This window comes from Bos grunniens, chromosome 18 (genome assembly GCF_055505025.1).
Source record: "Bos grunniens cultivar Pamir isolate PY7600 chromosome 18, Bosgru_T2T1.0, whole genome shotgun sequence".
NCBI classification, from domain to species: Eukaryota; Metazoa; Chordata; class Mammalia; order Artiodactyla; family Bovidae; genus Bos; species Bos grunniens.
The window spans coordinates 17,231,695-17,303,783 of record NC_141182.1 but is presented as its reverse complement, the minus strand read 5'-3'; the positions used below and the strand labels follow the sequence as shown (position 1 = coordinate 17,303,783).

The window sequence follows — 72,089 nt, the reverse complement described above, 5'->3', positions numbered from 1 at the left end:
GTTCAGCCAACACCCCTTCCCTTATTTTCCTTCCTGACAGAACAATTTTTGTTCAGGTGTGCGTGCAGCCAAGTTCTTCGTGGAAAACTAATCCCACCTCCAGCTCCAGAGATGAACCTGGTTGCTTTCAAAGTAATCCCAAACCCCCTGCAATGACTGGCTCATCAAATCTGAGCCTAAGAAAGAAAAGGAGAGGCTGGGGAGGGAACTTTATTTGTTCAACAATATTTACTATGCATCTACTATGTTCCAAGCACTGCTGTAGGTGCAATGGGCATACAAAACTCAGGAAATTTTTTTTCTTAAAAATCACTGTCATTGTGAAGAGGGATATACAACAAACAAAATAAATCATTATATATATATATACATATATATGCATATATATATATATAATACACAATTATACATAATATATATTGGGCTTCCCAGGTGGCTGCAGTGGTAAAGAATCCTGCATCAGCAGGCATCCCATGAGATGCAGTTTTGATCCCTAGGTCAGGAAGATCCTCTGGACAAGGAAATAGCAATGCACTCCAGCATTCTTGCCCGAAAAATCCCATGGACAGAGGAGCCTGGTGGACTATAGCCCATGGGGTTGCAGAGTCTGACACAACTGAGCACACACATATATATATACAGTCAACAAAAACAAGACCAGGAGCTGACTGTGGCTCAGACCATGAACTCCTTATTACCAAATTCAGACTTAAATTGAAGAAAGTAGGGAAAACCACTAGACCATTCAGGTATGACCTAAATCAAATCCCTTATGATTATACAGTAGAAGTGAGAAATAGATTTAAGGGCCTAGATCTGATAGATAGAGTGCCTGATGAACTATGGATGGAGGTTTGTGACATTGTACAGGAGACAGGGATCAAGACCATCCCTGTGGAAAAGAAATGCAAAAAAGCAAAATGGCTGTCTGGGGAGGCCTTACAGATAGCTGTGAAAAGAACAGAAGCAAAAAGCAAAGGAGAAAAGGAAAGATATAAGCATCTTAATGCAGAGTTCCAAAGAGTAGCAAGGAGAGATAAGAAAGCCTTCCTCAGCAATCAATGCAAAGAAATAGAGGAAAACAACAGAATGGGAAAGACTAGAGATCTCTTCAAGAAAACAAGAGATACCAAGGGAACATTTCATGCAAAGATGAGCTCGATAAAGGACAGAAATGGTATGGACCTAACAGAAGCAGAAGATATTAAGAAGAGGTGGCAGGAATACACAGAAGAACTGTACAAAAAAGATCTTCACGACCCAGATAATCATGATGATGTGATCACTGACCTAGAGCCAAACATCCTGGGATGTGAAGTCAAGTGGGCCTTAGAAAGCACGACTACGAACAAAGCTAGTGAAGGTGATGGAATTCCAGTGGAGCTATTTCAAATTCTGAAAGATGATGCTGTGGAAGTGCTGCACTCAATATGCCAGCAAATTTGGAAAACTCAGCAGTGGCCACAGGACTGGAAAAGGTCAGTTTTTATTCCAATCCCAAAGAAAGGCAATGCCGAAGAATGCTCAAACTACCACACAATTGCACTCATCTCACACCCTAGTAAAGTAATGCTCAAAATTCTCCAAGCCAGGCTTCAGCAATACATGAACCACAAACTTCCAGTTGTTCAAGCTGGTTTTAGAAAAGGCAGAGGAACCAGAGATCAAATTGCCAACATCCGCTGGATCATGGAAAAAGCAAGAGAGTTCCAGAAAAACATCTATTTCTGCTTTATTGACTGTGCCAAAGCCTTTGACTGTGTGGATCACAAGAAACTGTGGAAAATTCTGAAAGAGATGGGAATACCAGACCCCCTGACCTGCCTCTTGATAAATTTGTATGCAGGTCAGGAAGCAACAGTTAGAACTGGACATGGAACAACAGACTGGTTCCAAATAGGAAAAGGAGTATGTCAAGGCTGTATATTGTCACCCTGTTTATTTAGCTTATATGCAGAGTACATTATGAGAAACGCTGGACTGGAAGAAGCACAAGCTTCTCAGATATGCAGATGACACCACCCTTATGTCAGAAAGTGAAGAGGAACTAAAAAGCCTCTTGGGGAAGGTGAAAGAGGAGAGTGAAAAAGTTGGCTCAAAACTCAACATTGAGAAAATGAAGATCATGGCACCTGGTCCCATCACTTCATGGAAAATAGATGGGGAAACAGTGGAAACAGTGTCAGACTTTATTTTGGGGGGGCTCAAAAATCACTGAAGATGGTGACTGCAGCCATGAAATTAAAAGACGCTTACTCCTTCGAAGGAAAGTTATGACCAACCTAGATAGCATATTCAAAAGTAGAGACATTACTTTGCCAACAAAGGTTCGTCTAGTCAAGGCTATGGTTTTTCCTGTGGTCATGTATGGATGTGAGAGTTGGACTGTGAAGAAAGCTGAATGCTGAAGAATTGATGCTTTTGAAGTGTGGTGTTGGAGAAGACTCTTGAGAGTCCCTTGGACTGCAAGGAGATCCAATCAGTCCATTCTGAAGGAGATCAGCCCTGGGATTTCTTTGGAAGGAATGATGCTAAAGCTGAAACTCCAGTACTTTGGCCACCTCAGGCAAAGAGTTGACTCATTGGAGAAGACTCTGATGCTGGGAGGAATTGGGGGCAGGAGGAGAAGGGGACGACAGGGGATGAGATGGCTGGATGGCATCACTGACTCGATGGATGTGAGTCTGAGTGAATTCCGGGAATTGGTGATGGACAGGGAGGCCTGGCGAGCTGTGATTCATGGGGTCACAAAGAGTCGGACACGACTGAGTGACTGAACTGAACTGATGTGTAATACTTGGCAGTGTTGAGAGAAGCAAGGGGAACTAAAGCAGGGAAGAGGAGAGAGAGAGTCCAGGGGCTGCATTTTAAATTGAGGTTCTCAGGGAAGGCCGCTTGACAGAGGTGAGGGAGTCATCCCAACGGAGTCTGCAAACAGCACTTCAGGCAAATTGTCCTAACATGGGAATGGATTCAGTGTTTTGGAAGAACAGTAAGGAAACCAGTGTGGCTGGAACAGAGTAGACAAAGGGAACAAGAGTAAGAGAGGAAGGCAAAGACATGATGCTTGGCATATCCAGTTGGCCTCTGTAGATCTGAGAAGGACTCTGGCTTTTACAGGTGGAGATGGGAAACACCACAGAGTTTTGAGCAAATGTCATGACTTGACTTACACTTTCACAGGATTGCTTTGGTTGCTATTCGGAGAACAGACTGAGAGAAAGCAAGGACATAGCCCTCCCTCCATCTTCTAGAAGGAGCTTCCAGAAGCTCCCTCCCTTGGTCTTTGTCAGCACCATGTGTAGATGTGAGAGGTAACTGCAGCAGCCTCTCCATACCCACCTGAACATGAAGCCACTCCATGGAAAAGAGAGCCTGGAAAACAGTAGGGAAATGAGAAAATGCAGCAGAACCACAGGGAACTGGGAAGCCCACCTTGCACTGAACTTCCAGTTTCATGAGTCAATAAATATCCTTATGGTTCAAACCAAAGCAAGTCCAGTTCTCTATTTCTTGCACTCAAGAACCTTTGTATATGATTCATCATCCAACCTCATTATCCTTCATCTTCTCCATGCATGCTGTGGCTTCCAGACAGTCTTTACTTGGTTGTGTGTGAGGTCTGAATTCAGGAAATGGTGTCGCTTTTTTTCTCTGTGAAATGTTCTTCCATAGAATCCTTTGAATTTGGAGTCCACAAACTATCAGACTCATCATCTGCTCCTTAGCATGTGTGTACTAATTCACTCAATATTTATTGAGTCTTAATACTGGGCCTCTGGGAGAAGGCATTGGCACCCCACTCCAGTACTCTTGCCTGGAAACTCCCATGGACAGAGAAGCCTGGTAGGCTGCAGCCCATGGGGTCTCGAAGAGTTGGACACAACTGTTCGACTTCACTTTCACTTTTCCCTTTCATGCATTGGAGAAGGAAATGGCAACCCACTCCAGTGTTCTTGCCTGGAGAATCCCAGGGACGGGGGAGCCTGGTGGGCTGCCGTCTATGGGGTCCCACAGAGTCGGACACGACTGAAGTGACTTAGCAGCAGCAGCAATACTGGGCCTCACACTGTCCTACATGAGCAAGATCAGTTCCAGCTCTCAAGGGGTCAAGATTGTATGGAAGAGAGTTGATGGTTACATCACATGCATCGAGTGTTAAAAATGGCTTTTCTTTAATGCAGCCCATGCATTAGTAAATACTTTACACTCTCTGGATTTCAGTTTGACCTCCTGTAAAATGACCCTTACCAACTCTGAAAGTCCATGGGTCTGTGACTGATCGTAGCTTTCCTTTGATGTCAATCTCTATGACTAACACACAACACAACACAGCAATGAACCAGAGATCAGGAAGACCTCTCTATAATTTTTTACTCCTCCAGAGTGAAAACCACAGTGACATGGCTCATGATGAAATAAATTTGGCACTACCATAAGCCAAGTCATGTTTTTCAAAATATGCACAATAAATGGTATTGATATATGGCAAAACTGATACAATATTGTACAGTTAAATAAAATAAAATAATTTTTAAAAAAAAGAAGCAACAGTTAGAACTGGACATGGAACAACAGACTGGTTCCAAATCGGGAAAGGAGTACGTCAAGGCTATATATTGTCACCTTGCTTATTTAACTTATATGCAGAGTACATCATGAGAAATGCCAGGCTGGATGAAGCACAAAGCTGGAATCAAGATTTCTGGGAGAAATATCAATAACCTCAGATATGCAGATGACACTACCCTTATGGCAGAAAGCAAGAAGAACTAAAGAGCCTCTTGATGAAAGTGAAAGATGAGAGTGAAAAAGTTGGTTTAAAACTCAACATTCAGAAAATTAAGATCATGGCATCTGGTCCCATCACTTCATGGCAAATAGATGGGGAAGCAATGGCAACAGTGAGAGAATTTATTTTCTTGGTCTCCAAAATCACTGCAGTTGGTGACTATAGCCACAAAATTAAAAGACACTTGCTCCTTGGAAGAAAAGCTATGACCAACCTAGACAGCATACTAAAAAGCAGAGACATCACTTTACCAACGAATGTCTATCTAGTCAAAGCTATGGTTTTTTCCAGTAGTCATGTATGGATGTGAGAGTTGGACTATAAAGAAAGCTAAGCACCGAAGAATTGATACTTTTGAAATGTTGTGTTGGAGAAGACTCTTGAGAGTCCCTTGGACTGCAGGAGATCCAACCTGTTAATCCTAAAGGAAATCAGTCCTGAATATTTCATTGGAAGGACTGAGGCTGAAGCTGAAACTCAATACTTTGGCCACCTGATGTGAAGAACCAACTCATTGGAAAAGACCCTGATGCTAGGAAAGACTGAAAACGGGAGGAGAAGGGGATGACAGAGGATGAGATGGTTGGATGGCATCACCGACGGAATGGACACGAGTTTGAGTAGCCTCCAGGAGTTGGTGATGGACAGGGAAGCCTGGCGTGCTGCAGTCCATGGGGTCACAAAGAGTCAGACATGACTGAGTGGCTGAACTGAACTGACTGAGAGCAGAAATCAATGAAATTAAAAACAGGAAATCGGTACAGAAAAGCTGACCAAATTAAAGCTGGTTCTTTGAAAAGATTAATAAAATCAGTGAGTTTCTATCCAGGCTTCCCAGGTGGCACTAGTGATAAAGAATCCGCCTGCCAATGCAGAAAACATGAGGCGTGGTTTCAGTCCCTGAGTCGGGAAGATCCCCTGGATGAGGGCATAGCAACCCACATCAGTATTCTTGCCTGGAGAATCCAAGGACAGAGGAGGCTGGTGAGCTACAGTCCATAGGGTCGCAAAGAGTTGGACACAATTAAAGCGACTTAGCATGCACACAAGACTCTACCCAAATTAACTGAGAAGGATGGAATGGGGAGACTGGTGGGAGGGAGATTCAGGACAGGGGGGACGCATGTACACCGTGACTGATTCACGTCTCTGTATGGCATGGGGACATCACCATAGATCCTGTGAACATTTAAAGGACAGTAAAGGAATATTAAGAACAACTTTCTGTCCATAAATTTGGTACCCTAAATAAAATGGACCAATTCCTTGAAAGACACAATCTGCCAATGCACAAGAAGAAATAGAAAATCTCATTAGGCCTATATCTATTAAATAAATTGAATCAATATTTAATAACCTTTAACTAATTAATAAACAAAAAGCACCAGATGGATTCACTTGTGAATTCTACCAAATGTCTGGAAAGGGATTATACCAATTTTCTACAATCTTTTACAGAAAATATAAGCAGAAGGAATACTTCCTAACTCATCCTATGAGCCCAGCACTGACCTAATATCAAAACTATACCAAAGACATAATAAGAAAACTACAGATCAATCTCTTTCTTGAGCCTAGATATAAATCCTCAACAAAATATTAGGCAAATTGAATCTAACAAACAAAAAGAATTAAACACCTGGATCCAGTGAGATTTATCCCAAATATGCAAGAATTGTTCAACATTATAAAATTAATTAATGTAATCTATTACAACAATAGCTTAAAAAGAAAAATCACACAATCATATCAATAGATACAAAAAAATCATTTGACAAAAATTCAACATCAACTTATGGTAAAAATGCTCAGAAAACTAGAACTAAAAGGAAAGTTTCTTGACAAAGAATACCTACAAAAACCTACAGCTAACATCATACTTAATGATGAGAAACTTGAAACTCTCCCACTAATATAAGGAACAAAACAAGAATGGAAAAGCAGTGGAAAAGACTGCTTTTCCACAACATGCTGGAAGTCCTAGTATTGCAATAAGACAAGACAAGGAAACAAAAGCTACACAGATTGAGAAGGAACAAATAAAGCTGTCTTTCTTCACAGATGGCAATCAACTAGGTAGAAAATTCAAGACATTTAATAACCAAAATAAGAAAAGAAACTTCCTTGAACTAATCTGTGATTATAACTAAGTTGCAGGACACAAGGATAACATAAAATTAATTGTGTTCCTACACACCAGCAATGAGCAAGTGGAATTTGAAAGTAAAAACAGATTTCCAGGACTTCTCTGGTGGTGCAGTAGATAAAAATCTGCCTGCCAATGCAGGGTACACAGATTTAATCCCTGGTCCAGAAGATTCCACCTGCCACAGGGTAACTAAGGCCGTGCACCACAAGTACTGAGCCTGTGCCCAACTACAGAAGCCCCCACTCCCAAGAGCCCACACGCCACAACCACTGGAGCCCACACACCTAGAAGCTGTGTTCTGCAAGAGAAGCCACCGCAGTGACAAGCCCAAGCACCACAAGGAAGAGTAGCCCCCTTCTTCACAACTATAGAAAGCTCACACAAAGCAACAGACTCAGTGCAGCCAAAAATAAAAAAATCAATAAAATCATTTTTAATTGCCATTTCATTAGCATCAACCAAAATGAAATGCCACGTATAAATCTGACAAAATATGTAGAATATCTAAATGAAGAAAACTACAAAATTCGGATAAATGAAATTAAATCAGAACTACATAAATAGAGAGATATTCCAGGTCCATGGATCAGAAGACTCAACATGTTAGTTACTCCCAAATTAATCTCTATATTCACTACAATATCAGTCAAAACCCTGGCAAGTCATTTCGTGGACACCAACAAACTGATTCTTAATTTTACATGGAAAAGCAACTCAATATTGAAGGAGAACAAAATCAAGTGACTGACACTACCCAACTTTAACGTTTATTACAAAGTTACAGCAATCAAGGCAGTGTGAAATTGGTGAGAAAATAGATAAATAGATCAACGGAACATCTCAGAAATGGAAATCTCAGAAATGACCCACATAAACATACTCAACAAATCTTTTTTTTACCTTTTTATTCTGTATTGGTGTATAACCAATTAATAATGTAATAGTTTCAGGTGAACAGTGAAGGGACTTAACCATACATATACATGTATCCATTACACGTATCCATGCTCCCCCAGACTCCCCTCCCATCCAGGCTGCCACGTAACATTGAGCAGCCAACTAATCTCTGGCAAAGGAGCGAAAGCAATGCAATGGAGCAAAGGTAGTCTTTTCAACAGATAGTGCTGGAATAATTGGATATCCACATACATAAAAATGGCTGTAGACACAGACCTTATACCTTTTGCTGAAATTGACTCAAGTGGACCACAGACCTAAATGTAAAATACAAAACTCCTAGAAGATAACATGAGAGAAAACCTAGATGATCTTGAGTATGGCAAAGACATTTTTAGACACAACACCAAAGGTCCATGAAATGGTAAGTTGAACTTCATTTAAATTAAAAACTTCTGCTCTGTGAAAGACAAGTCAAGAGCATAAAAGAAGACCAGCCAGTCTGGGAGAAAATATTTTCAGACAAAACATCTGATAAAAAAAAAAAAAAACCTTATCCTGGAAACACAAAGAATTCTTAAAGCTCAACAAAAAGAAAATAATGCAATTATAAATGGGCCAAAGACATCTTACCAAAGAAAATACATAAATGGAAAGTAAACATATGAAAAGATGTTCTACATTACCCATCATTATGGAATTGAAATTTTTTAAAATAATGAGACACCACTACACACTTACTAAAATGGCCAAAATTGAGAACACTGAAACCACCAGATGCTGGCAAGGATGTGGAGCACTAAGACCTCTCATATATTTTCTGGTGGAATGCAAAAATAGTACACTCACTTTGGAACACAGTTTGACAATTCCTTTTAAAATTAAACATACTCTTATCATAAGATCCGGTGATCATGCTCTGTGGTATTTACTCAAATCAATTGAAAACTTACATCCACCCAAAACCTGCACATGGAAGTTCTGCATGCACTTAGTCATGCCCAGCTCTTTGCGACCCCAAGGACTGTAGCCCGCCAGGCTCCTCTGTCCCTAAGATTTTCCTGGCAAGAATAGTGGAGTGGATAACCATTTCCTTCTCCAGGGGATCTACCAGGCCCAGGGATCTCTTGCATTTCCTGCATCTCCGCATTGGCAGGCAGATTCTTTACCACTGAGCCACATGGGAATCCCTACATGGAAGTTTATAGCAGCTTCATTCATAATTGCCAAAACTTGGAAGCAACCAAGATGTCCTCAGATTAAATAAACTGTGGTACATCCAGACAATAGAATATTATTAATTGCTAAAAGAAAGAAAAAAATGAGATGAGCAATTAAACCATGAAAAGTCATGGAGGAAATTTAAATGTATATTTCTGAGTGAAAGAAGTCAGTCTGAAAAGGCACGTACTGTCTGATTCCAACTACAGGACTGTCTGGAAAGGGCAAAACAATGAAGAGATTAAAAAGATTAGTGGCTGCCAAGGGTTAGGTAGGAGGAAGGGAGAGATGAATAGGCAGAGCACAGAAGTTTTTTATGGCAGGGAAAATATTCTGTATAATATAATGGTGGATACATGCCATTATACATTTGTTTAAACCCAAGAGTGAACTTTAATGTAAACTATGGACTTTGGGTGCTAATGATGGATCAATAAAGGTTCATCAAGTCTGACAAAGATACCACTCTGGTACAGAATGTAGATAATGGGAGATGTTGGGTACGGATAAGAGGTATATGGAAACTCTACTCTGCCCTCATTTTTTTGTGAACTTAAAATTTCTCAAAAAAAAAATAGAGTTTATTAATTAATAGGGCCACCAAAAGGACATTGTTTGCAATCCTAGGGATCCTGAATTCCATTCCTTACTGTGACTGCCTGCCCTCCAGTTTCAAAGAGGTCAGTCTGCTTTGGCCCAGGATGCAGTGACTGAGCAGAACTGGTTCCTTATGTAGAGTCAAGCATTTGTTCTGATTGCCCACTCTTATTGCACACTTCCAGACTATTTTGCTTGTCTTTAAGACTGTAAAACATCAGCATTAAGGTAATGAGGCTATTTAGGAAAACATAATAACTCCTTAAAAATGAAGAAGTCTCTCAGAAACAGTCTTAATGGCAGGAATTCTTTTTCAGTTAACTTCAGTGTTCCAAGGCATCAGAGTTTATCTGAATTTTACAGCAATAGAGTCACCATCTCATCTTGCACAGAACATAAAGGCTCACCAATAGAATCTCACGCTCTTCAAGCACCACCACCACCACCACCATCTTCTTCTTCATCACTGTCCCTGACATTTTGAAGCACTTATAATGTGTCAGCTGCTATGCCAAGCATTTTGCATTATACTGTATTATCTCATTTAATCCTCATAACAGCTTTATGATGTAGCTACTACTATTGTAAGTACTTGCCTAAAGTCACACACTTTGTGGGAAATTGATGATACTAGGATTACAACCCAATCAATTCAATTCCAGAACAAATATTCTTAACCATGGAATCCTACTGGTTTATGGTTTATAAGTCCAGGCCAAACTGAGAGCTACAATATCTGCCCTCCTAGGTTCTAGCAAAGGTCCTGCTGAGAATTCACTCAGGATCCCTCAGTCTGAACACCCCCTTTACATTCCAGCAAAAATGTCAGAATACCTGGGAACACACACACATGACCTCGAGCTTACTGATGCCTGTTGGAGGTGAGAGACCCATCCGTCTAAACAGAGAGAAGATGGAAGACGTAACTGTTTATTTTGATAAATGTAAATGAATTCAATTACTTGTCAAAATGTTATCAGGACCCCAATGAAATGAGCTCTGTTTTTTTCCCCCCTTTTCAGGGTGAAAGGAGAGAAGAGGGAGAGAAATGGATGCTCAAGACAGATTGCTTTGATTTGAAATGAAAACAAACAACTTTAGGGGGAAAAAGGGCTTTCATTATAGGAGACCTTGGCATTCTTGCAGATACATTCATGAATTAATCATTAAAATCCTGAAATGTGGAATAAATCATGTGGTCTTCAAGGCCAGCCCATGATAAAAGGGGCCTCAACCAGCACTCTAAGCTGTGCTACTGCCTAGAACAACTTTTTCTCCAGGAATAAAATGAATGAGGTGAGTGTGTGTGTGTGTGTGTGTGTGTGTGTAAGGCAGCTCCAGGGTCCCAGGCTGGAACTGTGTGCAAGCCAGCTCCAACTGCGTGTCACTACATATTCGTGCTATTTAATATCTGCTAATGGAATGCTTCTGTCTGCCATCGACAGCAGGATCAAAAGAGGGCTATGCAGCTTTTAAATTATTAGCACTAATTAGGCAAATCAAAACGGAGGAGGGCAAAGAGACCAGAGAATGCATTAGAAGGAAAGCAAGGGGATCACTACCTATATCATACTGTCAAGATCTAGGTACCAAATAGCCAATTAGTACAAAAGACCCTTTCGGAGCAAGGAGAGAATGAGCAAGGCCTGCCCGGGCAGAAGCAGGATAGCTTCATTACAGTGACTCCCTAATTAAAATGTAAGGGTTGCTGACCATTGCATAATTAAATAAGGTGGAAGGCGGTAGGAGTCAGCTCTCCAGGAGTTTCTGGGCTCATGTTACTAAAGCCACCTTCATGGGCACCTCCAAGGACCTCCCACAGGCCGTTCTGGAGCTGTCCATGGTCCTGACAAATGTCTGACTTTTAACAGGCCTGTTAGAACGAAACTGCTTCCAGGAGACTTTTCTCCTAACTGCCCTGAGACCCCTTTAGCTGTCCTGAGAATCACTCCAATTTTCTTTGTAATCCATTTTCAAACTATTCAGGAAAAAGAAGTTGGAAGGTAGGAGTGGAAAAGACATCAAGCCTAATTAACTCCCAGCTACTGCTTTCTCGATGTAAAGTTGCTGAAGCTCAGGTTGACTCCTGCTGATGTAACCTTTATCCTTTGTCTGTTTTACCTGCCAGGAGGAAACTTCCTTAAGAGCTGACTGGGAGCTAATCTCAGGTTTGACACAAAAACCAAGGCTACTGAGCACAATAGCTATTCAGGAATATTTGCAGGTGTGAGAGGGTAACGACCTGGTGCACTAGATATGCAGTCACATACCAGGAAAGAACCCTCTTTCAGTATCAGAAGTTGAGTGTGATGAGTTCCTGGCAAAGTCATCCTGGGAGAGCCTTATCTTCTTGAACCTTTAGGAGTAACAATTCTTCCCCCTCAGGGTTTTTAATCTACTCTTTCCCATCTCTTTATCCTCACCTGTTTCCTCTCTCCTCTTGATTCTGTGTCCTTTCTTCCATGTCTTCTCTCTCATATTTCTATTTCCTCTTCTCTTTCTTCCTCCCATCTCTTCTTTCTTCCTCCCATCTCTCTTCTTTCTTTGTGTCTATTTCTCCCTTATTCCATGCCTGTGTCCCACTATCACATCACCACTAAACTAGTACAAATATTAAATGTTCATTTACTCACTCTTTTATTTTTATCGGTAGTCTCCTTGGCTTAACTCGTTTTTATTACATCTGTAGCCTCCTTGGCTTAACTCATTTTTATTAAAATGGCCCAAATTACCATTAGAATAGCCAAAAGCTTGCAGGGCGGGGGGAGGCTGGAATGATCTTTGAAAGGAAATTTAGATCCTCAGAAGCAATGACAGAAAGCAGGTGTGTGTTAGTGTGGGTGTGGCGGCAGTAACAAATATGTTATAATCATGCCATGATTGAACACAATAGAATTTTATTTCTACTAGATAAAATAGAAATAAGTGGCCTATTTTATTTCAGATAAATAAAACACTGCAATCTAGGTCAGGGAGTAGGCTCTTCTACTCACAGTTATTCAAAGACACAAGCTGAGAGTGGCTTTGATATCTTCAATGAGTGGCTCCCAAGACATCCAGAAAGAGAAACAAGTAAGAAGTATGAGAGGGAGGTTTGGAAGGCAGACCTGGGAGTGCCACACGTCACTTCCATTCATGCTCCATTGGCCAGAATTCAGTCACATTACTACCTATAACTGTAAGAGATGTTGGGAAATACATTAAACCATGTGCCATAAAGAGAAGAAAACAGATATGTGTGACCATTTAGCAGTCTCTGCCAAATGAGAGACAGAATAGGAGGTAAGGAAAGAGTCATAGGCAGAAAAGGAAACACTGAGTCAAGAGATATATCCACACAACAGAAGAGAAGCAAGTCTTGCCACAGAACTCATCCTGAAAAGGGTGGTGTTATAACCAGAGGTATACACCAGAAAATGTATAACCAGAGGCCCACTTTTGCTCAATTAGGATTCTCTCAAGAGCATAGCATTCAGTTTTAGAATTAATCAGACATGAAGTGAAATACAGATCGGCCTCTTTATAAGTATGTGACCTTGAACAAACATTTCCAGGAGTCTCAGTTTCATCATCTGTAAAACAGGAGAAAGATATTGGCTTACTCCATATGGTATTCCTTACACAATATAAAAGACTAGAGGTTTCCTTGGTGGCCCACTGGGTAAGACTCCATGATTCCAATGCAAGGGACATGGGTTCCATCCTTGGTCAGGGAACTAAGATTCTGCATGCCTTACTCTGCAGCCAATAAATAAATAAAAGATGCTAAATTCTTAACATGATGCCTGGCATATAGTAAGTACTCAATAGGTGGCAACTGTTGATACTGTTATCATGCTCACCACTGCTGTCATATTAGTTTGTTCTATCTGTCCTGGGTGCTCCCTACTCATTTCCCCACCTAATCCAAGTCACATCTTCTCCATGAAGTCTTCCCTTATATGGCATTCCCAGTGACTTGCTTGATCTCCGTGTCACCCAATTAAGCACTTTATTCAAGTTTGTTCACTATGAATACAAGTTTGTTCACTATGTCCATGAGGTTCAGGATATTATTTATATTGTTTATTTTTTGTATCTCTGAACCAAGTACAGTATCTGGTATGTAATAGTTGTTCAACTATTATTATTGTTCAATGAGTATTCAATGAATATGAGAGACACTCATGTTAAAGAGCTTGAGGCATTCCCTTTATAGACACAGAATCATATTGCTTTGAGGTTATTCTCTAATTTTCCGTGTCAGTTAGTCTTGTCTTCCTGATGAAATTGAATTCAGAGTAGCCAGAGTGATCTTTTTAAAATGTAAATTGGATCCTTTCATTCCTCTCTGTGACTCCCTCTGATGACTTCTCATCACCTTTAGAATAAAACCCAAACTCCTCACTGCAACATGTAAGGCCCTATAAGCCCTGGCCTGGTTACCTTCTCATTGCCTTTTCCACCACTACCTTCAAGCCCCACAGGCCTTCATTCTATTCCTTTAATACATCAAGATTTTTCCCATATCACAGACTTTGTATCAATATTAACTACCCTCTACTCCAGAGATATTTTCCCCAAGCATATTCTCAAAGCTGAGCCCACCCCCTACACACAGACACATTATTCAGGACTTGGCTCAAATACTACCCTTCCAGAGAGGTCTTCTGGCAACACTGTATAACTTAATTCTCCATCAGTCACTTACTATCTTGAGTGGATTCTCTAGGAAACAGACTGAGTTGAAGACCTCTTTGCAAAAAGTTTATGGGGCCTCCCTTGGAACCAGCACTTGTTGGGGGTGAAGGAAACAGGACAGAGCAGAGGGAGGAGTTAAGCTGAAATATGTTCGCAACAAAGACTCAAGTGACCCTCACAACAAAGACCTCTAGACCCTGGGAGCCCTAGAGCTGAGCCAAGGGGCCTGGGCTTTGTACTTCTGCACTGCTGGTTCTAAGACACAAGCTATCCTCATGAAGGAAACATGACCTTGGGAAAGGGAGTTTTCTCTTGGAGGGCAGTTTCCAGGGAGTGATTCTGCTGAGAGTTACCAGCTAGCAACTCCTAGCAACTGGGAAACAGGAGCTTGTGTCCTAAAGAGGGAATGTTAGTGGCACATGATAGCATCTGCTACAAAAGACTCATTGTGCTGCTCAGATCTGCTTCCTTCATTTGCTCAGTTCTGTGGACAGCTTCACTAGAATTCTGGTTGGTGTCTTACGGTGGGGGAGGGGCAAACTTCCAAGAGAAGATTCATGGGATGAACTGAGACCACACCATCCCAGCTGCCCTCTGGGTCACCTTCTTCGACTCATTCTAGATTCTCTTGCTGCTCACAAGTATGGTGAGCTTACCTCGTGACAGGTCTGAGCTGCTATCATCATGCCCTTTTTGGGCCTTAGCTGCTGCATTTACTCATCTATTTACAAAATTGGGCAAGAGATGCCCCTATGAATCACCTGGATAATAAATACATTCTTCCCTGCCTCCACTATTTAATAGCAGCCCGCCTTCTACTGATGATCGGAGTCCATTATCAGGAGCTGAAGTGATGAAGCAGCAACCATAGCTTGAGGTGTATGGCACTCTTGCTGTGGCTCCCTGTTGGCAATATCCCCTTCTGGGAACCAGAACATCTAAGCCCACAGAGCCCAAGGTTGCTGAACAAGTGCCTCGGCCCTGAAAGGAGAGATCTGTATAGCACATCACAAATTCCTGTACACAATCTGTCATACAAACTCCACTCTCGCTTCCTACCCAGCACACTTCTCACGTCCTGCATTGGTCTTGCTCGTTTTCCTTATGTTGTCTGTCTCTGGTTCCAGAATCAGAAGGGCTCATTTTGCTCCATATCTCAGTGCCTAACACAGTGCCTGCTTCACGGTTGACTCCCAGTCAATACTTGTTGAGGGAGCAAATGGCAGCATGATTGAACTGAGCTCAGAGTTACAAAGTCCTCAGGGGTGGGCTCTGCTTCCTGCTGTTCTTGGAGCACAGAGCAGTGACTCAGAGAACACTTGATTGACCGGCCCATCCTCTCTCACAGGTCACTTACGGATCTCCGACTCTCTGAGAGTAAGAGGCCTCCCGAACACAATCACAGGTTATTTTTAGTCTGCTTCTTCCTCTCTGGTCTATTAAGGTGGTAAGAAGAAGCTGGCTACCTGGGGCTTGCAGTAGCTCTAAAGAAAACCAATCTTCCTCTCTCTGGAAAACCCTAGGAGGTGTCCTCTATACCAGGCTCCAGGGTGACAACTGCCCAGGCTGTGTTAGCTGAGAGCCTTGTGATTACATTTTTCATTCTCTGGCCAGGGGTACCGGGGAAGTGATTACTGAAGTATACACAGGAGCTGGAGTCTTCTCCCTCCCACAGACACACAAACACGAGCCTTTCCCTTCCCTCCGATGGTTCCATTTTCTCTCATTAGACGACTTTCTGGGGCCTTAGGAGATCTCTCTGGTGTAGACTCCAAGGGGCCTCTTCCAGCTAATTAGATTGTGAGCTGGAAGACTGACTATGGGACTGCTTTAATAATCTTCTATTCACAGCTTAACATGCTTATCTAGTTTGACTATTGGAGAGGAAATTCTTTTCTTTTTTAAGAGAGAGAGAGACAGTGAGGAAGAGCGTGTGAGGGAACAGGTTTTCTCCTTGAGACTATATCAACGCGAAGGGCAGCTGTAATGATGCTCTTCCCATGGAGGTTTTAGAGGGTCTGCGTGTGGCTTGGAAAGAAAACTCTAAATTACTGATTGTAACCCTTGACAATTATGAGTCACTGCTATGATTCCTGAGGGGAGGGAGGGGGGAAGGACCATCCTTTTTATATGTTAGGAGCCTCAGCAACACAGACTAATGCAATGGATCTAAAATCAGTGGCTACACCCCTTCCTGGCTCTGGGACCTGTCTTACAGGGATTTGAAACACCCTGGATGTGAATCCAGCTTCATCACGTCCAGCTCTGTGGCCTTGAACAAGTTCCCTAATTCTATAAACCTAAGTGCCTTCTTCTGTAATATGAGAATAATAATAATATTTTTGGGGTGTATTCAGAGCATTTAGTTGATGCTTTTCAACTGTAGTGTTGGAGAAGACACTTGAGAGTCCCTTGGACTGCAAAGAAATCCAACCAGTCCATCCTAAAGAAAATCAGTACTGAATATTCATTAGAAGGACTGAGGCTGAAGCTGCAGCTCCAATACTTTGGCCATCTGATGCGAAGAACTGACTCACTGGAAAAGACCCTGATGCTGGGAAAGATTGAAGGCAGGAGGAGAAGGGGATGACAGAGGATTAGATGGTTGGATGGCGTCACCAACTCGATGGACATGAGTTTGATCAAGCTCCAGGAGTTGGTGATGGACAGGGAGGCCTGGTGTGCTGCAGTCCATGGGGTTACAAAGAGTCTGAGGGACTGAACTGAACTGAGAGCATTCATTTAGAAAGTAAATGCAAGTGCTAACAAGAGTACCAGAAATTTAATAAGTGCTCAAAGACAGTACTACTACTATTATTTTCCTAATCTGTAAAATGGGAATGTTAATAGAATTTGCCTCCTGGGGCTGGCCGTAAGGCTTAAATGAGATGATGTGCCTAGTGATGCGGATAGTGCCTGGCATTGTGTATGTCTTAGCTTGGGCTTAGCATCTCATTTTGCCATGACAGAATACCACAGACTAAGTGGCTTTACACAGATTTATTTCCTTACAGTTCTGGAGGCTGGAAAACCCAAGATCAAGTATCCAGCAGGATTCAGTTCCTGGTGAGGGCTCTTTTCCTAGCTTGCACTTTCTCTCTGTGCCTTCATATGGATAAAAGACAAAGACTACAAACCAAGAGAGAGAGGCAGAGACAAAAAGAGGAAGAGGCAGAGATACAGACAGTGTGTGAACTCTTTGATGTCTCTTTTTATAGGGACACTACTATTAATAGATCAGGGATCCACCTTTATGACCTCATTTAACCTTAATTACCTCCTGAAGACTTTCTCCAGATACAGCCATAGTAGGGGGTAGGGCCTCAACATATGCATTCGAAGGGATACAATTCAGTCCATAGCTGTAGCAGTAGTGTTAGTTTTAGTCTCTCAGTCATGTCTGACTCTTTGCAACCCCATGGGCTGTGGCCCACCAGGCTCCTCTGGCCATGGGATTCTCCAGGCAAGAATACTGGAGTGGATTGCATTCCCTTCTCCACCACAGCAGCATGTACTCACAACAATCCCACGCTGCAGGTAAGGAAACATGGTGACGAGAAAGGTCAAGTAACTTACCCACATCACACAGCTAGTGAGTGGCCCAGTCCCATGTCAAATTGTCTCTTTCCTGCCATTGTCTTGTCCTGCTCCCTGCCTAAACACAAACTCTTGGGGGTAGGAACTGTGGCTTACTCCTCTTACTGCTCTAACTCACAGCCTGGCCTGCTCACAGAACAAAGGATTGAGCGAACACCAAAGGAGAGCTAGTCGGCTGCGTACACCCCGCCCCCCGCCCCACCTGAAGGCAGAGAGGCAGGCAGGTGTCAGCCAGAACTGGAAGGCAAGGGGCTGCTGCAATCTTGGCCCCAAAGATCGGCATCCTCCACCAAACTGAGCAGGCTCCCAGTTGCTAACCACATCTTCCTGGGATCCTGGTTAGCTGACATCTGCCAGGAGAGTCACACCCTGAGAGGAGTCTCCCCAGAGGAGATACATTGCACACCTGAGATGGTGCTCTCGCAGCACACCTGTGAAACCAAGTGGCCGGGACTGGGGAGGTGATTAAGACGCACATCCCACCTGGGACAGTGCACTCAAGTACCTGGTCGCCTGAGCTGCTCGGACCTGGGAAGGGCACAAAACGCATGCCCAACCAAGTCCTGAGAACCTGAACCTGAGCAGCTTAGACCTGGGAAGTACACAAAACGCAGGGCCCACTTTGGACAGTGCCCTTGCAGAGCACCCTGGAGCCTTAGCAGTGTAGACCCAGGAAGCACTGTGAGCAGGGGGAAACCCAGTGTGGCCCAGACACTGTGAGCACTCCCCACACACACCAGTGATATTTGTTTGCAGTGTTCCTCCCTCCCCACAACACAACTGAGCAAGTGAACCTAAATAAGTAACCACCTTCGCCCTCTTGTGTCAGGGCAGAAATTAGACACTGAAGAGACTTGCAAACAGAGGAAGCCAAAACAAACAAAGAAGAGGGAACCGTTCTGGAAGTGGCAGGTGCAACACATTAAAACCCTGTAGTTAACATTGACTAAGCATTGGAAGGGGCCTATAGACCTTGAGAACAAGTTCAAGCTGGAACAAGGAACTATCTGAAACTGAACTGACCCCACACTGCCCACAACAGTTCCAGAGAAATTCCTAGGTATATATTTACTATAATCACCTAGTGGAGGTGATGGAATTCCACTCAAGCTATATCAGATGCTAAAAGAGGATGCTGTGAAAGTGCTGCACTCAATATGCCAGCAAATTTGGAAAACTCAGCAGTGGCCACAGGGCTGGAAAAGGTCAGTTTTCATTCCAATCCCAAAGAAAGGCAATGCCAAAGAATGCTCAAACTACTACACAATTGCACTCATCTCACACGCTAGTAAACTCATGCTCAAAATTCTGCAAGCCAGGCTTCAGTAATACATGAACTGTGAACTTCCAGATGTTCAAGCTGGTTTTAGAAAAGGCAGAGGAACCAAAGATCAAATTGCCAACATCTGATAGATTATCAAAAAAGCAACAGAGTTCCAGAAAGACATCTATTTCTGCTTTATTGACTATGCCAAAGCCTTTGACTGTGTGGATCATAATAAACTGTGGAAAATTCTGAAAGTGATGGGAATACCAGACCACCTGATCTGCCTCTTGAGAAATTTGTATGCAGGTCAGGAAGCAACAGTTAGAACTGGACATGGAACAACAGACTGGTTCCAAATAGGAAAAGGAGTAAGTCAAGGCTGTATATTGTCACCCTGCTTATTTAACTTATGTGCAGAGTACATCATGAGAAATGCTGGGCTGGAAGAAGCACAAGCTGGAATCAAGATTGCCGGGAGAAATATCAATAACCTCAGATATGCAGATGACACCACCCCTATGGCAGAAAGTGAAGAAGAACTAAAGAGCCTCTTGATGAAAGTGAAAGATGAGAGTGAAAAAGTTGGCTTAAAACTCAACATTCTGAAAACTAAGATCATGGCATCTGGTCCCATCATTTCATGGCAAATAGATGGGGAAACAATGGAAACAGTGGCAGATTTTATTTTTCTGGGCTCCAAAATCACTGCAGATGGTGACTGAAGCCACGAAATTAAAAAATGCTTACTCCTTGGAAGAAAAGTTATGATCAACCTAGACAGCATATTAAAAAGCAGAGACATCACTTTGCCAACAAAGGTCCATCTAGTCAAAGCTATGGTTTTTCCAGTAGTCATGTATGGATGTGAGAGTTGGACTCTTATAAAGAAGGCTGAGCGCTCAAGAATTGATGCTCTTGAACTGTGGTGTTGGAGAAGACTCTTGAGAGTCCCTTGGACTGCAAGGAGATCCAAACAGTCCATCCTAAAGGAAATCAGTCCTGAGTGTTCATTGGAAGGACTGATGTTGAAGCTGAAGCTCCAGTACTTTGGCCACCTCATGTGAAGAGCTGACTCACTTGAAAAGATCCTGATGCTGGGAAAGATTGAAGGCAGGAGGCACAGGGGACAACAGAGGATAAGATAGTTGGATGGCATCACAGACTCGATGGACATGAGTTTGAGCAAGCTCCAGGAGTTGGTGATGGACAGGGAGGCCTGGCATTTTGCAGTCCATGGGGTCACAAAGAGTCAGACACAACTGAGTTACTGAACTGAACTGAACTGATTATCACTTTTTAATTTTTTTAATTTAAGTTCTTTATTAATCCTTTGATTTTCATTTTTATAACCTACTCTTACCTTGCAAAAAAAAAAAAAAAGACCCTATTGTTAAAGCACATTTCAGAGCTCTTTTAAAATAATTTTTGTGATTGATTTTGTTTTGTATTTTTAATATTGCATTTTGAAAGTCTAACCTCTACTCTAGATTTTTAATCTTTGCTTTTTGGTATTTGTTATCAATTTTTTACCTTTAAGAATTTAATTTTCAGTATCCATTTTCACTTAGGGGTGGGATTACTGGCTTGATTTCTGTCTCCCCTTTTGATTCTCCCACTTCTCCTCCTGGTCACCGCTATCTCCTTCCTCCCTCTTCTCTGCTCTACGTAACTGTGAATCTCTCTGGGTGTTCCAGACTGTGGACAGCACCTAGGGAATTGATTACTGACTAGATTTCTCTCTCCCTTTTTGACTCTCTCTTTTCTCTTCCTGGTCACCCCTATCTTCTCCTCCCTCTTCTCTTCTCCATGTACTTCTGTGAACCTCTCTGGATGTCCCTTGCTGTGGAGAATTGTTTCACCATTAACCTAGATGTTTTATCATTTGTGCTGTGTAGATGGAGAAGTCTTGAGGCTACTGTAAGAATAAGACTGAAAGCCAGAGGCAGGAGGCTTAACTCCAAAACTTGAGAACAGCAGAGAACTCCTGACTCCAGGAAACATTAATAGACAAGAGCTCATCCAGAAGCTTCCATACCTACACTAAAATCAAGCTCCACCCAAGAGCCAACAAGTTTCAGAGCAAGACACACCCTGCTAATTCTCCAGCAAAGCAGGATCACAGCCCTGAGCATTAAAAGACAGGCTGCCCAAAGCCATACCAAACCCATAGACACCCCCAAAACTCACTACTGGACACTTCGTTGCAGTCCAGAGAGAAGAGATCCAGCTCCACCCACCAGAACACAGATGCAAGCTCCCCTAACCAGGAAACCTTGACAAGCCACTAGTCCAACCCACAGGGAGCATGCTTCACAATAAAGAGGAACCACAAACTTCCAGCCTACAGAAAGGGCACCCCAAACACAGCAATCTGAACAAAATGAAAAGGCAGGGAAATATTCAACAGGTAAAGGAACATGATAAATGCCCACCAAACCAAATAAAAGAGGAGGAGATAGGGAGTCTACCAGAAAAAGAATTCAGAATAATGATAGTAAAGATGATCCAAAATCTTGAAAACAAAATGGAGTTACAGATAAATAGATTAGAGACAAAGGATTGAGAAGATGCAAGAAATGTTTAACAAAGACCTAGAAGAAATAAAGAAGAGTCAATCAATAATGAATAATGTAATAACTGAGATCAAAAGCACTCTGGAGGGAATCAACAGTAGAATAACTAACTGAGGCAGAAGATAGGATAAGGGAGGTGGAAGATAGTATAGTGTAAATAAATGAAGCAGAAAGGAAAACAAAACAAAAAAAGAATTAAAAGAAATGAGGACAACCTTAGAGACCTCTGGAACAATGTTAAATGCCCCAACATTCGAATCATAGGAGGTCCAGAAGAAGACAAAAAGAACAGGCCTGAGAAAATACTTGAGGAGATAATAGTTGAAAGCTTCCCTAAAATGGGGAAGGAAATAGCCACCCAAGTTCAAGGAACCCAGAGAGTCCAAACAGGATAAACCCAAGGCGAAACACCCCAAGACACATATTAATCAAAGTAACAAAGATCAAACACAAAGAGCAAATATTAAAAGCAGCAAGGGAAAAGCAACAAATAACACACAAGGGGATCCCCATAAGTATAACAGCTGATCTTTCAACAGAAACTCTTCAGTACAGGAGGGAATGGCAGGACATACTTAAAGTGATGAAAGAGAAAAACCTACAACCCAGATTACTATACTCAGCAAGGATCTCATTCAAATATGAAGGAGAAATCAAAAGCTTTACAGACAAGCAAAAACTGAGAGAATTCAGCACCACCAAACCAGCTTTTCAACAAATGCTAAAGGATCTCTAGACAGGAAACACAGAAGAGGTTTATAAACTCAAACCCAAAACAACAAAGTAAATGGCAATGGGATCTTACTATCAATAATTACCTTAAATGTAAATGGGTTGAATGCCCCAACCAAAAGACAAAGACTGGCTGGATACAAAAATAAGACCCCTATATATGCCAAGATACCCACCTCAAACCAAGGGACACATACAGACGGAAAGTGAAGGTCTGGAAAAAGATACTTCATGCAAATGGAGACCAAAAGAAAGCAGGAGTAGCAATACTCATATCAGATAAAATAGACTTTGAAATAAAGGTCATGAAAAGAGACAAAGAAGGATACTACATAATGATCAAAGGATCAATCCAAGAAGAAGTTATAACAATTATAAATATATATCTACCCAGCATAGGAGCACCTCAATACATAAGGCAAAATTTAACAAGTATGAAAGGGGAAATTAACAGCAACACAATAAGAGTAGGAGACTTTAATACCCCACTCACACCTATGTATAGATCAACTAAACAGAAAATTAGCAAGGTAACACAAACTTTAAATGATACAATAGACCAGTTAGACCTAATTGATATCTATAGGACATTTCACCATAAAACAATGAATTTCACCTTTTTCTCTAGGGCACACAGAACATTCTCCAGGATAGATCACATCCTGGGCCATAAATCTAGCCTTGGTAAATTCAAAATAACTGAAGTCATTTCAAGCATCTTTTCTGATCACAATGCAATAAGACTATTAAAAATACAAACATATGGAGACTAAACAACACACTTCTGAATAACCAACAAATCACAGAAGAAATCAAAAAGTAAGTCAAAATATGCATAGAAACAAATGAAAATGAAAACACAACAACCCCAAACCTATGAGATAATCAGTAAAAGCAGTGCTAAGGGGAAGGTTCATAGCAATACAAGCTTACCTCAAGAAACAAGAGAAAAATAAAAATAAATAACCTAACTTTATACCTAAAGCAACTAGAAAAAGAAGAAATGAAGAACTCCAGGGTTAGTACAAGGAAAGAAATCATAAAAATTAGGGCAGAAATAAATGAAAAAGAAACAAAGCAGACTATAGCAAAAATCAACAAAACTAAAAGCTGGTTCTTCGGGAAGATAAATATAATAGACAAACTATTAGCCAGACTCATCAAGAAAAAAAGGGATAAGAATCAAATCAACAAAATTAGAAATGAAAATGGAGAAATCACAACAGAGAACACAGAAATACAAAGGATCATAAGAGACTACTATCAGCAATTATATGCCGATAAAATGGACAACTTGGAAGAAATGGAAAAATTCTTAGAAAAGTATAACCTTCCAAAACTGAACCAGGAAGAAATAGAAAATCTTAACAGACCCATCACAAGCATATAGATAGAAACTGTAATCAAAAATGTTCCAACAAACAAAAGCCCAGGACCAGATGGCTTCCCAGGTGAATTCTACCAAAAATTTGGAGAAGAGCTAATACCTATCCTACTCAAACTCTCCCAGAAAATTGCAGAGGAAGGTAAACTCCCAAACTCATTCTATGAGGCCACCATCACCCTAATACCAAAGCCAGACAAAGATGCCACAAGAAAAGAAAACTACAGGCCAATATCACTGGTGAGCATAGATGCAAAAATCCTTAACAAAATTCTAGCAAACAGAATCCAAAAACATATGAAAAAGATCATGCATCATGACCAAGTGGGCTTTATCCCAGGGATCCAAGGATTCTTCAATATTCACAAATCAATGTGATACAGCACATTAACAAATTGAAAGATTAAAACTGTATGATTATCTCAACAGATGCAGAGAAAGCCTTTGACAAAATTCAACACCCATGTATGATAAAAACTCTCCAGAAAGCAGGCATAGAAGGAACATACCTCAACATAATAAAAGCCATATATGATAAACCCACAGCAAACATCATCCTCACTGGCAAAAGATTGAAAGCATTTCCCCTAAAGTCAGGAAAAGGGTGCCCACTCTCACCACTACTATTCAACATAGTTTTGGAAGTTTTAGCCACAGCAATCAGAGAAGAAAAAGAAATAAAAGGAATCCAGATTGGAAAAGAAGAAGTAAAACTCTCACTGTTTGCAGATGACATGATCCTCTACATAGAAAACCCTAAAGACTCCACCAGAAAAGTACTAGAGCTAATCAATGAATATAGTAAAGTTGCAGGATATAAAGTTAATACACAGAAATCCCACATTCCTATACACTAACAATGAGAAAACAGGAAGAGAAATTAAGGAAACAATCCCTTTCACCATTGTGATGAAAAGAATAAAATACTTAGGAATAAATCTACCTGGGACGACCCAGAGGGATGGTACAGGGAGGGAGGAGGGAGGAGGGTTCAGGATGGGGAACACATGTATGCCTGTGGTGGATTCATTTTGATATATGGCAAAACCAATACAATATTGTAAAGTTAAAAAATTAAATTAAAAAAATTAAAAAATAAAACATAAAAGAAACAAAAAACATATATATAGAAAACTATAAAACACTGATGAAGAAATGAAAGATGACACAAATAGAGAAACATACCATGTTCATGGATCAAAGAATCAATATAGTGAAAATGAGTATACTATCCAAAGCAATCTATAGGTTCAATGCAATCCCTATCAAGCTAGCAATGGTATTTTTCACAGAACAGAACAAAGAATTTCACAATTTGTATGGAAATACAAAAAACCTCTAATAGCCAAAGCGATCTTGAGAAAGAAGAATGGAACTGGAAGAATCAATCTGCCTGACTTCAGACTATACTACAAAGCTACAGTCATCAAGACAGTATGGTACCGGCACAAAGACAGAAATATAGATCAATGACACAAAATAGAAAGCCCAGAGATATATCCACTCACCTATGGACACCTTATCTTTGACAAAGGAGGCAAAAATATACAATGGAGAAAAGACAACCTCTTTAACAAGTGGTGCTGGGAAAACTGGTCAACCACCTGTAAAAGAAAAACTAGAACACTTTATAACACCATACACAAAAATAAACTCAAAATGGATTAAAGATCTAAATGTAAGACCAGAAACTATAAAATTCCTAGAGGAAAACATAGGCAGAACACTCTCTGACATAAATCACAGCAAGATCCTCTATGACCCACCTCCCAGAGTAATGGAAATAAAAGCAAAAATAAACAAATGGGACCTAATTAAACTCAAAAGCTTTGGTACAATGAAGGAAACTATAAGCAAGGTGAAAAGCCAGCCTTCAGAATGGGAGAAAATAATAGCAAATGAAGCCCAATTGACAATCTCAAAAACATATAAGCAGCTCATGCAGGTCAATTCCTGAAAAATAAACAACCCAATCAAAAAATGGGCCAAATAACTAAACAGACATTTCTCCAAAGAAGACATATAAATGGCTAACAAACACATAAAAAGATGCTTAACATCACTCATTATCAGAGAAATGCAAATCAAAACCACAATGAAGTACCATCTCACACGGGTCAGAATGGCTGCTATCAAAAAGTCTACAAACAATAAATCCTGGAGAGGGTGAGGAGACAAGGGGACCCTGTTACACTGTGGGTGGGAATGCAAACTATGCAAATGCAAATGTAGTACAGCCACTATGGAGAACAGTGTGGAGATTCCTTAAAAAACTGGAAATAGAACTGCCATATGACCCAGCAATCCCACTGCTGGGCATACACAGTGAGGAAACCAGAATTTAAAGAGACACATGTACCGCAATGTTCATTGTGGCACTGATCACAATAGCTAGGACATGGAAGCAACCTAGATGTTCATTGGCAGACAAATGGATAAGGAAGTTGTGGTACATATACACAATGGAATATTACTCAGGTATTAAAAAGAACACATTTGAATCACTTCTAATGAGGTGATGAAACTGGACCCTATTATACAGAGTGAAGTAAGTCAGAAGAAAAAACACCAATACAGTATATTAACGCGTATATATGGAATTTAGAAAGATGGTAACAATGACCTTATATGCAAGACAGCAAAAGAGACACAGATATACAGAACAGACTTTTGGATTCTGTGGGAGAAGGCTAGGGTGGGATGATTTGAGAGAAGAGCATTAAAACATGTATATTATCATATATGAAATAGATCGCCAGTCCAGGTTTGATGCATGAGACAGCACTCAGGGCCGGTGCACTGGGGATGACCCTGAGGGATGGGATGGGGAGGAAGTTGGGAGGAAGGTTTGGGATGGGGGACACATGTACACCCGTGGCTGATTCATGTCAATGTATGGCAAAAACCACTACCATATTGTAAAGCAAATAGCCCCCAATTAAAATAAATTAACTAATTTTAAAAATAATCAGATCTGGAAATAATCAAATCTGGAACTGGAACCCACATTCTTGCACAGACAAGGTTGGCAGAGCTGAATAGAGACTGCTCCCTATGGTGGGGCACTCCCTCTACAGTCTGCCCCAACCTCACCACTCCTGGCTGTTAACCCCAGCCTTTCATTGCTTGTTTGTTTTACTTTCCTGGGTTCTCTGTGCAATCTATGTGCTTGCAACCTCTGTATCACCCACTAGGCCAGAGCCCACTCTTACAATAAGACTGTCCCTCCCACCAGGGAAGATGACATGGCACCATTCAGATGATGTGGATAATAATAATGTAGCACAGTGTCCAAACTTCACATAGTATGCATTATTGTATTTAATCTTCAAAACAATAAACATTTCCCAGGTAATTAATCTGAGCCAAGGCCTGTTGCCAAGTACAGGAGGGGCAAAGAGAAATACAGCAGAGTGTCAGCCTCCCAATAGCCCACAGCCTTGCAAGAGAGATAAACCACCAAAGTTGTAGGCCAGTATTATCACAGAAGACATCCATACCCAGTAGAGGGGGATCCAGAGAGACAGCAACTGGCTGCCCAGGGAAACTTAAAGGGGTTTCATGGAGCTGATATTCCCGGTACATACTGAGGGATGAACAGGACTGTGAATAAGAAAGGGATGAATATTGTTGCTGTTCAGTCACTAAGTCATGTCCATCTCTTTGGAACTCCATGGACTGCAGCATGCCAGACTTCCCTGTCCTCCACTATTTCCCCAAGTGTCTTCAAACTCATGTCCATTGAATTGGTGACTCCATCCAACCATCTCATCCACTGTCACACCCTTCTCCTGCCCTCAGTCTTTCCCATGATCAGGGTCTTTTCCAATGAATCAGCTCTTCACACCAGGTGGCCAAAGTTTTGGAGCTTCAGTTTCATCATCAGTCCTTCCAATGAATATTCAGGACTGATTTCCTCTAGGATTGACTGGTTTGATCTCTTTGCTGTCCAAGGGACTCTCAAGAGTCTTCTCCAGCACCATAGTTTGAAAACATCAATCCTTCAGTGCTCAGCCTTCTTTATGGTCCAATTCTCACATCCATACATGACTAAGTGTATGTCTCTGCTTTTTAATACGCTGTCTAGGTTTGTCATAGTTTTTCTTCCAAGGAGCAAGCATCTTTTAATTTCATGACTTCAGTCACAATCTACAGTGATTTTGGAGTCCAAGAAAATAAAGTCTGTCACTGTTTCCATTGTTTCTCCATTTATTTCTATGAAGTGATGGGACCAGATGCCATGATCTTAGTTTTTTGAATGTTGAGTTTTAAGCCAGTTTTTTCACTCTCCTCTTTCATTCTCATCAAGAAACTCTTTAGTTCCTCTTCCCTTTCAGCCATTAGGGAAATGCCATCTGCATATCTGAGAGTATTGATATTTCTCTCAGCAATCTTGATTCCAGCTTGAACTTAATCCAGCCCAGTACTTCACATGATGTACTCCGCATATAAGTTAAATAAGCAGGGTGACAATATACAGCCTTGATGTACTCCTTTCTCAATTGTGAACCAGTTTGTTTTTTCATGTCTGGTTCTAACTACCGCTTCTTGACCTGCATACAAGTTTCTCGGGAGGCAGGTAAGGTGGTCTGGTATTACCATCTCTTTAAGAATTGTCCACACTTTGTTGTGATCCACACAGTCAAAGGCTTTAGTATAGTCCATGAAGCAGATGTTTTTCTGGAATTCTTTTGCTTTTCTATGATCCAGTGGATGTTGGCAATTTGATCTCTGGTTCCTCTGCCTTTTCTAAATCCAGCTTGTACATCTGGCAGTTCTCAGTTCGTCTTCTGCTGAAGCCTAGCTTGAAAGATTTTGAGCATTATCTTGCTAGCATGCGAAATGAGTGCAATTGTGCGGTAGCTTGAACAGTCTTTGGCGTTGCCATTCTTTGTGATTGGAATGAAAACTGACCTTCTCCGGTCCATGGGGTGAGTATAACGCCCAGCAGAGGAAGAGTCAAAAGACTTCCCTGGTGGACCAGTGGCTAAGATTCTGCACACTCCCAATGCAGGGGGACCAGGTTTGACTCCTGGTCAGGTAACTAGATCCCGCATGCCACAACTAAGACCCAGTGCAGCCAAATAAATAAATAAATAAATTTTTTAAGGAACAGTCATGACAAGAATCCAATGCTAACAATCATGACAGGAAGCCAATACTCCTCACTTTCAAGACATGACTTACTCTTAGGACAAAGACCAAAATCTTAAAGGACATGGCCCAGCCCACATCTCAAACTTCCTCTCATACCCTCCAGCCACACTTGCTTCCACCTGACCTGGGGACTTTGCACCTGATGCTTCATTGTCCTGGATATCTTCTCCTACTCTGTCTTCCTTCTAGGTTGACATCCTTCTAGGTTCTGATTAGACTCTCATCTTAATCATCACCTCCTCTGTAACGTTTCCCCTAGTGTCTCTAACCAGTCAGATTTCTCTTCACATTCAGGAATTTCCCTCAGTGGCATGTGTCATAGTTTATAATTATATAATTGTGCACTATTTCCTTAATGTTCTTCTAGCCTGTGACAGACTGGAATATTGGTCCTAATTACTCAACCCTCCCTGTGTATGCATGTTTTGTTACATAATTTCACAGTCTCATTTCCTGACTTCGGGCTCAGCCACATGATCTATTTAGGCAAATGGAGTGAAGTGATGATGACTCAGTTTTGAGGCTAGACCTTGAAATATTTTGTGCTTCTGCCATCAGCATGTGAAGAACATGCCCAGTGAGCCCACTAGCACAAGGAGGGTGGGAGTCATGAGGATTAGACAGACTTGACCTGCAACTGAGAACTTCCCTGAGGAGCCCAGCTAGATCAGCCAAACTTGAAATCAACCCATAGACACAGAGCAAAATAAATGCTTATTGCTGCATGCCACTGAAATGCCATGGTTGTTTGTTACACTGCACTAGCAGACTGATATACCCTACTATATGCTAAGCTCCATTTAATCATAGATCACATTTTTGCTCAACACTGCATCACTATCACATGACACATAGTGGACCCTTAATAAGCATTTGCTAAATGGATGGATATTAGTGGACCAGTCCTACATTACCAGGAGGCTTTCACAAAGCACAGTGCAGCTCCAGCCAGTATGGCCCAAGCTTCTGGGAGATTAGCAAAGAAAAACTGGGTAGACTGAGACCCTATCTGTGCCTGCTCTTCTCCAAGCCCTCTGCCGCCAGAACATCAAGGATTGGAGAAAAGGCTTACAACAGAATGGGTTCATATACCCTTAGAAAATTAAGACATTCCTGCAGTCATCAAAATCTACTTATCAATCAGCAGCCTGAGTCTGACATGGTACCTACAAATATCTCCCAAGCTGCTTGTCATTATTTGGATCAACTTAGAGAGACCATGAATAAATGGATAATGATGATGACTATCTTTAGTAAAATACTAATAAGTGTGGGTTAGCCCCTGTGTTCCTTTAATTCCTTGCCATAATTAAGTGGGGTTTGTCCTATTTTACAGATGAGAAATCTGAGCTTCAGAGAGGTTTGTTAACCTACCCCAGAGCACACAGCTAACAAAATTCTGGGAGAATTCCAAACTGAGTCATCTATGTCCCTAACCACAGAGCTATGCTGCCTGCGCAATGATTCAGGAATCCCAAAATAGTTCCAACTCCAGCCCATATCATCCACACCATCCATGTGGGCTTAGGCAAGGCTCTTCCTCTCTCTGAGCATGGATTCTTTCTCAATTAAGAAGTCTGAAGGACCTTCCCAATCCAGCTGCCCTTGGCCATGGTCTGAACAACTGTTCTTCCACCCTAGCTGCCATCTCCCAAAAGTATCCTATTAGGAGGAACAGGACTCCACCTTCTCAGACACTGCTGCTGGCAATTGGCACAACTTTTCCTGGAGACAAATGAGCAATGTATATCAAATACCTTAAAAATTCTACTAGTATTTTCCTAAGAGAAAGCTTAAAAGTAATAGCACAAATGTTCATGAGTCAGAATGTCACATCAGCATTATTTACAATAAGGGAAACCCAGAAACAACCTAGATATCTATTTATGTGTGTTCCAAGTCACTTCAGTCATGTCTGACTCTTTGTGATCCCATGAACTATAGCCCTCCAGGCTTCTCTGTCCATGGGATTTTCCAGGCAAGAATACTGGAATGGGTTGCCATTTCCTTCTCCAGGGAATTTTCTCGACTCAGGGTTTGAACTCATGTCTTTTACATCTCCTGTATTGGCAGATGGGTTCCTTATCACCACATGGCACAGTTAGTAAAGAATTCACCTGCCAATGCAGGAGACACAGGAGATGTGAGTTTGATCCCTGAGTCAGAAAGATGACAGTTCATCTATTTATAGTGGATTGGTTAAATAAATTGCAACATGTCACTCAGCAGGAATACCATACAGCCTCTGAAAAGTGAAAAACAGTTCATTTACAATGTTATTCTTTAAAGTATTACTTGAAATAGTAAATACTAAGGAAAATATTCAAATGCCTATCAATAGTGCCTGTTAAATAAATTGCAGCATATTCAAGTAATGGATTACTGTAGCGTGACAAAAAGAAATGAGGTAATTCTGTATATACTTGATATAGAAAGTCCTCTCAGAAACATTGTTCAGTGGAAAAGCAAGGTTTATAGTGTGGAACAACGGTTATAGCGTACAACCTTTTGCAGAAAATAAAAACCTATATGCCTACCTCCTTGTAGCATCATAAGCGGACTCTGGAAAAAGATTCAAGAAATGAGCAACAGTTTTCAGTGAGAGTAGTCAGATGGGGACAGAAATCAGTGAAAGCACCTCACTGTAAACCTTTTTATTTTTTAACCATGTGAGTGAATTACTTAGTTGCAAACTTAAATATTTGAAATTCTTTTTTTTATTTTTTTTAATTTTATTTTTTAACTTTACAATATTGTATTGGTTTGCCTTAATCACGTTTTAGAAGTATATTTAACCACATAAGTAAAAACACTTATATTTTTAAAACTGGGGTATAGTTGCTTTACAATGTTGTGTTAGTTTCTGCTGTACAACGAAACAAATCAGCTATATGTATACATATATCCCCACCCTCTTGGAGTCTCCTCCCAGTGCTCCCCTCTGTCCAATCCCGCCCATCTAGGTCACCACAGGTTGAGCTGAGCTCCCTGCGCTCTGCAGTAGGCTCCCACTAGCTATCTGTTTCACACTTGGCAGTACACATTCATCGATCTCAATCTCCCAGTTCATCCTACCCCCACTCCATGTCCACATGTCCCTTTTCTACATCTGCATCTCTATTCCTGCTCTGCAAATAGGTTCATTTGTACCATTTTTTTCCTAGATTCCACATACATGCATTAATATATGGTATTTGTTTTTCTTTCTGACTTACTTCACTCTGTATGACAGACTCTAGGTCCATCCACGCCTCTACAAATGACCCAATTTCATTCCTTTTTATGGCTAATACTCCATTGTATATGCGTACCACATTGTCTTTATCCACTGATGGACAGGCAGGTTTTTTCCACGTCCTGGCTATTGTAAATAGTGCTGCAGTGAACACTGGAGTGCATGTGTCTTCTTGAATTATGGTTTTCTCAGGGCATGTACCCCAGAGAAGGCAATGGCACCCCACTCCAGTGCTCTTGCCTGGAAAATCCCATGGACGGAGGAGCCTGATAGGCTGCAATGCATGGGGTCGCTAAGAGTCAGACATGACTGAGCGACTTCACTTTCACTTTTCACTTTCATGCATTGGAGAAGGAAATGGCAACCCACTCCAGTGTTCTTGCCTGGAGAATCCCAGGGACCAGGGAGCCTGGTGGGCTGCCATCTATGGGGTCGCACAGAGTCGGACACGACTGAGGTGACTTAGCAGCAGGAGCAGCAGCAGGGTATGTGCCCAGTAGTAGTATTGCTGGGTCATATGGAAGTTCTATTTTTAGTAGTTTAAGGATATAATATATTGTTAAAGGGCAGAAGTAGTTTACCAAAGAGAATGTTTGACCCTGAGCAAGTCACATGTACTCTGAATCTCAACTTTATTATCTATAAATGGCAAAAATGATACTCATCTCACAAAGCTGTGGTGAGGATAAAATGAGGTCAGAGGAAGTAAAATATGTTAATAAAACACACAATTAATACTAAATAGCTACAGCTACTAATGATTCCATAAAAACAGCCCTGGGCTTATGTATTGTTAAACATGGCTATTTCTTGGTGGTAGATACTGATGGTTTTCATTTTCTTCTTTGTTCTTTTCTAGACTTTTTTCAATTTTGCCATAAAGGATACACATTCCTTTTGCAGAACAATGGAAATATTATTTACAAAGTGACCTAAAACAATATATAAAGTATTTTATAGCTCTCCCCACCCCTGTCCCAAGGTTACTAAAAGGTTCTGAGGGACCTGGGCAGGTGGGTCTGCAGGTTTTGGATGCCACATATTGGGAAGTCTCTGAATTGTGGGGTCACAGGCAATCGAAGGGACCATCCAACAGTTCATCTGGCAGGAACACTCACAGTTGAGGATGCTGAGTCCTGAAGGTGAGGACACTGCCCAGCTCAGAATTGTCCCACTTGCAACAAATGGATGGACTTAGAGGATATTATGCTAAGTGAAATAAGTCAGATAAGGACAACTACTGCATAACATCTCTTATATGTGGAATCTAAAAGAAAGTATAACAAACTAGTGAATAAAACAAAAAAGAAGCAGACTCACAGATACAGAGAAAAAACTACTGGTTACCAGTAGGGAGAGGGGAAGGAGGAGGGGGGAAAATAAGGGTAGAGGATTAAGAGGTACTATTATGTATAAAATAAATAGGCTACAAGAATATATTTGTACAACAGGGGGAACATAGCCAATATTTTATAACTATAAATGGAGTATAACCTTTAAAATTGTAGATCACTATATTGTAAATCTGTAACTTATATAATATTGTACATCAACTATACTTCAATTTTAAAAATTAATTTTTTTAAAATTTTATTTTATTTTTATTTTTTTAATTTTATTTTATTTTTAAACTTTACATAATTGTATTAGTTTTGCCAAATACCAAAATGAATCTGCCACAGGTATACATGTGTTCCCCATCCTGAACCCTCCTCCCTCCTCCCTCCCCATACCATCCCTCTGGGTCGTCCCAGTGCACTAGCCCCAAGCATTCAGTATCGTACATCGAACCTGGACTGGCGACTTGCTTCATACATGATATTTTACATGTTTCAATACCATTCTCCCAAATCTTCCCACCATCTCCCTCTCCCTCTCCCACAGAGTCCATAAGACTGTTCTATACATCAGTGTCTCTTTTTCTGTCTCGTACACAGGGTTATTGTTACCATCTTTCTAAATTCCATATATATGCGTTAGTATACTGTATTGGTGTTTTTCTTTCTGGCTTACTTCACTCTGTATAATAGGCTCCAGTTTCATCCACCTCATTAGAACTGATTCAAATGTATACCTTCAGACTCCAAACATACAGACATCATTATCACCAACCCATGTTAAGCCCTGAGTGCTTAACCCATGTTAAAACCTAAGACCAGCTGCTGCTCTAAAGTTTTAGGTGCCTTGATGCAGTTAACCCTCACAGTCCTATGAGGTATTACTCCATTTATAGGTTAAGAAAATGCAGCACACCTTGCCCAAGAGTGCTTAGTGGCTAAAGAACAGAGCCAAGATTTAAACCCCACAGATTTAACCCTAATGTATGTTTTCATAATCTCTATGCTCTGCTATGGATGATGCTCACTGGTGGCCAAACTTTACGATGAAAACAGATTTTCATCTTAGTAAAAATCAAGTATCACTTGATGATAGATAGGCAAATAGATAAATAGATGATGGATAGATAGATGAACCTCAGTCTGGTGAAGAAAGCAAGGTATAAAATCCAGGTATCATGATTGTGGTTAAGCCCAGGTACCCCAGTGTATACAGAAACCAGTTGCCTTGTGAGTGTCATCAACTGAGAACATGGAGGCAGTTTGAATTTCAAGACCAGAATTAGACATTCCCCATTGGAGCTGTTCTCAAAATGCTGCCAAATAGTCCTCCATCCAGTGGCCAGATGCTCACTGCACTTTGGGGCAACCCGTGCTAGCTCTGCACATCACTGACTGAAAACCTATAATCATAGAGGCTTCCAAGGAGACTGTTTTCCAAAGAAATCCTCACTTCGGGGCATGAAGTCTTGGACTGTCTGTTAAAATATTGGTATCATTTGGTGTTTGTTCCAAATGTCATTTTCTAGGAGAGATCACACTCAAAATAAAAGTGAGAGATCACACTCCAAATAAAGCATGGCCCCAGATCTCTAATCCCTCCCTTTGCATCCACTTCTTGAGAAATATACTTGTGCATTTCCAGTGGCGTTCAGTGGCGTGAGGGTGGTGGTTCAGCAGCCTCTGGCTGTTGAAGTTCGAGGTCTTCGTCTCAGGCCCCTACCCTACCTTTTCCACATCTCCCATTTCACTTCGAGGGCATCCTCTCTGTGTGAGCTCGTCAGCAGCTGTCGCGGTCACTGGGCTGGCCTTCCACTTCATTTTTTAGCCTGTTAAGTTTAATGCCCCTGTGCTTGGTGAAATAGAGGGAACAGCTTCTCCTTGTGGCTGTAATAGTGGTTTCAATATTCTCTCAGGGATTCTACCCAGATACACACAGGACATATTTATTCATTGTGTGCAGTGGACTCCTAGATCAGCTAGCATGGCTTAAATGTGGAGCACTATTAAAGCAGAGAAGCTCGTTCTGATCACTGACTTTCTGAGTGCCTTCTATGGCAGAATACCACCCAGCTCCCTCTGTCCACACTGGGAATCAGGAAATCAAGGCATCATTCTCGATCCTCCTCCCTCGCTCTCCTGCCATGGCCCACCCACCATCAAGTCCTTTGATTCATCTTCCTAAATGTATCTCACATCTATGCATGTGCTTCCATCTGTATCTTCCCTCATAGCTCAGTCGGTAAAGAATCTGCCTGCAATGCAGGAGACCTGCGTTTGATTCCTGGGTCAGGAAAGATCCCCTGGAGAAAGAAATGGCAACCCACTCCAGTAGTCTTGCCTGGAGAATCCCATGGATAAAAGAGCCTGGCAGGCTACAGTCCATGAGGTCACAAGAGTCAGACATGACTTGTGACTAAACCACTCCATCTGTACCACACCCCCTAGCCACCATCAGCTCCTCCCTGAACTGCTGTCAACAACTTCTAACTGGTCCCCCGCTTCTATTCCTGCTCCCATCCAACCCACTCCACAAATCACAACCTAAAGAGATTTTTAAATTACAAACTGGATCATGTAATACTCCTCCCCTGCTTAAGATCTTCAGTGGTTCCCCACGCTTAGAATAAAGTCCAAGTTTCCTGCCATGGTCAACAAGGCCCTGTGTGATCTGGCCCTCACAGCTATCTGACCTCCACAGGCACCATTCGCCCTGCGTGCATCCCAGTCTGGCCACACTCTCTGTGGAAGTTCTCCCAGAAGCAGACCTTGAGACAAGGAGTCGGGTTCAAGGGGATCATCTCTAGATGATCCCAGAAGCATTGTGAGGGAGTGGGAAAAGTGTAACAGGATACATTAATAAGTGGATCACCTCTGTGGACAACAGGGGCTTGGGTCTCCTGGGGACCCTCTGTGTAGACATATCTCAGAGTGGTCCCAATATAGAGTAAGGAAGCTGGGGAGTTAATCCTCCCTGTCCCATCCCTCACTGCTGAGCATCATTCTAGGGACATTAATTCCCAGTGCTCTGGCAGAGTGTCCCTCCAGGGCTGGGAACACTCTAAGTAAGAGAACACAGGACCGTGCCTGCATGGATAGAGTGACGGATCTAGTTGGAAAGCCATCAGCATCTGCTTCTGCAGGACTACTCAGTGTGTGGTCCCAGGACCAGCTAACCATCCTCAAAATACAACCTGTCTGTGATAAGAGGAGGAACTTGGGCCAGGACGTTGGTCAACTACATCATTAAGCACACTGCTGGGCTCCACTGACACTTTCTTCATAACAAGACTCTCTCGATGAAGGAAGCAGCGCATTACGGTACACTCTGGTGAAAGCTTCTTTACATGTCATAGCCTGGCAGTGTGAGATACCGGTGCTCCCAACACCTTCTATCTGCTGCTGGGACACCCTGAGCATAATCCCACCACATGCTCTATCCTTGCAGTTCCCACTGCCTGAGGTTATTTTCTCCTGTTTTGTCCCAGCTTTCTTATAGTTTTCATGGTCCCACCCCAGGGAGGCCTCCCAGACTCCACATGTAAAATATCCACCACCCCAATATTCACTGTCACAGCATCATGCGTTTTCTTCAGGGGGATAATTGCAATCTACTCATTCTGTGTGTTTGTTGGGTAGCATGCTGTCTGTCTCTCCACTTGAACACATATTCCACTGGAGCAGGAAACTGACCTTTTTTTGCCATTACATCACCAGCACCAAGCACAGAGTTGACACTCAATAAACACAGAATGGGTAAATGAATTTGCAATCAAAATCCACTTCAGCTCCCTTTGGGGATGTCCTCTCAGTATCAGAAGGGGTAAAGTGCCCTCCTCTTGGGTTCGAAAATGAACACAGCTGCCCCCATGCTCACGACTGAATTCCCACTATAGACCCTAAATTGTAGCTTATCCACATCTTGATAACAGTGCTCCAGTTTCATATTTTCCAAGCCTCTTATCCATCCCAGAAATGCTGTATACCAACCCCTTTGGAGCCATCTACCTACATGATTAAGAGTCTGGTTTGAAATTCAACACACATAGCTTCAATCCTCAGCTCTGCCACTCACTCATTGAGAGACCTGGGGCATTTGCCTCCATCTCTGTGAGCCTCAATTTCTCATCAAGGTTACTGTAAGGATTAATGTAGGTCACTTTTATAGAGCCAAGTTTCTCAGCTGAGGCACTATTGACCCTTTAAGCTAGTTAAGAGTGGGGATCCAGTCCTATATATTGAGGGGTGTATATTAACACCCCTAATCTCTACCCATTAAATGCCAGTGGCAAAGCCCCTCAGCTACATCTGACAACCAAGAATATCTCCAGTTGAGTTCAGTTCAGTCGCTCAGTCATATCCAACTCTTTGTGATCCCATGGACTTCAGCAGGCCAGACTTCCCTGTCCATCACCAAGTCCCGGCGCTTGCTCAAACTCATGTCCATCGAGTCGGTGATGCCATCCAACCATTCATGCTTTGTCGTCCCCTTCTCCTCCCACCTTCAATCTTGTCCAGCATCAGGGTCTTTTCAAATGAGTCAGTTCTTCGCATCAGGTGGCCAAAGTATTGGAGTTTCAGCTTTAGCCTCAGTCCTTCCAATGAAATATTCAGAACTGATTTCCTTTAGGATTGACCGGTTTGATTTCCTTGCAGTCCAAGAGACCCTCAGGAGTCTTCTCCAACACCACAGTTCAAAAGCATCAATTCTTCGGTGCTCAGCTTTCTTTATGGTCCAACTCTCACATCCATACATGACTACTGGAAAAACCATGGTTTTGACTAGATGGACCTTTATCGGCAAAGTAATGTCTCTGCTTTGTAATATGCTGTCTAGGCTTGTTATAGCATTTCTTTCAAGGAGCAAGCATCTTTTCATTTCATGGCTGTAGTCACCATCTGCAGTGATTTTGGAGCTAAAGAAAATAATCTGTCACTGTTTCCATTGTTTTCCCATCTATTTCTATGATGTGATGGGACCAAGATGTGATGATCTTAGTTTTCTGAATGTTGAGTTTTAAGCCAGCCTTTTCACTCTCCTCCCTCACCTTCATCAAGAGGTTCTTTAGTTCCTCTTCACTTTCTACCATAAGGGTGGTGTCATCTACATATCTGAGGTTATTGATATTTCTCCCGGAAATCTTGATTCCAGCTTGTGCTTCATCCAGCTTGGCATTTTGCATGATGTACTCTGCATATGGTTTAATAAGCAGGGTGACAATATACAGCCTTGACGTACTCCTTTCCTTATTTGGAGCCAGTCCATTGTTATATGCCTAGTTCTAACTGTTGCTACTTGACCTGCATACAGATTTCCTAGGAGGTGGGTAAGGTGGTCTGGTATTCCCATCTCTTGAAGAATTTTCCACAGTTTGTTGTAATCAACACAGTCAAAGGCTTTAGCATAGTCAATAAAGCAGAAGTATATGTTTTTCTGAAACTCTCTTGCTTTTTCAATGATCCAGTGGATGTTGGCAATTTGATCTCTGGTTCCTCTGCCTTTTCTAAAACCAGCTTGAACATCTGGAAGTTTACAGTTCACGTACTGTTGAAACCTGGCTTGGAGAATTGTGAGCATTACTTTGCTAGCATGTGAGATGAGTGCAACTGTGTGGTAGTTTGAACATTCTTTGGCATTGCCTTTCTTTGGGATTGGAATGAAAACTGACCTTTTCCAGGCTTGTGGCCATTGCTGAGTTTTCCAATTTGCTGGCATATTGACTGCAGCATTTTAACAGCCTCATCTTTCAGAATTTGAAATAGCTCAGCTGGAATTTCATCACTTCTACTAACTTTGTTCGCAGTGTTGCTTCCTAAGGCCCACTTGACTTCATACTCCAAGATGTCTGGCTGTAGGTAAGTAATCACACCATCATGATTATCTGGGTCATTAACATCTTTTTTATATAGTTTTTTTATGTATTCCTGCCACCTCTTCTAAATCTCTTCTGCTTCTGTTAGGTCCATACCATTTCTGTCCTTTACTGTGCCCATCTTTGCATGAAATGTCCCCTTGGTATTGCTAATTTTCTTGAAGAGATCTCTAGTCTTTCCCATTCTATTGTTTTCCTCTATTTCTTTGCATTGATCACTTGGAAGGCTTTCTTAACTCTTCTTGCTCTTCTTTGGAACCCTGCATTCAGATGGGTACATGTTTCCTTTTCTCCTTTGCCTTTCACTTCTCTTCTTTACTCAGCTATTTGTAAGGCCTCCTCAGACAACCATTTTGCATTTCTTTTTCTTGGGGATGGGCTTGTCAAATGTCCCCTGGGGGTAAAATCACTGCCAGTTGATAGGCACTCGTATGGTCTTTAACAGAATACCTGTTAAGCATGTTACTACACTATGTACCTCAGTTTCCTTACCTGTAAAACAGGCATAATAATGATGCCTAAATCATAGATTAGTGTAAGAAGTAAATGAGATAATATGTATAAAGTGTTTAGCAGAACACTCCATACATGCAAGTGCTTTTAAAACAAAAAGCTACCTTGTGAAATGATGGATGTGTTAGTTAACTTGATTGTAATAATCGTTTCATGACATATATTAAATTGTCACATAGTATACCACTGAAAAAATAACATTGTACAACCTAAATATGTACAATTTTTATTTATCCATCACAGCTCAATAAAGCTGGGAAAGTAAAAGAAATAAAAACATGCTACTTTCATAAGAAAAATAAATAAAAAACCAACTTTATCATTTCAGTTCAGTTCAGTGGCTCAGTCATGTCAGACTTTTTGCGAGCCCATGGACTGCAGCATGCCAGGCCTCCCTGTCCATCATCAACTCCCTGAGTTTACTCAAACTCATGTCCATCGAGTCAGTGATACCATCCAACCATCTCATCCTCTGTCGTCCCCTTCTCCTCTTGCATTCAATCTTTCCAAGCATCAAGGTCTTTTCAAGTGAGTCATTTCAAATTTTATCATTTCAAACTTCATTTCAAATTTTTTCATTAAAGCTTCATAATTGGTTGCAACTGTCACTATTTGTATTAAAGCCCTCCTTGAGTCACTATTCTGAGTTCAGTCCGATCACCCACAGAGTTTTCCCAGAAAACGTTACTGTTCACACTGCATCCCCCAGAACTGGAAACTTTTTCCTAGCCCTAGCTGCCCTGGAGCTCCCCAGATATCAAGGTACCAGCTCACCTTCTAAAACCAGTATGGCTGGCTCTGTTGGGAGCCTCATGGCTACGTCCTACTCATTTTTGGAGAATTTGATTATTTCATTGTGGCCATCTAGAGCATTCAGCTTCAGCTGGGTCAGAATATTAAAGACTGGTGGCTGAGCTTCCAGAATACTATGATTTTCCTGTCCATTTGAAAGTTTTTCATTAGTAAGGCTTACATTGGGCATCATACCCAGCTCTGATTAGAGTATTTTAAAAGACACTGCAGGACTTCTCTGGTGGTCTAAGAAGCCTGCCAATGCAGGGGACACAGGTTCGATCCCTGGTCCAAGAAGATCTCACATGCTGCGGGGCAAGTAGGCCCATGTGCCACAACTTCTGAAGCTGGTGCCCCCTAGAACCCACACCCAGCAACAAGAAAAGCCACCACAGTGAGAAGCCTGCACTCTGCAACTAGAGAGCAGTCCCCGCTTGCCGCAGCTAAAGAAACCCCTCGAGCACAGAAAAAGACCCAGCCAGCATAGTCATAAATAAATAAACAAAATTGTTTTAAAAGACATCGCAGTAAGTGAGGTCAATGAAGCACTTGAGGATGCTGAGCTCTTCTTTCCTGGGGCCCAAAGAATGAGATATGGGCTCCCAATAAAGCAAGGGGACTGTGGTCAGCCGTAAGAAAGAGTCACCAGGGAAATGTAGCTTTAAAAGGAAAGGGAGGAAAACAGCAGCTCCCCATCACTGGAGACCCCTGCAAGAACTGGGTATGTCATATTTCCATGTGCTGGTCAGATGTCTATGTGCTGAATGAAAGGCTGGTACCACTGATCTCTGTAGGTCCTTCCCAATTCTCAGATTCCAAGCAGCATCCCTCCAGTTGCCCTGTCTCCCCTGACCCCAGATTCTGTGCACTGTCAGGACCACACTTCTAGTTATCCAGCCTCATCAAATATCTAGCCCATCTCCTATCTGGCCCCCGACTCAGCTGATCCTTTTACAAAGTTGAACCCCACCCTCCCGACTCTGGTTAGTTGCTGCTGTGAGCATGGAGGGAACAGGAATGACGTGTCCCTCAAATACCCAATTCTAGGTTCAGTCATTCCACCAAGCAGCATCTTCTAAGTTCCTGTGCCATACCTGGTGCATTGCAGGCATCACGGTTTCCAGGATGTTACCTCTTAACATTGTCCTCAAAGATTTCATAACCCTGTGAGAGAGTCAATTCCTAGGTAGGTTGATAAGGAGGAAAGATGGATCTGGGGCTCTAGAGGAGGAGATAGGGGTCTGGAGTTCTCAAGGAGGAGAAAAGGACAAAGGTTTTTCTCTACATTGCTTTGTCTTAGTCAATATAACAATGTATCTTGCTCAAGGATGTGTTTCTCCTTAACAAGAAGGTTTTCTGGTTAATCTTGTTATCTTAAGACATTTGTTGTGGGAGTGGATCTGATAAGACCTTTCCATTGTTAGTTCTAATCTTGTTAGTTAATTTAAGATGTATGTTGTGGGAGTGGGTCTGGTAAAATTATATAAGGCCTTGATAAGACTAGCGTGTGGGGCACCCTCCATCCCCTTCTGATGTCTATGTCAGAAGGCTTCTCTGTCCCTTCTCATACTTTAATAAAACTCTGCTACACAAAAGCTCTTGAGTGATCAAGCCTGGTCCCTGGTCCCAAAGCTAAATCTTCTTCAGAGATCACGAATCAGACATCGTTCACCATAAGCTATCACTATCAGATTTAGAGGTTTCACTGTTTACATGACAATTTGTGTGACTACAAGTGTATACATGTGTTTTTGCTTTAATTATTCCTGGTGGAAACCTTGCTAAGAGTCTTACAGATGACAGTATCTCACAGGCCACATTCTGCCTGGAACTCTCAGGCTGTGATTGAGAGCCCCAAGTGCCGTATAGCCCTGAGCAGCCCTCTGCAGTCCTGAGCGTGGTTTTTGTTGTATCATTATTTTCGCTTTCACTATCCTCTGCCACTCATGAACAGCACGATTCTGCCTGCTTCTAACAAACCATGTTCAGCAAGCACATGTAATGGGGCAACAGGTTGACAGCAGTTCTTCCTTATCCTCTGACCCTCCAGATGTGCCTAGATATTCTCCTCCATCTGTGAACTCTGGGTGGTGGGTACTGTAGTTATGCCCATTTTATAGACTGAAGAATGAAGTCTCAGATAGGTTAAGTGACTTACCTGAAGTCACAGTAGCGGAGCGAGAACTCAGACTGGCTGATTCCCAAGATCGAATCCTTATCCACTGCACTACACTACTGTGAGCTTGTCACCTTAGCTGGGATGGTGACAGAGAGAGTTGCAGAGCTCTATCCAAATCTAGAAGGTTCTGAGCTTTAAAACAATCATGACTAGACACCGCATAAGTACTTCCTAAGAACGTAGTGCTGTCAGGGATAGGAAAGAGCATATCAAGTCCTTGGGAAGCTCACAGTCCACTCAGGAACATGGGCAGGAAGCAGCAAGAAGACATCACCAGACAGCCCATAAGGAAAGTGCTGGAAGGGTTCAGAATAAATGGTTCAGCAGAGCAACCTCAAATAAATATTCTGTTTTCCACCAGGGGTATGCTGTCAGCCCTGGATCAGAACACCTGTGAGAGGAATGGGAGGTGTGAGCTCCCTGTCACTGGAGCTGTTCCAGCAGGGACAGGCATCAGAGGTGCTGTGCAGTTCAGACACAGGCTATACGGCTCCAAAGACTCTCACATCCATTCACTAAATCTTGGTTAAACATTTACAACCTGCAAGACACTATGCTAGGCTGAACAAAGCAGGCAAGCCTTTGAGGAGTTGGCATTCTAGAGGGGAAGACAGCCAACAATTTAATAAACCAGAGAATTGGAGACAGTGAGAAGCAATGGGAAAGGAGCTACTTCACGTGGGAGGAAGAGGTAAGGGACAATCTTTCCAAAGATGTAGCATGTGGGGCTTCCCTGGTATTCCAGTTGTTCAGAGTCTGCCTGCCAATGTAGGGGACGTGGGTTTGATCCGTGGTCTGGGAAGATTCCACATGCTGCGGGGCAACTAAGCCCATGTACCACAAGTACTGAGCCTGCGCCTCCTAGGGCCCATGCTCCAGGAGGATGGGAAGAGAAGGAAAGACAAGAGAAGCCACCCCAGTGAAAAGTCCACGCACCTCAACAGAAAGTAGCCCTGGGTGGCTGCAACTAGAGAAAGCCCACAGACAGCAACAAAGACCCAACACAGCCAAAAAAAAAGATGTAGCATGTGAGTTAGGATGTAAAAGGATGGGGAGCAACCATGTAAAGAGTGCCCGAGCATATGGAAGAGTGTGTGAGAAGGCTCTGAGGTTCCCCAAGGCTCATGTGAATGATGAAAAACATCCTCCCCACAGCAGGCTTTGCAGGTGGGGCTGCCCACAAGAAACACGGACAAGAGGGCTGACGGGGAACGATCAGCCAGCTGTCTCTTGTGTGGCTTTGGTGATAAGACCTGAGAAGGGAAGATGGAAGGAAACGAAAGCTCCAGATGACCTGATGACTCTGAATATTTGGTGATAAATGTTGATGCAATTACTGATAATCATGATTAAGGAGACCAAGATATCAGGCGGTCAGGGGGCAATGCTGCCCCCAGCATTGTGTATGTGGCCTTTTTCAGCCTCAAATAAAGGACAAAAGAGACAGTAGTGTTCTTCATTCTACCTCCTGCCTGTGTCACACCTGAGAAGCCCAGGGACCTATCCCACTGCCACAGCTGGCCGATCCCTCACGTGTGAAGGCATTTTTGCTGGTGCCAAGTCCCGCTGGGGTCAGGCGCCATGATGCTCACAGGCTTCCCCTGCCTAGAGAGGCATGCTGCAGTTGAGCCCTTGTGGCTGGTGGGCCCCCTGTCTGGGTCCCCCTCAGGTGTGAGCATCTTGCAGGCAGAACCAGATCCTAACCATCGTTATGTTCCCAGCACCTCTCCTGGCATCTGATGAATCGTACATGCTCAGTAAGTATCAGCTGAAGGGAGAGAGGGAAAGATGAAGGAATGGATGAGTAGAGAATAAATCAACTGCCCACCTTCAGGCAGCACTAAGCACTTCATAGCTATTCAGTAAGTAGCTGATTGATGTGCATAAAATGATGGTTGTGGTGCTAAGTCACCTCAATAATGTCTGACTCTTTTGCGATCCCATGGACTGTAGAGGAGGCTGCCCAGCTCCTCTTTCCATGGGATTCTCCAGGCAAGAATACTGGAGTGGTTTGCCACGCTCTCTCCCAGGGGATCTTTCCAATGCGAGGATTGAACCTGTGTCTCTTATGTCTCCTGGATTGGCAGGCGGGTTCTTTACCACTGGTGCCACCCGGGAAGAAAACAGTAGATCTCAATAAAATACTGCTGCCAGTGGTAGCTGGACTAAACTTTGAATAACTGTTTCTGTAAGATACTGATTCTTGTACCCCAGAACACCTCCTCTGACATTCAGATCACGTAAGAGCATGTTGTAGTATAGTACAAAAGCAAAAAGCGTAAGGACCACAGCTGGGGACCAGATTCTGCCACTTACCATGTTTGTGATTTCTGGGCATGTTCTTGTAAGTCTCTGTCTCTTACTATGGAAAGTAGGGAGAAGTGTGCCCACCCTAGAGAAGTGCAGTAGGAATAAAATTGAATACCATTTTGAAAGCACTTTTGGATTTTTGTTCATTTTTTTTGTTTTATCAAATTAAATATGCATTTATTGAGTGCCTGCTGCATATTCATCACTGAGCGAGTACTCTAAAGAAAGATAAAAGACCATGCCTGCCCCGGAGGACCCACACAAAGTTCAGCAGTTAAGACAGACCCTGGAAAGGGGATGTGATTGCTAATTTTATGTGTCAGCTTTGTAGGGTCATGGTGCCCAGGTAGTTGGTCAAACATTATTCCAGGTGTTTCTATAATGGTGCTTTTGGGGTGAGATTAACATTTAAATTGATGGACTTTGAGTAAAGCAGATTGCCCTCCATAATATGAGTGGGCATCCAATCACTTAAAGGCCTGAATAGAACAATGACTGACCTCCCCCAAGGAAAGAGGAATTCTGCCAGCAGAGGCCTTTGAACTTGAACTGCAACTCCTCCCTAAGACTCCAGCGTTCCACATACCTGGTCAGATTTTGGACTTGACAAGCCTCCATGATCATGTGAACCAATTCCTTAAAATAGAGAAATATATTGCTGTTCAGTCACTGACCCTTTTGTGGCCCCGTGAACTGTAGCCCTCCAGGCTCCTCTGTCCATGGGATTTCCCAGGCAAAAATACTGGAGTTGGGTTGCCATTCCTTTCTCCAGGGGATCTTCTCAAACCAGGGATCAAACCTGTGTCTTCTGCTTAGCAGGCAGATTCTTTACCACTGGGCCACCAGGGAAGCCCCACCCCACCCACCCCACCCCAAAATATGTATATATGGATAACTCTGATTAATATATGTGACAACAGCACAGTAATGAGTCAGACACCCTTAGAACAGTCCTTATGAACCCAGTGCATACAGCAGCAATTGCTCTATCTGGAGGGATGTGAATAAAGGCCTTGAATATTGGAATAGGGCCCTAGAGACTAATTTTCTGTTAAGAGACAAGAAAAGCTCTCCTAATCTTCACTCCACAGGCTCCTGCTCACTCCCTCTGTTACCTCAATAGTTGTGTGGATTTTGATCTGATCCTTTCTATCCTCTTTCCCAGGCCTTTCCAACCTATTGTTTAGTTTGAGTGCCCAGCTGTGTGATCTAGGCAAATCCTCTAACTTCTCTGAGCCCCAGTTTGCTGCTGCTAAGTTGCTTCAGTCGTGTCCGACTCTGTGCAACCCCATAGACAGCAGCCCACCAGGCTCCCATCCGTGGGATTCTCCAGGCAAGAATACTGGAGTGGGCTGCCATTTCCCTCTCCAATGCATGAAAGTGAAAAGTGGAAGTGAAGAGCCTTAGTTTACTTCTAGCTAAAAGCCTATTTCAGTGACTTCCTTGATGGTCCCATGGTTAAAACTTCACCTTCCAATGCAGGGGGTGCGAGTTCAATCCCTGGTTGGGGAACTGGGATCCAACATACCTTCTGGCTAAAAACACCAAAACATAAAACAGAAGCAATTATGTAACAAATTCAATAAAAACTTTAAAAATAATCTACATCCAAAAAAGTCTTTAAAAAATAAAAGTCTATTTCATGGGGTCCGGAAGGCACCTTGTATACTTAAGGACTTCAGATTTCTTGATTGTTATTAAAGTATCAGGTAGATTCATGCCTTGAGTATTCATGCCTTAAAGTATCAGGTCGATCCATGCTTTAAGTACCAGTGAGTTTCTTCAGATTTCTGCCTAAGGAAGTCACAGGAAGTGGGTTGACATTACAGCATGTACTATTTAAGTTAATTGTAAGAAAAGATAAATATTTAATAAATTTGAACAATCAGATGATGTTATAGAAGACCGTGGAATCTTATACTCCGGAGTTTCATTAAAAAGAGAGAAGCTCCTGGGATGTCAGTGCTCAAGGTGCAGAAAGGTGGAAAATGGCATCTGTGTCCCTCTGAGGGCATAGTTGGATACAAAACCTAGATGTCTGGACTTGAGATTGGCCTCAGAGGGCAGACAGGTGGGAGAGCTATTCTCTGAGATAGGAAAGCATTGACCATAGAAGGATGGAGTCCTTTGACCCACTCTCCCCACTAGACAGAAAAGCAGGATTTAATGGTGATGCATCTACCTGACCAGAGACCAGGGTCATCCTCAGACACCAGGGATGACCTTGCAGAAAGCCCCCTGAAAGTGTTAGTTGTTCAGTCATGTCCAACTCATTGCAGTCCTATGGACTGCAGCCCACCAGGCTCCTCTGTCCATGGAATTCTCCCAGCAAGAATACTGGAGTAGGTAGCCATTCCCTTCTCCACAGGATCTTCCCAACCCAGGGACTGAACCTGGGTCTCTCGCATCATAGGCAGATTCTTTTTTTCTTTTTTAATTTATTTATTTTAGTTGGAGGCTAATTATTTTACAATATTGTGTTGAGTTTTGCCATACATTTACATGAATCAGCCATGGGTGTACATGTGTCCCCCATCCTGAACCCCCCGCTCACCTCCCTCCCCATCCCATCCCTCTGGGTTTGTCCCAGTGCACCAGCTTTGAGTGCCCTGTCTCATGCATCGAACTTAGATTGGTCATCTATTTCACATATGGTAATATACATGTTTCAATGCTATTCTCTAAAATCATCCTACCCTCACCTTCTCCTACAGAGTCCAAAAGTCTGTTCTTTACATCTGAGTCTCTTTTGCTGTCTCGCATATAGGGTCATCGTTACCATCTTTCTAAATTCCATATATAAGCGTTAATATACTGTATTGATGTTTTTCTTTCTGGCTTACTTCACTCTGTATAATAGGCTCCAGTTTCACCCACCTCATTAGAACTGATTCAAATGTGTTCTTTTTAATAGCTGAGTAATATTCCATTGTGTATATGTACCACAGCTTTCTTATCCATTCATCTGCTGATGAACATTAGGTTGTTTCCATATCCTAGCTCTTGTAAACAGTACTCACAGGCAGAGTCTTTATTGTCTGAGCCACCAGGGAAGCCCCATGCAGTCACTAAATCTATAGAACCTGCCCACAGAGGCTTCAGAATCTGGGTGGTCAGTCCAATCAAGGACACTAACTGAGGACCCATCACTAGCCTATGCAGGCTGGCCATCCAGGAGATAAACTTCCTTACTTGGGGATCTCTACTTACCTGCTGGACTCAGGTTCTTTTTCAACAAGCAGTTTTATTGTTCAAAGATGAGGGAGAATTCCCCACGGACAGAAGAAATCAAATCCCCGCAGAATTCATCTGGCTGCTTCATCCACTTAGATTAAAAATATACCAACACATATTGTTTTCTTCTTATGAGGAGAAAGCTACTAACTGGACTACTCCAGGGATGTTCCTTAAGTCTCAGGCCAAATTAAAGTCCAGACACACATCAGGGAATTGAAAAGTTCATATGTCTAGAGCCTCAAACTGGAAAATAAGAAAAAACAAACCAAAATTTTAAAAGGACAGAAAGGCAAGACATTCATGCAAGTATTCAGAGCCCAAAGTGGTATCATGGTAAGATCAGGGGCCTTGTGAGCCCGAAACTTGGGTTTTAATCCTGATTCTACCCTCTTATTAGTTCTGTCCTCTTCTCATTTCCTGCTTACTATCTCCTTGTCTCACTTTCTTTGTCTGTCAAGTCTAGGAAAACCTACTCTCCAGACAGCTGGATCAAATCTCGTGGTACCTACTCCTCTATTCTTCCACACTGTGAGCATAGAAAACAGGATCTCAGTAGCTAGTGTGCCTGACACACGGTGGGCCTTCAATAAACAGTCACAGTTATTGTGAATTCACCAGAAATGGTTCTACAGGCTTGCCTTAAAACACATTAGATATTGTTTTACAATCCAGACATACAGCAAAAAGATTATAATCAGAGAAACAACGGTGTGCGCTGTGCAGAACCTGCAATTCTGTGCTACCAGTTGGTTTAGAATTCCACGTTTTCATACTTATTTTATGTCCAATGTAAACTTGCTTCAAGTTTTTTACCAATTTAATTACCAGTTATTTACCAATGCTAACATGCATTCTAGGGAAATTATTCTTACCAGGATCCAACTATGGTTGTAAAATGATAAGCAACAAATCACTCAGTGAAAAATACTTTTTTTTCTTTTAAATAAAAGATGAAAGAGATAGTGGAGTCATAAAATAAGTCATATCTATGCTTTGCTCTCTTCAACACATCACTAAAAACGAGGGTCCCCCATCTTCATTCATCTTAAACTGACCCGAGACTCCCAGCTCCTGGAAATGAGACCACAAATGATCAATTACATCTTAGTGCACGAAGGCAAAGGTTAAACATATTATTGCTCACCACAGGTCGACCCTAACCTCAGGATTAATGCCATAAATAAAAAAGAAAAAATATAGTTAGGTCTGTGAAGGTACCAGCTTTAGTCTCCAAAGAAATACAAAAGGGAAATGGTGACCCCTACTGGTGGGAAGTAGAACAGCCAGCCTGCCTGGAGCTGAAAGCTCGTTTCAGACTGAGGCCCAAGCTGAGCAGAGAATCTCTGTGAGAAGCAAAGGATTAAGATTTCCTGTAGGCTGGAGCTGCTTTTGTATGTGCAAAAGGGAGATCGAATGAGAGGGAGTGTTTCGACCCAGGGTATGAAGCCCCAAGGCAGGTTCCGATGGACAAAGATGGACACTCCCGCCTCCAATTCTACCCTGTCTGCCAAGGCTGAGAAGAGGACAGTGCCGCCACTCGCCAGCCCCTTCCCTGATCTCAAAGCCTAGAGCTCACTTTCCAGCTTAAAGACTCGAGGCCCCAGTTACAGACCCCATTATGAGGAGTCTTTTCATGGGCAATTGAGAGGGACACATCACCCCTTAAAGTACCCTAGGAAAGGACTAGAGATCTCTTCAAGAAAATTGGAGATATCAAGAGAACATCTCATGTAAACATGGGCACAATAAAGGACAGAAACAGCAAGGACCTAACAGAAGCAGAAGAGATTAAAAAGAGGTGGCAAGAATACACAGAAGAACTATACAAAAAAGTCTTAATGACCCAGGTAACCACGATGCTGTGGTCATTCACCTAGAGCCAGACATCCTGGAGTATGAAGTCAAGTGGGCCTTTGGAAGCATTACTATGAACTAAACTAGTGGAGGTGATGGAATTCCAGCGGAGCTGTTTCAAATCCTAAAAGATGATGCTATTAAAGTGCTTCACTCAATACACCAGCAAATTTGGAAAACTAAATAGTGGCCACAGGACTGGAAAAGGTCAGTTTTCATTTCAATCTTTGGAATCTGATCTTTGTTTGGTAAGAAAGGACAATGCCAAAGAAAGTTCAAAACTACTGTACAATTGACCTGATTTCACATGCTAGCAAGGTAATGCTCAAAATCCTTCAAGGTAGGCTTCAACAGTATGTGAACCAAGAACTTCAAGATGTACAAGCTGGGTTTAGAAAAGCCAAGGAACCAGATATCAAATTGCCAACATCTGTTGGATCATAGGAAAAGCAAAGGTAGCATTTTGAAGCAATGCTTCTAAAACATCTGCTTCATTGACTATGTTAAAGCCTTTGACTGTGTGGATCACAACAAACTATGGGAAATTCTTTAAAAGTTGGAAATATCAGACCACCTTATCTGCCTCCTAAGAAACCTGTATGCAAGTAAAGAAGCAACAGTTAGAACCGGACATGGAACAACAAACTGGTTCCAGACTGGGAAAGGAGCACATTAAGGCTGTATATTGTTACCCTGTTTATTTAACTTATATGCAGAGTACATCATGTGAAATCCCAGTCTGGATGAATCACAAGCTGGAATTAAGATTGCCAGGGGAAATATCAACAACCTCATATATGCAGAAAACACCACCCTTATGGTAGAAAGCAAAGAGGAACTAAAGAGCCTCTTGATGACAGTGAAAGAGGAGAGTGGAAAAGCTGACTTAAAACTAAACATTCAAAACACTAAGATCATGGCATTCGGTCCCATCACTTCATGGAAAACAGATAGGGGAAAAAATGGAAATAGTGGCAGATTTTATTTTCTTGGACTCCAAAATCACTGCAGATGGTCATTGCAGCCATGAAATTAAAAGATGCTTGCTCCTTGGAAGAAAGGCTATGACAAACCTAGACAACATATTAAAAAGCAGAGATATCACTTTGCCAACAAAGATCCATTTAGTCAAAGCTATGGTTTTTCTAGTAGTCATGTTTGGATGTGAGAGTTGGACCGTAAAGAAGGTTGAGTGCTGAAGAATTGATGCTTTTGAACTGTGGTGCTGGAGAGGACTCGAGAGTCCCTTGGACAGCAAGGAGATCAAACCAGTTAATCTTAAAGGAAATTAATCCTGAATTGGAAGGACTGATGCTGAAGCTGAAGTTCCAATACTTTGGCCACCCAATGCGAAGAGTTGACTCATTGGAAAAGACCCTGATGCTGAGAAAGACTGAGGGCAGGAGGAGAAGGGGACGACAGAAGATGAGATGGTTGAACGGCATCACCGACTCAATGCACATGAGTTTGAGCAAACCCCAGGAGATAGTGAAAGAAAAGAAATCCTGATGTGCTGAAGTCCAGGAAGTCACGAAGAGTTGGACACAACTTAGCAACTGAACAATGAACAAGAGACGGTAAAATCCATGGTCTGCTGCACCAGACTCTGAACAACTGTGGTGAGCAGATAGAACAGGCAGAGTAGGCAAAGCTGACCACCAGGCCCACTCAGAGAAACCACCCATAGGAGTCCACACGGCTGTGCACACACTGGGTCCTGGCTCTCCTCTGTCCTGGCACACACTAAGAGCATGCTTTCTGGCCTCCTTATGACCAGAGATCTTCCGTCCACAATGAGTGGAGTTCCCCCAGCCCTCAACCTGCAAGTGCAATGTGCCATAGTAGAAAAATAAAACTGGAGATTTGGCAGTTGTTTGTTTTGCAGAATAACCTAGTCCATTATGACTGACTTATCACCTAAGCTCACAGGTTGAGAACTTTCTGCTTAGTAGAATGTTGACATTCAAAGAGGAATTGTGATATCATATCTGACAAGCCATGGCTTAGCTGCTTCTTAAATTATTTAGAACAAAAGTTAGACGGATGCTGCTGTTGGTTTGGTGGGAGACGTCCCTGCCTTTTGCACATCTTGTCACATGTGGAAAATGTTAATATGCATATGGCATCTGAAGGTAAACTAAAGGAAAACTGGGAATATCTATATAAGATTTGGTAAAAACTTCATTTTGTTTTTTTTTTCTTTTTTTTAATCTGCCAATTTATTTTTTAATTTATTATTTAATTGGAAGATAATTGCTTTATAATGTTGGTTTCCACTGGACAACATGAATTAGCTATAAGTATAAACATGCCCCTTCCTCTTGAGCCTCCCTTCCCCCCATCCCACCCTCTAGGTCATCCCAGAGCGCCGAGCCGAGCTCCCCGTGTTATGTAGCAGCTTCCTACTGTGCTGTGCTGTGCTTAGCAGCTCAGTCGTGTCCGACTCTTTGCAACCCTATGGATTGCAGCCCGCCAGGCTCCTCTGTCCATGGGAATTCTCCAGGCAAGAATACTGGAATGGGTTGCCATGGCATCCTCCAGGGGATCTTCCTGACCCAGGGATTGAACCCAGGTCTCCCGCACTGCAGGCAGATTCTTTACACTCTAAGCCACCAGGGAAGCCCAAGAATACTAGAGTGGGTAGCCTATCCCTTCTCCAGGGTAACTTCCCAACCCAGGAATAGCTATTTATTTTTATTCACGGTAGTTGTATATGTTTCAATGCTACTCTCTCCATTTGTTCCACTTTCTCCTTCCCCCAGTGTGTCCACGAGTGCATGCTCTATGGCTGTGTCTCTATTGCTGCCCTGCAAATACCTTCATCTGCACTATTTTTCTAGATTCTATATATATGCATTAATATATGATATTTATTTTTCTGATTTACTTCACTGTACAATGGGCGATTTTATTTTCATAATGTTATATAATTATAATATGAGAAGATTTAGGGAACATGTTTATTATTAAATTTGACAAATCTTCCCTTTAAAATCTTTTTAAATATTTTAATAAAGAAACTTGGGCTTGATTCAGTAAATATAACTTTTCTGCATTATATTTTATGCTTGAAATGGCCACACACTATTCCTGATAAAGACTAGCTGATAATCATCTCTTCAAAGTCTCGTTATTCACCATGAGAAAACTTGTGTAACAAGTAAACAGGTAATGATGAAAAAACAGGTAACATTTTAAATTATCTTTACAATTCCAGAGGGTTGAAATTATACTTCTCGAATCAAATGACTTTTGAATGTTGAAATGTCTTGTGATAATACAAATGGGTTTTTTTCCATCCAATGCAGCTTTTTCAACATCATTTTATTTCCAAAATGATAAAACTTTCATTTGCAGAACACAAAACACATGAATTGTTGAAGTTGTCACCCTGTATCTAGCATGGATACCACAGAGTGCATCAGAGTTCTGTCCACAGATGGACAGAAATATTCAAGATCCTTGATGTTTCCATGTCAGGGTTCCCACCAGGAGCTGTGCCCTCAGGGAAGCCCCATCTTAAACTCTTCATCGTCATTTCATTCTTCTTATAACAAAAGCCAGTCTCCTCCCTGCCCAGCTGACAAGGCCCTCCATTCTGGCCCGAGGACCTTCACACAAGCTCTCTGTTACCTCTGCCTGGAACACTCTTGCCCTATTTTCTCCAGATAGCCCCTGTTGGTACATCTAATTGTTCAGAATCCCTTCTCTCACCCCCAATCACAATAAAGTCTCCCAGATGGAGCCTGGAATCTCAGTGGTCCATTAGACTAGCTTTATGTTTATGTTTTAAATGAACTACAAGGAGATTGTCCACTCCCACTGGATTAGGGGAGCATCAGGGTGGAGATTTGGGGGGATCTTTGAAATCATAAGAAGAAATTTCCTCCAAGCTGAAGGGTGGGGGTGGGCGAGTTCCATGTCCATCCTCTCATTTATCTAATTGAATGATCCATCCATTGGTCCATCCATCCAATATTGTAGCATTTTTTCAGTATATATTTAATGTGCACTTCCTGCATACCAGATGCCACATTATTGACTTACTGCTTTCTATTTCAGTATCTTTTACTTTTCCTTTATGATCCATATTACAATTATAAATAGATATTTATTTAGGCATATTTGTTTCCCACTAGACTGTAAATTCCATAAGGCCAGAGAGTGTGTCTTTCCTTTATCTACTGCTGCTGCTGCTAAGTCACTTCAGTCGTGTCCAACTTTGTGCGACCCCATAGACGGCAGCCCACCAGGCTCCCCCGTCCCTGGGATTCTCCAGGCAAGAACACTGGAGTGGATTGCCCTTTCCTTCTCCAATGCATGAAAGTGAAAAGTGAAAGTGAAGTCGCTCAGTCGTGTCCGACTCTTAGCGACCCCATGGACTGCAGCCTACCAGGCTCCTCCGTCCATGGGATTTTCCAGGCAAGAGTACTGGAGTGGAGTGCCATTGCTTTCTCCATCTTTATCTACTGCTGTATACCAAAGCCTGACACAGTCCCTGTATCAACATATATTTGTTAAATGAATAAATGAATTCATCCAAGAATGCATTTGGCCATGGAAATTCTATATAGCAGAAAATCCACATAAAATAATCAGAGGGACTTCCCTGGTGGTTCAGGGGTTAAGAATTCGCCTTCCAGTGCAGGGGACTCTAGATGGATCCCTGGTCAGGGAACTAAGATCCCACGTACCATGGGGTAGCTACTGAGCCCACGTGCTCTGGAGTCTGCATGCCACAACAAAGATCCCTCATGATGCGACTAAGACCCAAAGTAACCACATAAATAAATATTTTACAAATAATAATTAGAGAGTGAGATGAATGAGATCACATTTTAGAGAGCATTGGCTTACTTCCTCTTGTTAGTGACCTACTTCCCTAGCACCACTCTGCCCTCCCACCTTCCCTTGTCCACCATATCCCTTTCTGTTCCTAAATCTGCTTCTCTGGCATTCTGTTTCTCCATTCCCTGTGCCATTCACATCTGTCATCTGGTACCCAGCAAGTTCTCATTAAATATATACTGAATACATACTAGGATCATTGGATGGATGGATCATTCAATAGATAGATGAGAGGATGGGCATATTACGCTCCACCCCTTAGCTTGGAGGAAATTTCTTCTTGTGATTTCAAAGATTCCTCCCCAAATCTCCAACCTGATGTTCCAGTGGAAGAGGACACCCTCCTTGTAGCTCATTTAAAACCTAATATGAGTCTGATCTGATGGGCCCATGACACTCCAGGCTCCATCTGGGCAACCCCTCCATTACTTCTAATGACCAGACTTGAAACAGAATTACTTCATTCTTCAGAGGAGCATGTGGGGAGTTTCTCGCTCTCTCAACAGCAAGCACATACTGCAAAGACATTCTGCTTCTATAAGTATGCTTTTCTAAATGTTAAAGGGTTAGAGCAATTTCCAAAGGTCTCTGCCGCAAAGGAGCCCTTTGATGATATTTAATTGAACTACTTTTTGCTTTGAGAAGTGAAGAAACTAAAATGTAAGGATTGGAAATGCTTCTTGGTTTTATGTCAAAATACAGGTTTATAGATAAAATAATGGAAAGAGAATTCTCTGTTACTAAAGTCAGGAAAATGAAGATAAACAGATCATCCAAGGAGAGCAAAGCATGTATGTGGTTTCTGTAGGTTGGTTAGAGGAAATCAATCTCTCCTTTTTTTAATTTTTATTGGAGTATAGTTGCTTTACAATGTTGTGTTAGTTTCTGCTCTGCAGCAAAGCGAATCAGCTACATGTATACAAATGTCCCATCTGTTTTGGATTTCCCTCCCACCGAGGTCACCACAGAGCACTGAGTAGAGTTCCCTGTGCTATAGGGTTCTCATTAGTTATATACTTTATACATGATGTGGAGTTTAGAAAACAACCTCCTTTAGATTCTGTTTTCAAACCCTTAACAACTACTGAAGGCACATTAGCTGAGCAAAATCACTAGAAATCTCTCTCCCTCTTTTGGCATTCAAAAGTGAACATTAAATATAAACATGTCTACAGCAAGTTTAAATATTAACTTCTTTCATAATATCCCTGTGGTGTTTCCAGAGTAAATTCCTTTGAATAGAGGAAACCGAATTTTGTAAAGGTCGAAGAGAGATTACCTAAGTGAAGCAAACTCTCTGAAAATGGGCAAATGATCCGTTTGTCATTTTGTATTTGTGAAAACGTGTGAATGACAATTTGCATATTTTAAACCAAGTCACATCACATCAAGGAGGCAGGAATTAAATCCTCGCTCCTGTTCGATGTATTCAGAATGTTCATGTAATTCTGAATTTGACATGATGTTCTTTGAAGACAAAGAGAACTGGGGGCTGCTGGATCAGTCTTCACAGTATGCTGAGAAGAGAAGGTGAGTGTGTGCACTGGATTTGGTTACAGCAGAGTGGAATTGGCTGTGTACACAGAACCTGGAGACACCGTTCATTCAGACCACAATGCAGATGGCTCCCCCTAGCTTCTTCAGAGAACAACCCGCATTCTGTACTTGGCACAGGCTGTAGTTAGGCTACCTGGCATGAAAGTGTCCCCTTAAACTGAGAGGCACCCAAACCACAGGACCCCAAGTCCCATTATGGGAGCCAGAGGGTAACCACAGTTCCCCTTCCCCACAGCTTGGCTCTGGACCAGGCTCAGTCAAAGTAAGCCAAAATAAACCAGAGCTCTTGCCCAGAACTCTAAATCTAAAAGCAGTAATACAAGAAGAAAGCAAAAACATTAATTTGAAAATAAATATGCACCCCAGTATTTATAGTAGCACTATTTACAATAGCCAAGTTATGGAAGCACCCTAAGTGTCTGTCAACGATGAATGGATGAAGATGTGGTATACATATACAATGGAATACTTCTATTGCTGCTGCTGCTAGGTCACTTCAGTCGTGTCCGACTCTGAGCGACCCCACAGACGGCAGCCCACCAGGCTCCCCCGTCCCTGGGATTCTCCAGGCAAGAACACTGGAGTGGGTTGCCATTTCCTTCTCCAGTGCATGAAAGTGAAAAGTGAAAGTGAAGTCGCTCAGTCGTGTCCGACTCTTAGCGACCCCATGGACTGCAGCCCACCAGGCTCCTCGGTCCATGGGATTTTCCAGGTGAGAGTACTGGAGTGGGGTGCCATTGCCTTCTCCAACAATGGAATACTACTCGGCCATAAAAAAGAATGAAAATTTTTCCATTTGCAACAACATGGATGGATGTAGAGGGCATTATGCATAGTGAAATAGCAGACAGAGAAAGACGTACTGTATGACATCACTCACATGTGGAATCTAATATAGAAAAAGCTAATGAATATAACAAAAAAGAGACTCACTGATACAGCAAACAAATTGGAGGCTACCAGTGGGAAGAGGGAAGAGTGGAGGTGCAAATAGGGGTAGGAGATTAAGAGGTATGAACTACTATGTATAAATAAGCTATAGGATATATTGTACAGTACAGGGAATATATCCAATATTTTACAATAATTATAAATGGAATGGACTTCCCTGCTGCCTCAGGGGTAAAGAATCCACACGCCAAAGCAGGAGATGCAGGTTCGATCCCCAGGTCCAGAAGATCCCCTGAAGAAGGAAATGGCAACCCACACCAGTGTTCTTGCCTGGGAAATCCCATGGACAGAGCAGCCTTGTGTGCAATAGTCCACAGGGTCACAAAAGAGTCAGACATGACTTAACAACTAAACGACAAATAAATGGAATATAACCTTTAAAATTATGAATCACCATTCTGTATACCTGAAACTTATTATATATCAGCAATACATTATTTTTAAGTATTAATTTATTAAAAAAATCAATTTAAATAAATAAAAGTGGTCATACAAAAAATGCAGGCTAAGTGGAAATCATCAAAGACATTAGCAGTGGAGTTGAGAAGTTAATATTAATGGGTCGGGTGGGTTGGCACTGACCCCCTGCTCTAGGGTGGCCCCTGCCTGCATAACAAGGACACGTAGCAGGGCTGAGTCCAATCCAAAGCAAAGAAATAGAGGAAAGCAATAGAATGAGAAAGACTAGAGATCTCTTCAAGAAAATTAGAGATACCAAGGGAACATTTCATGTAAGGAATAGCATGATAAAGGACAGAAATGGTAAGAACCTAACAGAAGCAGAAGAGATTAAAAAGAGGTGGTAAGAATACACAGAAGAACTATACAAAAAAGTCTTAATGACCTAGATAATCATGATGGTGTGGCACTCACCTAGAGCCAGACATGCTGGAGTGTGAAGTCAAATAGGCCTTAGGAAACATTACTACAAACAAAGCTAGCAGAGATGACAGAATTCCACCTGAGCTACTTAAAATCCTAAAAGATGATGCTTTTAAGTGCTGCATTCAATATGCCAGCAAATTTGGAAAACTCAGCAGTGGCCACTGGACTGGAAAACGTCAGTTTTCATTCCAATCCCAATGAAGGGCAATGCCAAATAATATCCAAACCACTGTACAATTGCACTCACTTCACATGTTTATAAGTTTACACTCAAAATCCTTCAAGTTACACTTCAGCAGTATGTGAACTGAGATCTTCCAGACGTACAAGCTAGGTTTAGAAAAGGCAAAGGAACCAGAGATCAAATTGCCAGCATTCATTGGATCATAGGAAGGAAGGGAATCCCAGAAAAACACCTACTTTTGCTTTATTGACTGTATTAAGACTTTTGGCTGTGTAGATCACAACAAACTGTGGAAAATTCTTAAAGAGATGGGAATACCAGACCACCTTACCTGTCTCCTGAGAAACCTGTATGCAAGTCAAGAAACAAGAGCTAGAACTGGACATGGAACAACTGACTAGTTCCAAATTGGGGAAGGAGTACAACAAAGCTGTATACTGTCATCCTGTTTATTTAACTTATATGTAGAGTACATCATGCAAAATGCCGGGCTGGATGAATCACAAACTGGAATCAGGATTCCCAGGAGAAATATCAACAATATTAGATATGCAGATGATACCACTCTAGTGGCAGAAAGCGAAGAACTAAAGAGCCTCTTGATAAAAGTGAAAGAGGAGAGTGAAAAAGCGGGCTCGAAATTCAATATTTGAAAAACAAGGATCATGGCATCCAGTCCCACCACTTCCATGGCAGATATTAATTGAAGGCAGAAAAGTAGAAGCAGTGACAGATTTTACTTTCTCAGGCTCCAAAATCACTATGAACAATGACTGCAGCCACTAAACTAAAAGATACCGCTCCTTGGAAGGAAAGCTATGACCAACCTAGACAGCATATTAAAAAGCAGGGGCATCACTTTTTCAACAAAGATTAATATAGTCAAAGCTAGAGTTTTTCCAGTAGTCACATATGGAAGTGGGGGTTAGTCCATAAAGAAGGCTGAGTGCTAAAGAAGTGATATTAGAGAAAATTCTTAAGAATCCCCTGGACTGCAAGGAGATCAAACCAGTCAATCCTAAAGGAAATCAACTCTGAATACTCATTGGAAGGCCTGATACTGAAGCTCCAATACTTTGGCCACCTGATAAGAAGAGCTGACTCATTGGAAAAGATGCCAATGGTAAAGAACCTGCCTGCCAATGCAGGAGACATAAGAGTCGCAAGTTTGATCCCTGAATCAGGAAGATCCCCTGGAGAAAGGGCATGGCAACCCACTCCAGTATTCTTGCCTGGAGAATTCCATGGACAGAGGGGCCTGGCAGGCTGTAGTCCATAGGGTCGCACAGAGTCGGACGCTACTGGAGTGACTTCGCACACACACTGACGCTGGAAAAGAGTAAGGGCAGGAGAAAGGAGCGGCAGAGGATGAGATGGTTAGGTAGCATCACTGACTCAATGGACATGAATTTGAGCAAACTCTGGGAAATAGTGAAGAACAGAGGATCCTGGCAGGCTACAGTTCATGGGGTCACAAAGAGTTGGACAAGACTTAGGCACTGAACAATAACAACAACCACAGGGGCTGAATCCAGTCCATGCTCTGCTCACCAGGCTGGTCCTCGAGAGGGCGGTGACAAAGCAGGCTCCTTTCTAACCCACACAGGTGAAGAGCAGAGGTCCTGACAGGTTCAGTGAAAAAGTGAAAATCACTCAGTCGTGTCTGACTCTTTGTGACCCCACAGCCTATACAGTCCATGGAATGCTCCAGGCCAGAATAATGGAGTGGGTAGCCATTCCCTTCTCTAGGGGATCTTCCCAACCCAGGGATTGAACTCAGGTCTCCCTCATTGCAGGTGGATTCTTTACCAGCTGAGCCACAAGCGAAGCCCAAGAATACTGGAATGGGTAGCCTATCCCTTTTCCAGGGATCTTCCTGACCCAGGAATTGAACCAGGGTCTCCTGCATTGCAGGCAGATTCTTTACCAACTGAACTATCAGGGAAGCCAGAGGAATAAGCAGTTTATTCCAGGGCATAACTCTGGCTGTGTTCTGAGTTACCCAGCTTCCCCTGTCTCTGGTCTCCAGTCTTCCTGTGGATCCCGCAAGCTCCTCATTACGTTCCCAGAGTTTCATTTTTCTCCTTAAGGTTGTAGGAGTCAGTCTCTGTTGTTTGCACATCTGGTGTCAGTCTAGCAGAATCCTGACCACACACCCTTCTTACCAATTTATCCCAACATGCTTTGTCACATACAAGTGCCTGGCAAAGGCCAGACTTAATCAGGTGCATGAAATCAGAAGAGAAATAGGATGTTGGATGGGCTTATCACTCTGTTACTCAGATAATAGGAATTCCATATACTGAATTTTTTAATGTTTATTTCTGGAAGAGGGCATGGCAACCCACTCCAGTATTCTTGCCCGTAGAATCTCATGGACAAGGGAGCCTGGTAAGCTATGGTCCTTTGGGTTGCAAAGAGTCGGAGGCAACTGTAGCGACTGAGCACGCATGCATGCATTTATTTATTTGGCTGTACCAAGTCCTAGTTGCAGCAAAATGGAATTTTTAGCTGCAGCAAAGCAAACGCTTAGTTGTAGCACGTGGAGTCTGGTTCCCTGACCAGGAATTGAACCCAGGCCCCCTGTTTTGAGAGTTCAGAGTTTTAGCCACTGTAGTTTTTTAAACAGACAGCGATGTTAGAGAACATCTTTCCCAAATCGTTCATTTGGCAGATGAAATCCAGAGAAGGTAGGTGAGTTGTGGAAGGTCACCTAGCTAGTTAAGAGCAGCTTCTACAAGCCTGTCTTATCTTGGCTGCTCAACTGTATTATTTCTGTGGGCACCAGGATGTGGCTGGAGTTAAGTCTAAGACGGGCAGTCCTTCCACTCACCAAGCTGGGCCCAAACGCTCACAAGAGACTTTGCTGAAATCAGTCTGCCTTCAAACTTTTAGTCCTGGACCAGAAAGCTGAAGGACAATGTTGTGAGACATTTTGAACATTAAAAAATTAAGATTTACAATATGGAGCTGCCTCCACATGTGATTCTCAGAAGAAACAACGAGGACCTAGAGGGAGAGTGGGAGATGTGTGCATGAGAGAGGCAGTGAGCCGCCATTCAGTCAGGTGTGCACCTTCTCTCCAGAACAGAAAGAACCTTTGTCCCACACGTGCTGCAAAAGGTGTGGGGGAGGAGCAGCACTGGAGAACGGAGGGGCTGGTCCAAGAAAGGTTTGGTTTCAAGCGCCTCATTAGTCCTCTGCTTGGTTCACAGGATGCAGGACCTCAAGGAAAGACAAAGCAAATCGCATTTTCTCAGTTACTGAGTGTGTGCTTGTTAGTGAGAAAATACAAAAATTCCTCCAACAGGAATCTCCCTGGCAGTCCAGGGGCTAAGACTCCAAGCTCCCAATGCAGGGGACCCGGGTTCGAGCCCTGGTCAGGGAATTAGATCCTACATGCCGCAATTTTAGTTCACATGCCGCAACAAAAAATCCCACATGCTGCAACTAAAACCCAGTGCAGCCTAAATAAATAATAAATATTCTTTAAAAAGTCATCAGGCAATGTTTCAACTGTTATACCTCATACAGCATTCTAAGACACAAAGGGTAGGAAGGTTTAGCCCCATTACAGAGCTCTAGAAACGGAGGCCTGGACAGACCACAGAAGTTGCAGTCCCTCTCCCAGAGCTTCGTCCAATACACCAGGGGTCTCCAGTGCCCGGGCGAGCGCCAGTCCAGCACCTGTTAGGAACCGGGCTGCACAGCAGGAAGTGAGCAGAAAGCGAGTGGGGAAGCTTCATCTGTGGCTCCCCATCGCTCACATTTCCGCCTGAGCCTTCCCCACCCACCCCCACCCCTAGTCTGTAGACAGATTGTCTTCCATGAAACTGGTCTCTGGTGCCAAACAGGTTGAGGACCACTGCAAGATCACAAAGTCCCTACAGTTCAGAGGTCAGCAAACTTCTCGGTAAAGAGCCAGATGGCAAATATTTTAGGCCGTGCAGGCTATACAGTCAATGCAACTCAACTTATAAAAAAAACAAAACAAAACAAAACTATTCAACTCTGACTGTGGTAAACATAACCTAATGTAAACATAACTAATAGGAGTGGGCATGGTCCAGTGGGGATTTATTTAAGGAAATAGTGACCCAGATCTGGCCATGGTCTTGCTTTGTTACAGCGGATCAGAGTGTGCCCTCTGATACCCACACATTTCCTCATCACAGACTCTAATGCAACTGCCAGCATTTTCAGAGGGTAATATCATCTCTCAGATCCAGAGGTGGTAATTACTGCCGTAAGAGGGAACATCTTTGGATTCTCGCAAACAATAGAAGGCAGAGAACAGTGTCAGAGGAAGGTAGACCTTTCGGGCATATCCTTGTTGCCGAAAGGATCTTCACTTTCCAGGAGGCCAAAAGTCCCTCTCGTTGCCCCCGGTGGGTCTCTCCATCATGTGTAACATCACAATTCGATGCACAGAATTAATGTGCAACAGCCCCTCTCTCTCAGGCAGCAGCATTTTTGCCTGAAAAACGGGGCGGCAGTCTCACCGTGACAGCATAAGAATAACTTGTCATCCTGGTAATGGCCTAACTGCATATAAGTGTCTGTCATAATGAAAATTGGTCTCTTCCATTTCAATTTATTTTGTCAACAATCCAAATGGAACCCGAATATATCTTCCAACACCACCGCACCCAGACCAAATAGGAAGAGAACTTTAAAAGGGACCTCATCATCATATGGCTAAATATTTACATTAAAAAGGAGTCTCTCTTCTGGAAGACATCCCAGCTCCACAGCTCTCGCCTGCCAGTACACCTGCAGTTTTTTGTAACTAATTAAGGAACTTCAGAAAACACATTCAAAAGGGCCTGAGCAAACAGATGCCCACTCCATTAATTAAACAAGCCGGAGCAATCACCAGGCTGTAATTGGAAAATGTGCTTCTTTCCCCCCATTTTAAGGCAATCAGTTATTTGCAAATGTTTTCTGATAGTTTCTCAAAAGAGAAAGTGGGCTAGCAGCAGGTGCTGGCCTCCTCTAGCAGGGGGGCAGATGTTTGGGAAAGGTTAGAGGTAGGAGGCAGTCACCCAAGTTCACTAATTAGCTCTTCTGCCCCTTCCTCTCCCTCCAGAAGACTGTGCTAATGAGAAAAGGAAGTTTAAGTGCTAAAAAAAGAAAGCAAGCTTGCTAATGCTACTTAAAGGCACAAAAATGTTCCCATGCAGTGCACTCTTCAGAGCTCTAATTGGGATGCACGTGGTCCAGTTTGGGCAGAAAGTAACCACACCCCAGCAGTCTTTCATTTAGCTGAGTTCTCAACGGTGTTGGGAGCAGGAGGAAGGTGAAGAATGTCACTGAGGGGAGGAGGAGGAAATACAAGTGTGGAGTCTCTCCTACTATCTCCTCCTTGGGTTCCAGACAATGTTTTAAGGGAGTACTGGTCTTAAGTAAAATTCCCTTAGTTGTGGGTTATCCTTCAGCATCTCAGTCAGGGCTTAGACATGCCATGGCTTGCAGGAGCCAGTTCAGGTTATTAAACTATTGTTCTCAGCAACAAACCCACCCATCTACACCGTCCCCCGTGGTGTGGGGCTTTGTTGCTGTTTTAGTCACTCAGTCTCCGACTTCCTGGACTCTAGCCCACCAGGCTCTTCTGTCTGTGGAATTTTCCAGGCAAGCATACTGGAGTTGGTTGCTATCTCCTACTCCAGGGGGTCTTCCCATGCCAGGGACTGAACCTAAGTCTCCTGCAGTACAGGTGGATTTTTACCACTGAGCCACTGGGGAAGCCCTGGTGTGAGGCTTCAATGCTACAAACTCATTTCTCCTTTCCCAGCTGGGTTCCTGTTATGTGCCACTGATGGAGGGCACTAAAGGGAGACTGGAAAGCTGCAGGAGGATGAAAGGACTTGCTCTTTCCTGTTTTGCTGTTTCCTGTCGGCATCAACAAGAGAAGGTCTTTCCCCTCAGCAACAACAATTGGCCCCATTTCCCAGCTCCTTCTAGCCCTCCCAGATAAAAACTCACCACATCCTCTCCTCCCACACCAGCTGGTAGCCCTTCCTTCTCAGAGCTGTGAGTCCCAGTTCCATAGTGTCCCTCCTCCAGGCACCTAGGGTTCCAATAGCCCCACGTTCTTGTTTCTAAAGCCTTAAGAATAATTACTATCGTTTGATACTTCTTTTGATTCCCTTTTTGCCCTTTCAGTTCAGTTCAGCCACTCAGTCATGTCCGACTCTTTGCAACCCCATGAATCACAGCACACCAGGCCTCCCTGTCCATCACCAACTCCCGGAGTTCACTCAAACTCATGTCCATCGAGTCAGTGATGCCATCCAGCCATCTCATCGTCTGTCGTCCCCTTTTCCTCCTGCCCCCAACCCCTCCATCCCTTTAAAAGAGAGAATTTAAAATAGAGGAAGCTGGACTCCCTAGCGGCTCAATGGTTAAGACTCCCCCTTCCAATGCAGGAGGAGAATGTTCAATCCCTGGTCAGGGAACTAAGATCCCAGATGCCTCACAGCAAGGTCAATAATACTTTTTTAATAAATTAATTAAATTAAATAAAACAAAGAAAGCTAGTGAGGTTTTTTTTTTTTTTTTCCATTTTGACTAATCCAATATTTGATACCAAAAGTAGTCCTATAAAGTTGATTCTCAGAGATGGGATCTGGGATTGGCTTAGTCATCATGTCCTTGGTCTTGAAAACAGTGCTGTGGTCCTTGAGAAGTCAGATATTAGTAATAGTTGCCTCTAGTGAGCAGTGACACCATGATTAATCACATTATCACCTGTAATTGACCATGATGGAGCACCCACTGAAGCAGTTGCCTTGGTGACAAAAGGGCTCCTGCCCTTGACTATTAGAGGAGTGATAATCACTCCAAAGACCCTACAGCAGGATAATTGCTTCTAACTACACTGGAGAGATTAGAAAGAAAATGATAAACTCGGGGCTTTAAATGCTCAGCTTAAGTTGTGGTCAGAGAACTAGAAAGCTTTGATGGTATCCCTAAAAGAAATTCTTATTTTTTGCAGCTGCAGGTCTCACCTCAATAAAAAGCAAACCCAAACTTAATTGTCTGAGTTGTAGAATTACAACTTGGTTTAATTCTCAGGTTCACCAAGTCTCATATGTAAAAGTTTAGGCATTGATTGGAAATGGGTGGGACCCTGGACTTAATACAGGGATATCTGGGCGGATCCAGATGAAGTTCAAAATCTTAAAACCCGAGGTCTTTCTGGGCCTCTTTTTCATTGAAAGGAGCAGCACTTCCTCCTATTTTTGGAGACTCAAAGGCCTTGTAATAACTTAACCTTGTCTTGTTTGGACACGCCTATTTTCCTTAAGACTCAATATTAGTTAACAACAAATTCCTACAAAACTTAGCGGCCTAAAGCAACAGTCAACTTTTATTACCTCTCACAGTTTCTGTGAGCAAGAAATTCAAGGAGCAGCTTAGCTGGGCAATTATGACTCAAGGCCTCTTAGGAAGTTGCCATCAAGATTTCAGTTGGGGGTTAAGCTGAGGGAAGGCTTGACTGCGTCTGGTGAACAGCTAGTGCTGGCTGTCAGCAGGAGGCTCAGCTCCTCGATAAATGGACCTCTTCACTGGGCTGCTTGAGTGTCCTCACAAGATGGTGGCTGGGTCTCCCAAAAGTGAGTGACCCACGACAGTACAGAGAAGACATGGCCCCATCCCTCAGCCACAGGGGATTGAACCAGGGTTAGACCCTGACTCATGCAGTGTCCTGGAGGGAAAAACTCTGCTAAGAGAGAGAAAATGGAGACAGTGGAGCCTCAGGAATTCGATCAGGACTATTTGGTGATCAGAGCCTAGTTCCTAAGGGTACACAGTGCAGGGATGACCTGAAGTAGCAGGGGCTTCTGAATTTATGCAAAAGCAACAGTCATCCAGAGGAGAAAAATATCTGCAGGGGTGTTAGGAGGGGAGGGACAGTGACTCAGGAGACCAAAAAGAATGATGTCAGTAATGGCAGGAATGGTAAAAGCAAATATTATGAGATGTTACATTACCTTAAGGTGGCATATCTGCAAATTCCAATGAAGGAGCCAAATAGAACCTCGCTGGTACAAAGACCTTGGAACATTCCAGTTTGTGAACTATGCCTCACTCTGACTCTCTGACAGTTCTCAGGATACGTCCAAGTCTTATCTCTTTTTTGCCACATATATCCTTTTGGTAAAATCTCATTCTGCAGCCATCTTTGAAAGGTCCTCATCACTATACCAAAGCATCCTAATGAGCCAGGGCTTTTAATCAAACAATGCGTCTGAGGGTTTACACAGCTCTTTCCAGCCCACTAGCACCAAATCCTCACAGTAGCTCAGAGTGGGAGGCAGCAGAGCGACCACTCCATCCCCCAGATGTGGAGACTGAGGCTCACAGAGGCTGAAAGAACAGATCGAGTTCACCCACCTAATAAGGTAAGTCGGGGCAGAGCTCAAATCCTATTCTACCTGCCAGCCCAGTGCTGCCTACGTAAAGGAATAGCAGAAGAGACACCAAGCCACTGAGGACCCTCCATATGACAAGCACTGTGCTAGCAGGGTTGGAAACACGAGGAAACAACAACAAAGATTTCTGCCTCACTGAGCTTCCGTTCATATGTAGCCATGTGACGCGCACTGTAGATGGAAGGTGAATTCCAGAAGCCCACCACGCAATCTGCCTCGTTTTACTGCAACTTCAGCACTTCAGGCCTTGTATATAACTGTTAAGTACACTCAGGGACTTCCCTGGTGGTCCAGTGGTTAAGAATCTCCTTCTAATTCAGGGGACATGGGGTCAATCCCTAGCTGGGCAGCTAAGATCCCACATGCCAGGGGGCAACTAAGCCTGCTCCAGCCAACTACAGAGCCCACGTGCTCTGGAGCCCACATGCTGAAACTAAAGCCTGATGCAGCCAAAAAGACAATAAATAAATATTTTTAAATAAATACACACACACATAGAGAGAGAGACGTATTTGTTTATACCTGTAATTGCTATAATTGCAAGATTCCATCATTATTATCCAGACAGTTTGGGCAATTCAAGCCAGGACCCACTTACTAGATTCAAAACTTCCAGCCCAGCTGCCTCATCCGAAGAGTGGGGATAACAATAGCACCTGCCTCACAGTTGGGTATGAAGATTCAACTAGTATAAATATGTAGGGTATTTTTATTATCTTTTTGGCTGCGCTGGGTCTATTAGAGGCATACAGGACCTTTGGTTCTCCTTTTGGCACGTGGGATCTTTAGTTGCGGCATATGGGATCTAGTTCCCGGACCAGGGATCAAACACAGGAGCCCTGCATTGGGAGTGCAGCATCTTAGCCACTGGACCAGCAAGGGAGCCCCTATAAAGTATTTAGAATGGTATCTGGCATATAAATTTGTGCAATGTTAGTAGAATTAGTAGGATTGTGAGTATGATTATTAAAATTCTTACTATTGAAAGTTAAAATTGTGTTTTCCTCAAGGGGGCAAGGGAAGGAACTAGAAATGTAAACCCTAATTTAAGTCGGGCCCTGTCTATCACTTGCTGTGTGTCTTTAGGTGAGCCGCTTCACCTCTGTAAACTCCAGTCCACCTACCTACAAAATGGAGTGCAGTAACATCCATGATTTTTGGTCTCTTGTGAGAATTCACTGGTGTGTTGCACTTAGCACTGTGACTGGCACATATTCAACACTGAATAAGCAGTACCCACTGCTATAAGTACAACTGCACTCATCTCACACGCTAGTAGAGTAATGCTCAAAATTCTCCAAACTAGACTTCAATGTACATGAACTGAAAACTTCCAGATGCTCAAGCTGGATTTAGAAAAGGCAGAGGAACCAGAGATCAGATTGCCAGCATCCACTGGATCATAGAAAAAGCAATGGAATTCCAGAAAAACATCTGCTTCTTTGACGACACCGAAGCCTTTGACTGTGTGGATCACAATAACCTGTGGGAAATTCTGAAAGAGATGGGAATACCAGACCACCTTACCTGCCTCCTGAGAAATCTGTATGCAGGTCAAGAAGCAACAGTTAGAACCAGACATGGAACAACAGACTGGTTCCAAATTAGGAAAGGAGTACGTCAAGGCTGTATATTGTTACCCTGCTTAATTAATTTATATGCAGAGTACATCACGCAAAATGCAGGGCTGGAAGAAGCACAAGCTGGAATCAAGATTGCTGAGAGAAATATCAATAACCTCAGATATGCAGATGACACCACCCTTATGACAGAAAATTAAGAGGAACTAAAGAGCCCCTTGGTGAAGGTGAAAGAGGAAAGTGAAAAAGTTGGCTTAAAACTGAACATTCAAAAAACTAATATTATGGTATCCGGTCCCATCACTTCATGGCAAATAGATGGGGAAACAATGGAAACAGTGACAGACTTTATTTTCTTGAGCTCCCAAATCACTGCAGATTGTGACTGTATCCATGAAATTAAAAGATGCCTGTTCCTTGGAAGAAAAAGTATGGAAAACCTAGACAGCAATATTAAAAAACAGAGGCATTACTTTGCCAACAAAGGTCCATCTAATCAAAACTGGTTTTTGCAATAATCACATATAGATGTGAGAATTGCACCATAAAGAAAGCTGAGCTCCAAAGAATTGATGCTTTTGAACTGTGGTATTGGAGAAGACTCTTGAGAGTCCCTTAGACAGCAAGGAGATCAAACCAGTCAATCCTAAAGGCAATCAGTCCTGAATACTCATTGGAAGGACTGATGCTGAAGCTGAAGCTCCAATACTTTGGCCACCTGATGTGAAGGACCGATTTATTGGAAAAGACCCTGATGCTGGGAAAGATTGAAGGCAGGAGGAGAGGGGGATGACAGAGGATGGGATGGTTGGATGGCATCACTAACTCGATGGCAATGAGTTTGAGTAAGCTCCAGGAGTTGGTGATGGACAAGGAAGCCTGGCGTGCTGCAGTCCATGGGGTCGCAAAGAGTCGAAACTGAGCGACTGAGTGACTGAACTGAACTGACTGCCACCTAGCATCATTGTTGTCATTACCTCTGAACTTCAATGAGTGGCAGCAAAGCAAATTTAATTTTGAAAATATGCATATTTTATTAGGAAAATTAATAGTGTGGCCTATTATATAATTAGATATTTCCTATTTGACCCTAGTTCTGATATGACAACTGGGAGGAATGTTTGACCCATGGGTGCTATTCAACACAATTTTTAATTTAATTGACTAGTATGTTGTCTTGAATTAATTAATATTCAAGATCCATTTCCTCTTTGCATCCTCTTCTTCACTTGTCCAGGAAGGAAGGATCTCCAAGGACTGGATAGATCTGTGAACATTATTGGACTAAAGAGTGGAGACACTCCGTATTAGGTGGTGAGAGGGGTAAGGAGGCCAGCTCTGATACCCAGCCCCCTCCTCACCTCCTGCCACCTCACCTCCTCCTCAGCATCCCACATGGCACCAGCCCTGACACAGGACTAGGTCAGCCTGGTGCCAGGCACTGGAGACTAGTGTTTTCTTTTTTCACTGCCAGTCCCTCTTGCCAGTCTTCTGGCTCTGGATGGAGGGGATGGGTCAGCCTTTCTTCTTTATATTAAAAACTGATCAGGCTTCCCTGGTAGTACAGTGGTTGAGAATCTGCCTGCTGATGCAGGGGACATGGGTTCGATCCCTGTTCTGGGAAGATCCTACATGCCTCGTGGTGACTACACTAGTGAGCCCACACGCAGCAGCTACTGAAGCCCATGCACCCAGGGTCCATGCTCCACAAGAGAAGCCACCAGAATGAGTAGCCCATGCATCACAGCTAGAGAGTAGTCCCTGCTTCCTGCAACTAGAGAAAGCCTGCACAAATCAATGAAGACCCAGTGCAGCCAAAAATAAATAAATAGTTTAAAAAAAAAGAATTAAGCCTTCAGTCTTCACACTGAGGGACCACAGAGGCAAAGCAAGACCCACACTGCCCTCCATTTCCACGGTGTCTGTGCGAAAGGGCTGGCCTGTGTTGTCCAGCTCAGCTTGCCAGAGTCCTCTGCATTGGGAGGTAGTGCCAGTTCCCATCTCATTGTTCATTTCCTCAGGGTTCCTGGTGGCTCTGACAGTAAGGAGTCTGCCTGCAATGCAGGCGACCTGAGTTCAATCCCTGGGTCGGGAAGATCCCCTGGAGAAGAAAATGACAACCCACTCCAGTATTCTTGCCTGGGAAATTCCATGGATGAGCCTGGTGGGCTACAGTCCATAGGGTCACAGAGTCAGACACAACTGAGTGACTTCACTTCCACTTCACTTTTCTGGGGGGGAAAGAACAAGTGGAATTTGGGTTTTCTTGTCTTCTTGGCCAAACTTCACCTTCACACTATCTCTCATTAGGCTATATGACAGAATGAATAAACAGACGAATATTTATACATTTATCACAGTGCCGACCTCAGGTAGCGTATCCTCTGACTTCGGGGGCACACCAGGCACTCTCCAGTGCTCTCTTTTCACTTAGAGACTGAGAGGACCACAGGGTCCACGTGATGCAGCTACAAGAAAGTGGTGACTCTGGCTCCCTGAGTGTCTGTGTGGAGGAGCCCCTTCCAGCCCACACGGCCCAGGGTTGGTTATTAACACAGCATAGCTCAGACCATCCGGACTCTGTGGCTCAGGTGTGAAAGCAACATGGCTTAATTTCAAAGACATGCTGCACGTTGAGTATCAATAATCAGTATCAATCTCCTGAGAGTCAAACTGTCTAGTTTAACTTCTTAACATATAGATAAATGTATTTATTTGGCTGTGTTGGGTCTTAGTTGGGGCATGAGGGATCTTTCATCGTGGCGCTCAGGGGTCTCTCTAGTTGTGGGGCACAGGCTCCAGAGCGCGTGGCCTCAGTAGTTAAAGCAAGCAGGCTGACTTTCTCAGTGGCACGTGGGGATCTTGGTTCCCTGACCAGTGATCAAACTCTGCATTGGAAGGTGGGTTCTTAGCCACCAGGCCACCAGGGAAGTCCCAAGGCTGTCTTAATTTCTTAAATTACATTGTTCTAGGATCCTAGGGATCATGACTGCTGAAGAGATAGGTCCTAGCAATCAAAATATAGCAGTCAGGAGAGGGGGGAGAAAGTGGATATCACCAAAAAAAGAGAAGCAACATAATAAAAATTGTATTCTTGGAAGACATTTTTGTTGTAACATGAAGATATATTGGAGGAGGTAGTGACTTGAGGGGCGGAGAACAAATAAGGCTAGGAATAAGAAAGATACAGGGGGAAGAGGCCATAAAATGGTGGCACTATGAGAATCACGGAAGATGATGGGAAGGGGGCCCTGGAGACTCCAGGCAGCC

At 42.7% G+C, this 72,089-nt stretch overlaps 1 long non-coding RNA gene across 1 annotated transcript; it reads right to left on the bottom strand.

The window, feature by feature from the left end:
- Window positions 1–46,856: 46,856 nt before the first annotated feature.
- LOC147353169 (uncharacterized) lies at window positions 46,857–48,765 on the bottom strand. Its single transcript, XR_015144987.1, has 2 exons — window positions 48,496–48,765; window positions 46,857–47,079 (listed from the first exon to the last, which is right to left on the bottom strand). It is a non-coding gene; the product is annotated as an uncharacterized LOC147353169 (long non-coding RNA).
- Between the last annotated feature and the right edge of the window lie 23,324 nt (window positions 48,766–72,089).